The sequence below is a fragment of the Oncorhynchus tshawytscha genome, linkage group LG30 (assembly GCF_018296145.1).
Source record: "Oncorhynchus tshawytscha isolate Ot180627B linkage group LG30, Otsh_v2.0, whole genome shotgun sequence".
Lineage (NCBI taxonomy): Eukaryota > Metazoa > Chordata > Actinopteri > Salmoniformes > Salmonidae > Oncorhynchus > Oncorhynchus tshawytscha.
In genome coordinates, this window is record NC_056458.1 from 49,392,496 (window position 1) to 49,464,584 (window position 72,089).

Below are 72,089 nucleotides of genomic sequence, written 5' to 3' on the forward strand. Positions count from 1 at the left end.
TAAAGGGGATACCTAGTCAGTTGGCCTGGGGAACAGACTATAAGGGGGGTACCTAGTCAGTCGGCCTGGGGAACAGACTATAAGGGAGAGGGGATACCTAGTCAGTCGGCCTGGGGAACAGACTATAAAGGGGATACCTAGTCAGTCGGCCTGGGGAACAGACTATAAAGGGGGGAGGGGACCTAGTCAGTCGGCCTGGGGAACAGACTATAAGGAAGAGGGGATACCTAGTCAGTCGGCCTGGGGAACAGACTATAAGGGAGATACCTAGTCAGTCGGCCTGGGGAACAGACTATAAGGGAGATACCTAGTCAGTCGGCCTGGGGAACAGACTATAAGGGAGAGGGAGATACCTTGTCAGTCGGCCTGGGGAACAGACTATAAGGGAGAGGGAGATACCTAGTCAGTCGGCCTGGGAAACAGACTATAAGGGAGAGGGAGATACCTAGTCAGTCGGCCCTGGGAAGAGACTATAAAGGGGATACCTAGTCAGTCGGCCTGGGGAACAGACTATAAAGGGGATACCTAGTCAGTCGGCCTGGGGAACAGACTATAAAGGGGATACCTAGTCAGTCGGCCTGGGGAACAGACTATAAAGGGAGATACCTAGTCAGTCGGCCTGGGAACAGACTATAAGGGAGAGGGAGATACCTAGTCAGTCGGCCTGGGAACAGACTATAAGGGAGAGGAGATACCTAGTCAGTCGGCCTGGGGAACAGACTATAAAGGGGATACCTAGTCAGTCGGCCTGGGGAACAGACTATAAAGGGGATACCTAGTCAGTCGGCCTGGGGAACAGACTATAAAGGGGATACCTAGTCAGTCGGCCTGGGGAACAGACTATAAAGGGGATACCTAGGCAGTCGGCCTGGGGAACAGACTATAATGGGGGAGATACCTAGTCAGTCGGCCTGGGGAACAGACTATAAGGGAGAGGGGATACCTAGTCAGTCGGCCTGGGGAACAGACTATAAGGGAGAGGGTGATACCTAGTCAGTCGGCCTGGGGAACAGACTATAAGGGAGAGGGGATACCTAGTCAGTCGGCCTGGGGAACAGACTATAAGGGAGATACCTAGTCAGTCGGCCTGGGGAACAGACTATAAGGGAGAGGGATACCTAGTCAGTCGGCCTGGGGAACAGACTATAAGGGAGAGGGAGATACCTAGTCAGTCGGCCTGGGGAACAGACTATAAAGGGATACCTAGTCAGTCGGCCTGGGGAACAGACTATAAAGGAGGGGGATACCTAGTCAGTCGGCCTGGGGAACAGACTATAAGGGAGATACCTAGTCAGTCGGCCTGGGGAACAGACTATAAGGGAGATACCTAGTCAGTCGGCCTGGGGAACAGACTATAAAGGAGAGGGAGATACATTGTCAGTCGGCCTGGGGAACAGACTATAAAGGGGATACCTAGTCAGTCGGCCTGGGGAACAGACTATAAGGGAGAGGGTGATACCTAGTCAGTCGGCCTGGGGAACAGACTATAAGGGAGAGGGGGATACCTAGTCAGTCGGCCTGGGGAACAGACTATAAGGGAGAGGGGGATACCTAGTCAGTCGGCCTGGGGAACAGACTATAAGGGAGATACCTAGTCAGTCGGCCTGGGAACAGACTATAAGGGGATACCTAGTCAGTTGGCCTGGGGAACAGACTATAAGGGAGAGGGAGATACCTAGTCAGTCGGCCTGGGGAACAGACTATAAGGGGATACCTAGTCAGTCGGCCTGGGGAACAGACTATAAAGGGGATACCTAGTCAGTCGGCCTGGGGAACAGACTATAAAGGGGATACCTAGTCAGTCGGCCTGGGGAACAGACTATAAAGGGGATACCTAGTCAGTTGGCCTGGGGAACAGACTATAAAGGGGGGGGGATACCTAGTCAGTCGGCCTGGGGAACAGACTATAAGGGAGAGGGGGATACCTAGTCAGTCGGCCTGGGGAACAGACTATAAAGGGGATACCTAGTCAGTTGGCCTGGGGAGCAGACTATAAAGGGGGGTACCTAGTCAGTCGGCCTGGGGAACAGACTATAAGGGAGAGGGGGATACCTAGTCAGTCGGCCTGGGGAACAGACTATAAGGGAGATACCTAGTCAGTCGGCCTGGGGAACAGACTATAAGGGAGATACCTAGTCAGTCGGCCTGGGGAACAGACTATAAGGGAGAGGGAGATACCTTGTCAGTCGGCCTGGGGAACAGACTATAAGGGAGAGGGAGATACCTAGTCAGTCGGCCTGGGAAACAGACTATAAGGGAGAGGGAGATACCTAGTCAGTCGGCCTGGGAACAGACTATAAAGGGGATACCTAGTCAGTCGGCCTGGGGAACAGACTATAAAGGGGATACCTAGTCAGTCGGCCTGGGGAACAGACTATAAAGGGGATACCTAGTCAGTTGGCCTGGGGAACAGACTATAAAGGGGATACCTAGTCAGTTGGCCTGGGAACAGACTATAAGGGAGAGGGAGATACCTAGTCAGTCGGCCTGGGGAACAGACTATAAGGAGAGGGAGATACCTAGTCAGTCGGCCTGGGGAACAGACTATAAGGGAGGGGATACCTAGTCAGTCGGCCTGGGGAACAGACTATAAGGGAACCTAGTCAGTCGGCCTGGGGAACAGACTATAAGGGAGAGGGAGATACCTAGTCAGTCGGCCTGGGGAACAGACTATAAGGGAGAGGGAGATACCTAGTCAGTCGGCCTGGGGAACAGACTATAAAGGGGATACCTAGTCAGTCGGCCTGGGGAACAGACTATAAAGGGGATACCTAGTCAGTCGGCCTGGGGAACAGACTATAAAGGGGATACCTAGTCAGTCGGCCTGGGAACAGACTATAAAGGGGGAGATACCTAGTCAGTCGGCCTGGGGAACAGACTATAAGGGAGGGGGGATACCTAGTCAGTCGGCCTGGGGAACAGACTATAAGGGAGAGGGGATACCTAGTCAGTCGGCCTGGGGAACAGACTATAAAGGGGATACCTAGTCAGTTGGCCTGGGGAACAGACTATAAAGGGGGGGGATACCTAGTCAGTCGGCCTGGGGAACAGACTATAAGGAAGAGGGGATACCTAGTCAGTCGGCCTGGGGAACAGACTATAAGGGAGATACCTAGTCAGTCGGCCTGGGGAACAGACTATAAGGGAGATACCTAGTCAGTCGGCCTGGGGAACAGACTATAAGGGAGAGGGAGATACATTGTCAGTCGGCCTGGGGAACAGACTATAAGGGAGAGGGAGATACCTAGTCAGTCGGCCTGGGAACAGACTATAAGGGAGAGGGAGATACCTAGTCAGTCGGCCTGGGAAGAGACTATAAAGGGGATACCTAGTCAGTCGGCCTGGGGAACAGACTATAAAGGGGATACCTAGTCAGTCGGCCTGGGGAACAGACTATAAAGGGGATACCTAGTCAGTCGGCCTGGGGAACAGACTATAAAGGGGATACCTAGTCAGTCGGCCTGGGGAACAGACTATAAGGGAGAGGAGATACCTAGTCAGTCGGCCTGGGAACAGACTATAAGGGAGAGGAGATACCTAGTCAGTCGGCCTGGGGAACAGACTATAAAGGGATACCTAGTCAGTCGGGGGAACAGACTATAAAGGGGATACCTAGTCAGTCGGCCTGGGGAACAGACTATAAAGGGGATACCTAGTCAGTCGGCCTGGGGAACAGACTATAAAGGGGATACCTAGTCAGTCGGCCTGGGGAACAGACTATAATGGGGGGGGAGATACCTAGTCAGTCGGCCTGGGGAACAGACTATAAGGGAGAGGGGATACCTAGTCAGTCGGCCTGGGGAACAGACTATAAGGGAGAGGGTGATACCTAGTCAGTCGGCCTGGGGAACAGACTATAAGGGAGAGGGGATACCTAGTCAGTCGGCCTGGGGAACAGACTATAAGGGAGATACCTAGTCAGTCGGCCTGGGGAACAGACTATAAGGGAGAGGGCCTGGGATACCTAGTCAGTCGGCCTGGGGAACAGACTATAAAGGGGATACCTAGTCAGTCGGCCTGGGGAACAGACTATAAAGGAGGGGGATACCTAGTCAGTCGGCCTGGGGAACAGACTATAAGGGAGGGAGATACCTAGTCAGTCGGCCTGGGGAACAGACTATAAGGGAGATACCTAGTCAGTCGGCCTGGGGAACAGACTATAAGGGAGAGGGAGATACCTTGTCAGTCGGCCTGGGGAACAGACTATAAAGGGGATACCTAGTCAGTCGGCCTGGGGAACAGACTATAAGGGAGAGGGTGATACCTAGTCAGTCGGCCTGGGGAACAGACTATAAGGGAGAGGGGGATACCTAGTCAGTCGGCCTGGGGAACAGACTATAAGGGAGAGGGGATACCTAGTCAGTCGGCCTGGGGAACAGACTATAAGGGAGATACCTAGTCAGTCGGCCTTGGGAACAGACTATAAAGGGGATACCTAGTCAGTTGGCCTGGGGAACAGACTATAAGGGAGAGGGAGATACCTAGTCAGTCGGCCTGGGGAACAGACTATAAAGGGGATACCTAGTCAGTCGGCCTGGGGAACAGACTATAAAGGGGATACCTAGTCAGTCGGCCTGGGGAACAGACTATAAAGGGGATACCTAGTCAGTCGGCCTGGGGAACAGACTATAAAGGGGATACCTAGTCAGTTGGCCTGGGGAACAGACTATAAAGGGGGGGGGGATACCTAGTCAGTCGGCCTGGGGAACAGACTATAAGGGAGAGGGGGATACCTAGTCAGTCGGCCTGGGGAACAGACTATAAAGGGGATACCTAGTCAGTTGGCCTGGGGAGCAGACTATAAGGGGGGGATACCTAGTCAGTCGGCCTGGGGAACAGACTATAAGGGAGAGGGGGATACCTAGTCAGTCGGCCTGGGGAACAGACTATAAGGGAGATACCTAGTCAGTCGGCCTGGGGAACAGACTATAAGGGAGATACCTAGTCAGTCGGCCTGGGGAACAGACTATAAGGGAGAGGGAGATACATTGTCAGTCGGCCTGGGGAACAGACTATAAGGGAGAGGGAGATACCTAGTCAGTCGGCCTGGGAAACAGACTATAAGGGAGAGGGAGATACCTAGTCAGTCGGCCTGGGAAGAGACTATAAAGGGGATACCTAGTCAGTCGGCTTGGGGAACAGACTATAAAGGGGATACCTAGTCAGTCGGCCTGGGGAACAGACTATAAAGGGGATACCTAGTCAGTTGGCCTGGGGAACAGACTATAAAGGGGATACCTAGTCAGTTGGCCTCGGGAACAGACTATAAGGGAGAGGGAGATACCTAGTCAGTCGGCCTGGGAACAGACTATAAGGGAGAGGGAGATACCTAGTCAGTCGGCCTGGGGAACAGACTATAAAGGGGATACCTAGTCAGTCGGCCTGGGGAACAGACTATAAAGGGGATACCTAGTCAGTCGGCCTGGGGAACAGACTATAAAGGGGATACCTAGTCAGTCGGCCTGGGGAACAGACTATAAAGGGAGATACCTAGTCAGTCGGCCTGGGGAACAGACTATAAGGGAGAGGGGGATACCTAGTCAGTCGGCCTGGGGAACAGACTATAAGGGAGAGGGTGATACCTAGTCAGTCGGCCTGGGGAACAGACTATAAGGGAGAGGGGGATACCTAGTCAGTCGGCCTGGGGAACAGACTATAAGGGAGATACCTAGTCAGTCGGCCTGGGGAACAGACTATAAGGGAGAGGGAGATACCTAGTCAGTCGGCCTGGGGAACAGACTATAAGGGAGAGGGAGATACCTAGTCAGTCGGCCTGGGAAACAGACTATAAGGGAGAGGACTATAAGATACCTAGTCAGTCGGCCTGGGGAACAGACTATAAAGGGGATACCTAGTCAGTCGGCCTGGGGAACAGACTATAAAGGGGATACCTAGTCAGTCGGCCTGGGGAACAGACTATAAAGGGGATACCTAGTCAGTTGGCCTGGGGAACAGACTATAAAGAGGGGATACCTAGTCAGTTGGCCTGGGAACAGACTATAATGGAGAGGGAGATACCTAGTCAGTCGGCCTGGGGAACAGACTATAAGGGAGAGGGAGATACCTAGTCAGTCGGCCTGGGGAACAGACTATAAGGAGAGGGAGATACCTAGTCAGTCGGCCTGGGAAACAGACTATAAGGGAGAGGGAGATACATTGTCAGTCGGCCTGGGGAACAGACTATAAGGGAGAGGGGGATACCTAGTCAGTCGGCCTGGGAAACAGACTATAAGGGAGAGGGAGATACCTAGTCAGTCGGCCTGGGGAACAGACTATAAGGGAGATACATTGTCAGTCGACCTGGGGAACAGACTATAAGGGAGATACATTGTCAGTCGGCCTGGGGAACAGACTATAAGGGGGATACCTAGTCAGTCGGCCTGGGGAACAGACTATAAGGGAGATACATTGTCAGTCGGCCTGGGGAACAGACTATAAGGGGATACCTAGTCAGTCGGCCTGGGGAACAGACTATAAGGGAGAGGGAGATACCTAGTCAGTCGGCCTGGGGAACAGACTATAAGGGAGATACATTGTCAGTCGGCCTGGGGAACAGACTATAAGGGGGATACCTAGTCAGTCGGCCTGGGGAACAGACTATAAGGGGGGGATACCTAGTCAGTCGGCCTGGGGAACAGACTATAAGGGAGATACCTTGTCAGTCGGCCTGGGGAACAGACTATAAGGGTGATACCTAGTCAGTCGGCCTGGGGAACAGACTATAAGGGAGAGGGGGATACCTAGTCAGTCGGCCTGGGGAACAGACTATAAGGGAGATACATTGTCAGTCGGCCTGGGGAACAGACTATAAGGGGGATACCTAGTCAGTCGGCCTGGGGAACAGACTATAAGGGAGAGGGGATACCTAGTCAGTCGGCCTGGGGAACAGACTATAAGGGAGATACATTGTCAGTCGGCCTGGGGAACAGACTATAAGGGGGATACCTAGTCAGTCGGCCTGGGGAACAGACTATAAGGGAGAGGGAGATACCTAGTCAGTCGGCCTGGGGAACAGACTATAAGGGAGATACATTGTCAGTCGGCCTGGGGAACAGACTATAAGGGGGGATACCTAGTCAGTCGGCCTGGGGAACAGACTATAAGGGGATACCTAGTCAGTCGGCCTGGGGAACAGACTATAAGGGAGATACATTGTCAGTCGGCCTGGGGAACAGACTATAAGGGGGATACCTAGTCAGTCGGCCTGGGGAACAGACTATAAGGGAGAGGGGATACCCAGTCAGTCGGCCTGGGGAACAGACTATAAGGGAGATACATTGTCAGTCGGCCTGGGGAACAGACTATAAGGGGGATACCTAGTCAGTCGGCCTGGGGAACAGACTATAAGGGAGAGGGAGATACCTAGTCAGTCGGCCTGGGGAACAGACTATAAGGGAGAGGGAGATACCTAGTCAGTCGGCCTGGGGAACAGACTATAAGGGAGATACCTAGTCAGTCGACCTGGGGAACAGACTATAAGGGAGATACCTAGTCAGTCGGCCTGGGGAACAGACTATAAGGGAGATACCTAGTCAGTCGGCCTGGGAACAGACTATAAAGGGGGTTACCTAGTCAGTCGGCCTGGGGAACAGACTATAAAGGGGATACCTAGTCAGTCGGCCTGGGGAACAGACTATAAAGGGGATACCTAGTCAGTCGGCCTGGGGAACAGACTATAAGGGAGAGGGAGATACCTAGTCAGTCGGCCTGGGGAACAGACTATAAGGGAGATACCTAGTCAGTCGGCCTGGGAACAGACTATAAAGGGGATACCTAGTCAGTCGGCCTGGGGAACAGACTATAAAGGGGATACCTAGTCAGTCGGCCTGGGGAACAGACTATAAGGGAGAGGGAGATACCTAGTCAGTCGGCCTGGGGAACAGACTATAAGGGACATACCTAGTCAGTCGGCCTGGGAACAGACTATAAGGGGGGATACCTAGTCAGTCGGCCTGGGGAACAGACTATAAAGGGGATACCTTGTCAGTCGGCCTGGGGAACAGACTATAAAGGGGATACCTAGTCAGTCGGCCTGGGGAACAGACTATAAAGGGGATACCTAGTCAGTCGGCCTGGGGAACAGACTATAAAGGGGATACCTAGTCAGTCGGCCTGGGGAACAGACTATAAGGGAGAGGGAGATACCTAGTCAGTCGGCCTGGGGAACAGACTATAAGGGAGAGGGGATACCTAGTCAGTCGGCCTGGGGAACAGACTATAAGGGAGAGGGAGATACCTAGTCAGTCGGCCTGGGGAACAGACTATAAGGGAGAGGGGATACCTAGTCAGTCGGCCTGGGGAACAGACTATAAAGGGGGGGGGATACCTATTCAGTCAACAGACTATAAGGGAGAGGGGATACCTAGTCAGTCGGCCTGGGGAACAGACTATAATGGCGATACCTAGTCAGTCGGCCTGGGGAACAGACTATAAGGGAGAGGGGGATACCTAGTCAGTCGGCCTGGGGAACAGACTAGGTCCTCCATCTTTTTAACTATTGACTGTACATTAGTCATTAGAATGGAGGGATGATCAGAGGTCCATCTTATTAACTAGTGACTGTACATTAGCCAGTAGAATGGAGGGATGATCAGAGGTCCATCTTATTAACTAGTGACTGTACATTAGTCAGTAGAATGGAGGGACGATCAGAGGTCCTCCATCAGCGCTATCTGTCTCTCTCTGTCTGTTACTTCAGACCCTCCCTGGTACCTCTGATGATACCACAGCTATCTGTCTCTCTCTGTCTGTTGCTTCAGACCCTCCCTGGTACCTCTGATGACACCAGAGCTATCTGTCTCTCCCTGTCAACCTGTTGCTTCAGACCCTCCCTGGTACCTCTGATGACACCACAGCTATCTGTCTCTCTCTGTCTTGCTTCAGACCCTCCCTGGCACCTCTGATGACACCACAGCTATCTCTCTCTGTCTGTTGCTTCAGACCCTCCCTGGTACCTCTGATGACACCACAGCTATCTGTCTCTCCCTGTCAACCTGTTGCTTCAGACCCTCCCTGGTACCTCTGATGACACCACAGCTCTCTGTCTCTCCCTGTCTCTCTCTGTCTGTTACTTCAGACCCTCCCTGGTACCTCTGACACCACAGCTATCTGTCTCTCCCTGTCTCCCTCTGTCTGTTACTTCAGACCCTCCCTGGTACATCTGATGACACCACAGCTATCTGTCTCTCCCTGTCTCCCTCTGTCTGTTACTTCAGACCCTCCCTGGTACCTCTGATGACACCACAGCTATCTGTCTCTCTGTCTGTCTGTTACTTCAGACCCTCCCTGGTACCTCTGATGACACCACAGCTATCTGTCTCTCCCTGTCTCTCTCTGTCTGTTGCTTCAGACCCTCCCTGGTACCTCTGATGACACCACAGCTCTCTGTCTCTCCCTGTCTCTCTCTGTCTGTTGCTTCAGACCCTCCCTGGTACCTCTGACACCACAGCTATCTGTCTCTCCCTGTCTCCCTCTGTCTGTTACTTCAGACCCTCCCTGGTACATCTGATGACACCACAGCTATCTGTCTCTCTCTGTCTGTTACTTTGCTTCAGACCCTCCCTGGTACCTCTGATGACACCACAGCTATCTGTCTCTCCCTGTCTCTCTCTGTCTGTTGCTTCAGACCCTCCCTGGTACCTCTGATGACACCACAGCTCTCTGTCTCTCCCTGTCTCTCTCTGTCTGTTGCTTCAGACCCTCCCTGGTACCTCTGACACCACAGCTATCTGTCTCTCCCTGTCTCCCTCTGTCTGTTACTTCAGACCCTCCCTGGAACCTCTGATGACACCACAGCTCTCTGTCTCTCCCTGTCTCTCTCTGTCAACCTGTTGCTCAGACCCTCCCTGGTACCCACCTCTGATGACACCACAGCTATCTGTCTCTTTCTGTCTGTTGGTTCAGACCCTCCCTGGTACCTCTGATGACATCACAGCTATCTGTCTCTCTCTGTCTGTTGCTTCAGACCCTCCCTGGTACCTCTGATGACACCACAGCTATCTGTCTCTCCCTGTCTCTCTCTGTCTGTTGCTTCAGACCCTCCCTGGTACCTCTGATGACACCACAGCTCTCTGTCTCTCCCTGTCTCTCTCTGTCTGTTGCTTCAGACTCTCCCTGGTACCTCTGATGACACCACAGCACTCTGTCTCTCTCTGTCTGTTGCTTCAGACCCTCCCTGGTACCTCTGATGACACCACAGCTCTCTGTGTGTTGGAGTAACTGGCCTGTACCTGCACCCTGAAATCTGGTCTAGGATCAAGGATCTCGGATCAATTCTCCTTTTTACATTGAATTGACAGGTGGGACCTGATGATTCCAGATCAGCCGTCCAGCTATGAGATGGTTTCTACTTTATCACTATGGATACAGGACTTCTGATCATACTGACCAGTAGAACGTTTCACCGTCCTCTAGGCACCTCGTGAGAGAGTTAGTCCCAAACCCACCGTCCCCTAGGCACCTCGTGAGAGAGTTAGTCCCAAACCCACTGTCCCCTAGGCACCTCGTGAGAGAGTTAGTCCCAAACCCACTGTCCCCTAGGCACCTCGTGAGAGAGTTAGTCCCAAACCCACCATCCCCTAGGCACCTCGTGAGAGAGTTAGTCCCAAACCCACCGTCCTCTAGGCACCTCGTCTCTCCTCTCTCTCTTATCCCCCTCATTATCCTCTTTTCTCCCCTCTCCTCTCCTCCCTCATCCTCTGCTCACCTCCTCTCTCCTCTCCTCTCCTCCCTCATTCTCCCCTCTTCTCCCCTCTCCTCTCCTCCCTCATCCTCTCCTCTCCTCCCTCATCCTCTCCTCCCTCACCCCCCTCTCTCCCAGTGACCCCTGTAAATGAAGGTCTAAGTGTTTTAGGGTGTGGGAATATGGTTGGCTAGGGCTCTGTCCTGATAGAGTACTCCTCCAGATGTGATGAGGTTTGACTGGACAGCTGTCCAAGGGCTTTGTGTGTGTTTCTGCACTCTGTTCTTCATACCAGGTTATGTAGACAAACAGTGCAGTTAGTGTAACCAATGACAATAGTGAAAGGGTGTGTGTCATAATGATTAAGTTAAATAAAATTAATTAGTTTTATTTAATTAGTTACTGTTAAAAAAAATAGTGTATGGCAATTGAAGTGATGGTTCAAGTATTCATGACATTACCCTGAAGAAGGAACAGTGATGCCGAGACATTGGTAAAAAACCCTATTGTTTACTTCATACAGGACTTGATTTTGATAGTTTACATTTAATGGCATTTGAAATGTCTCTTTTCCTTGGGAACTTCTGTGAGTGTAATGTTTCCTGTTCATTTTTATTGGTTATTTCACTTTTGTTTATTATCTACTTCACTTGCTTTGGCAACGTTAACATATGTTTCCCCATGCCAATAAAGCCCCTTGAATTGGAGGGAGGGAGGGAGGGAGGGCGAGCGAGAGAGAGATGCAGAGAATGGTATGTAATTATTGGATTATGGTGAGAATTTGTTTCCTGTCCCCTCTCTCATCTCTCTCCTCTCATATCTCCTCTCATCTCTCTCCCCTCTCTCCTCTCCTCATCTCTCTCATCTCTCGCTCTTCTCCTTTCCTCTCTTCTCTCCTCTCATCTCTCCCTCTCCTCTCATCTATCTCTTCTCTCTTCTCTCTCCTCTCATCTCTCCCTCTCCTCTCATCTATCTCTTCTCTCTCCTCTCATCTCTCCCTCTTTTCTCTACTCTCCTCTCTCTCTCATCTCTCCCTCTTCTCTCTCCTCTCTCTCTCTTATCTCCCTGGGGTGTTTGACAAATAGAAGAAGAGAGTTCTCTGTTTTGCCCTCTGTGTCTGTCTGCCTTCATTGACTCTAATCAGCCCAAGGCCCTGCATAGTATTTTAATTAAGGTTTGCTTATGAACACACACACACACACACACACACACACACACACACACACACACACACACACACACACACACACACACACACACACACACACACACACACACACACACACACACACACAGGAGCCTGCCAGTTTAGCTGTGTGGGCATTACGTGTGCCGGGTGAAGAATTAGTCAAACCAGCAGTGTTGAATCGATGGGGTGTGGCCTTGTGTGTGTGTGTGGTGGTGTGTGTGTGTTACTATTACCACCTTCCCTCTATTACTACCTCCCTCTATTACTACCTCCCCTCCTCCCCTCTATTACTACCTCCCCTCTATTACTACCTCCCCTCCTCCCCTCTATTACTACCTCCCTCTATTACTACCTCCCCTCCTCCCCTCTATTACCACCTTCCCTCTATTACTACCTCCCCTCTATTACTACCTCCCCTCCTCCCCTCTATTACTACCTCCCCTCTATTAGTTCCTCCCCTCCTCCCCTCTATTACTACGTCCCCTCTATTACTACCTCCCCTCCTCCCCTCTATTACCACCTCCCCTCTATTACAACCTCCCCTCTATTACCACCTCCCCTCTATTACTACCTCCCCTCCTCCCCTCTATTACTACCTCCCCTCTATTACTACCTCCCATCTATTACCATCTCCCCTCCTCCCCTCTATTACTACCTCCCCTCTATTACTACCTCCCCTCCTCCCCTTTATTACTACCTCCCCTCTATTACTACCTCCCCTCCTCCCCTCTATTACCATCTCCACTCTATTACTACCTCCCCTCTATTACTACCTCCCCTCCTCCCCTCTATTACTACCACCTCTCTATTACTACAACCCCTCCTCCCCTCTATTACTACCTCCCCTCTATTACTACCTCCCTCTATTACTTCCTCCCCTCTATTACTACCTCCCCCTCCTCTATTACTACCTCCCCTCTATTACTACCTCCCTCCATTACTACCTCCCCTCTATTACTACCTCCCTCCTCCCCTCTATTACTACCTCCCTCTATTACTACCTCCCCTCTATTACTCCCTCACCTCCCCTCTATTACTACCTCCCCTCCTCCCCTCTATTACTACCTCCCCTCTATTACTACGTCCCCTCCTCCCCTCTATTACTAACTCCCCTCCTCCCCTCTATTACTACCTCCCCTCTTTTACTACCTCCCATCTATTACCATCTCTCCTACTCCCCTCTATTACTACCTCCCCTCCTCCCCTCTATTACTAGCTCCCCACCTCCCCTCTATTACTACCTCCCCTCTATTACTACCTCTCCTCTATTACTACCTCCCATCCTCCCTCTATTACTACCTCCCCTCTATTACTACCTCCCCTCCTCCCCTCTATTACTACCTCCCCTATATTACTACCTCCCCTCCTCCCCTCTATTACTACCTCCCCTCTATTACTACCTCCCCTCCTCCACTCTATTACTTCCTCCGCTCTATTACTACCTCCCCTCCTCCCCTCTATTACTACCCCCTCCTCCTCCCCTCTATTACTACCTCCCCTCTATTACTACCTCCCCTCTATTACTACCTCCCCTCCCCCCTCTATTACTACCTCCCCTCTATTACCACCTCCCTCTATTACTACCTCCCCTCCTCCCCTCTTTTACTACCTCCCTCTATTACTACCTCCCCTCCTCCCCTCTATTACTACCTCCCCTCTATTACTACCTCCCATCTATTGCCATCTCCCCTCCTCCCCTCTATTACTACCTCCCCTCTATTACTACCTCCCCTCCTCCCCTTTATTACTACCTCCCCTCTATTACTACCTCCCTCCTCCCCTCTATTACTACCACCTCTCTATTACTACCTCCCCCTCCCCTCTATTACTACCTCCCCTCTATTACTACCTCCCCTCTATTACTACCTCCCCTCTATTACTACCTCCCCTCCTCCCCTCTATTACCTTCTCCCCTCTATTACTACCTCCCCTCCTCCCTTCTATTACTACCTCCCTCTATTACCATCTCCCCTCTATTACTACCTCCCCTCTATTACTACCTCTCCTCTATTACTACCTCCCATCCTCCCCTCTATTACTACCTCCCTCTATTACTACCTCCCCTCTATTACTACCTCCCCTCCTCCCCTCTATTACTACCTCCCCTCTATTACTACCTCCCATCCTCCCCTCTATTACTACCTCACCTCTATTACTACCTCCCCTCTATTACTACCTCCCTCTATTACTACTTCCCTCCTCCCCTCTATTACTACCTCCCCTCTATTACTACCTCCCTCCTCCACTCTATTACTACCTCCCCTCTATTACTACCTCCCCTCCTCCCCTCTATTACTACCCCCTCCTCCCCTCTATTACTACCTCGCCTCTATTACTACCTCCCCTCTATTACTACCTCCCCTCCTCCCCTCTATTACTACCTCCCCTCTATTACTACCTCCCCTCTATTACCACCTCCCCTCTATTACTACCTCCCCTCCTCCCTCTATTACCACCTCCCCTCTATTACTACCTCCCCTCTATTACTACCTCCCCTCCTCCCCTCTATTACTACCTCCACTCTATTACTACCTCCCCTCCTCCCCTCTATTACTACCCCCCTCTATTACTACCTCCCCTCTATTACTACCTCCCCTCTATTACTACCTCCCCTCTATTACTACCTCCCCTCCTCCCCTCTATTACTACCCCCCTCTATTACTACCTCCACTCCTCCCCTATTACTACCTCCACTCTATTACTACCTCCCCTCCTCCCCTATTACCACCTCCCCTCTATTACTACCTCCCCTCTATTACTACCTCCCTCTATTACCACCTCCCCTCTATTACTACCTCCCCTCTATTACTACCTCCCCCTCCCCTCTATTACTACCTCCCCTCTATTACTACCTCCCCTCCTCCCCTCTATTACTACCTCCCCTCTATTACTACCTCCCCTCCTCCCCTCTATTACTACCTCCCCTCTATTACTACCTCCCCCCTCTATTACTACCTCCCCTCCTCCCCTCTACCTCCCCTCCTCCCCTCACTGCAAGTCAATAAATTAAGTGATATAAATATATCACTGTCAGCTGATAGATGTTTTTAGTACCTTACTTTGATTTTTTCAATAAAATGTGTCAAAACTAAAAGAAATAGCAATTTCTCAAGCTAGAATTTAGCTCGGACTGTCTGGGAAACGTTTTAGTGGGAGAGAGGTTTGGAACTCTCTGATTGGTCTTTACACGAATTTAGAACCTGGTGATGTCACCAAGCCAAAACTCCATCCCACCAACACGGGCTGACATTTTTAAGACAGTCTGTTAAAACAGCTTTTACGCTAAAAAAGGACATTTATCATCATTATTACAATTTCACAGTATTATTTACATTTGAGTGACCTGGACCTTTTTGATGGATATAAAGGACTATAAATGAACCCTCTGTCTCTGATCAGTGGCATTCCCCGAGGAGACGGTGTTCACGAGGGAATGGCTCTAAACCCTCTGTGCTATTAAGGAATGCTGAATAGATACAATGGGATTCAGGCATTGGACATTCCCATGTCTCAGAGCACTTCAATACTAACATGGATACCATTCTGTTTCTCTAACATTTCAGTCTATATTTCTCTCTCTGTTTCACTCTTTCAGTCGTTGCATCGCGCTCTCTCTGTCTCTATCCTCTCTCTCTCTTTCCTCTCTCTCTCTTTCCTCGCTTTCATCTCTCTTTCCTCTCTCGCTCTTTCCTCTCTTTCCTCTCTCTTTCCTCTCTTTCCTCTCTCGCTCTTTCCTCTCTTTCCTCTCTCTTTCCTCTCTTTCCTCTCTCTCTCTCTCTTCATCTCTCTATCCTCTCTCTCCTCTCTCTCTCTCTCTCTCTCTTTCCTCTCTGTTTTTTTTCTCTCTCTTTTCCTCTCTTTTTCTCTCTCTCTTTTCCTCTCTCTGTCTGTCTCCCTCTCTTTCCTTCTCTTTCTCTCTCTCTCTCTCTCATACTCTCTCTCTCTCTCTCTCATTTTTCTCATATTCTTTACATCAATAAAGGAATAATTGGCAGGAGCAAAAACAGCTTACAAAGCTGCTTAACTATGTATTCCTCATGTGCCTCTCCCCCCCTCTCTCTCTTCCAGAGATCGAGGCCAAGGAGGCTTGTGATTGGCTAAGGGCTGCAGGGTTCCCACAGTACGCCCAGTTCTACGAAGGTATGCACACACACAGTACGCCCAGCTCTACGAAGGTATGCACACACACAGCAGCCCACTGTACGGGATAGAAAGCTGTTATCCTGTCTGCCCGTGGTGGCCAATAGGGTGTGGGTACGCAGAACCGCGAGCAAATGCATGATGAGTTCAGGTTTCTCTCTCTCTCCCCCTTATCTCTCCCCCCTTATCTCTCCCCCTTATCTCTCTCTCTCTCTCTCTCTCTCTCTCTCTCCTTATCTCTCCCCTTATCTCTCTCTCTCCCCTTATCTCTCCCCCTTATCTCTCTCTCTCTCCCCTTATCTCTCCCCTTATCTCTCTCTCTCCCCTTATCTCTCCCCTTATCTCTCACTCTTTTCCCCCTTCTCTCTCTCTCCCCTTCTCCCTCTATCTGTTTCTCTCTCTCTCTCTCCCCCTTTCACTCTCTCTCAGACTCCCAGTTTCCTATAGATATCTCGTCAGTAAGGAGGGACCATGACTTCTTGGACAGAGACCTGGCCGAACCGTTGTGTCGGTAAGAGCGTGCACACACACACACACACACACACACACACACACACACACACACACACACACTACACTAACACCAGGAGAGTTTGACATGGTTCTGCCCTCTGTCTCTAGATGGACAAGTATTCATATGCTCCCTGGTTGTGTTATATCATTATAGTCCCCTGGTTGTGTTATATCATTATAGCCCCTGGTTGTGTTATATCATTATACTACATTATAGTCCCCTGGTTGTGTTATATCATTATAGTCCCCTGGTTGTCTTATATCATTATATTATATTATAGCCCCTGGTTGTGTTATATCATTATAGCCCCCTGGTTATGTTATATCATTATAGCCCCTGGTTGTGTTATATCATTATAGCCCCCTGGTTGTGTTATATCATTATAGCCCCCTGGTTGTGTTATATCATTATAGCCCCCTGGTTGTGTTATATCATTATAGCCCCTGGTTGTGTTATATCATTATAGCCCCCTGGTTGTGTTATATCATTATAGCCCCTGGTTGTGTTATATCATTATAGCCCCCTGGTTGTGTTATATCATTATAGCCCCCTGGTTGTGTTATATCATTATAGCCCCCTGGTTGTGTTATATCATTATAGCCCCCTGGTTGTGTTATATCATTATAGCCCCCTGGTTGTGTTATATCATTATAGCCCCCTGGTTGTGTTATATCATTATAGCCCCCTGGTTGTGTTATATCATTATACTACATTATAGCCCCTGGTTGTGTTATATCATTATAGTCCCCTGGTTGTGTTATATGATGGTATAGTCCCCTGGTTGTGTAATATCATTATAGTCCCCTGGTTGTGTTATATCATTATAGCCCCTGGTTGTGTTATATCATTATAGTCCCCTGGTTGTGTTATATCATTATAGCCCCCTGGTTGTGTTATATATTATACTACATTATAGTCCCCTGGTTGTGTTATATCATTATAGTCCCTGGTTGTGTTATATCATTATAGCCCCTGGTTGTGTTATATCATTATAGTCCCCTGGTTGTGTTATATCATTATAGCCCCCTGGTTGTGTTATATCATTATACTACATTATAGTCCCCTGGTTGTGTTATATCATTATAGCCCCTGGTTATGTTATATGGTGGTATAGTCACCTGGTTGTGTTATGTCATTATAGCCCCTGGTTATGTTATATGGTGGTATAGTCACCTGGTTGTGTTATGTCATTATAGCCCCCTGGTTATGTTATATGGTGGTATAGTCACCTGGTTGTGTTATGTCATTATAGCCCCTGGTTGTGTTATATCAAAATCAAATCAAATCAAATCAAATCAAATTTTATTTGTCACATACACATGGTTAGCAGATGTTAATGCGAGTGTAGCGAAATGCTTGTGCTTCTAGTTCCGACAATGCAGTAATAACGAACAAGTAATCTAACTAACAATTCCAAAAACTACTGTCTTATACACAGTGTAAGGGGATAAAGAATATGTACATAAGGATATATGAATGAGTGATGGTACAGAGCAGCATAGGCAAGATACAGTAGATGATATCGAGTACAGTATATACATATGAGATGAGTATGTAAACCAAGTGGCATAGTGGCTAGTGATGGCTGTATTAGTGGCTAGTGGCTAGTGATACATGTATTACATAAGGATGCAGTCGATGATATAGAGTACAGTATCTACGTATGCATATGAGATGAATAATGTAGGGTAAGTAACATTATATAAGGTAGCATTGTTTAAAGTGGCTAGTGATATATTTACATCATTTCCCATCAATTCCCATGATTAAAGTGGCTGGAGTAGAGTCAGTGTCATTGACAGTGTGTTGGCAGCAGCCACTCAATGTTAGTGGTGGCTGTTTAACAGTCTGATGGCCTTGAGATAGAAGCTGTTTTTCAGTCTCTCGGTCCCAGCTTTGATGCACCTGTACTGACCTCGCCTTCTGGATGACAGCGGGGTGAACAGGGAGTGGCTCGGGTGTTTGATGTCCTTGATGATCTTTATGGCCTTCCTGTAGCATCGGGTGGTGTAGGTGTCCTGGAGGGCAGGTAGTTTGCCCCCGGTGATGCGTTGTGCAGACCTCACTACCCTCTGGAGAGCCTTACGGTTGAGGGCGGTGCAGTTGCCATACCAGGCGGTGATACAGCCCGCCAGGATGCTCTCGATTGTGCATCTGTAGAAGTTTGTGAGTGCTTTTGGTGACAAGCCCAATTTCTTCAGCCTCCTGAGGTTGAAGAGGCGCTGCTGCGCCTTCCTCACGATGCTGTCTGTGTGAGTGGACCAATTCAGTTTGTCTGTGATGTGTATGCCGAGGAACTTAAAACTTGCTACCCTCTCCACTACTGTTCCATCGATGTGGATGGGGGTGTTCCCTCTGCTGTTTCCTGAAGTCCACAATCATCTCCTTAGTTTTGTTGACGTTGAGTGTGAGGTTATTTTCCTGACACCACACTCCGAGGGCCCTCACCTCCTCCCTGTAGGCCGTCTCGTCGTTGTTGGTAATCAAGCCTACCACTGTTGTGTCGTCCGCAAACTTGATGATTGAGTTGGAGGCGTGCGTGGCCACGCAGTCGTGGGTGAACAGGGAGTACAGGAGAGGGCTCAGAACGCACCCTTGTGGGGCCCCAGTGTTGAGGATCAGCGGGGAGGAGATGTTGTTGCCTACCCTCACCACCTGGGGCGGCCCGTCAGGAAGTCCAGTACCCAGTTGCACAGGGCGGGGTCGAGACCCAGGGTCTCGAGCTTGATGACGAGCTTGGAGGGTACTATGGTGTTGAATGCCGAGCTGTAGTCGATGAACAGCATTCTCACATAGGTATTCCTCTTGTCAGATGGGTTAGGGCAGTGTGCAGTGTGGTTGAGATTGCATCGTCTGTGGACCTATTTGGGCGGTAAGCAAATTGGAGTGGGTCTAGGGTGTCAGTTAGGTGGAGGTGATATGGTCCTTGACTAGTCTCTCAAAGCACTTCATGATGACGGATGTGAGTGCTACGGGGCGGTAGTCGTTTAGCTCAGTTACCTTAGCTTTCTTGGGAACGGGAACAATGGTGGCCCTCTTGAAGCATGTGGGAACAGCAGACTGGTATAGGGATTGATTGAATATGTCCGTAAACACACCGGCCAGCTGGTCTGCGCATGCTCTGAGGGCGCGGCTGGGGATGCCGTCTGGGCCTGCAGCCTTGCGAGGTTAGCCCCCTGGTTGTGTAATATCATTATAGCCCCTGGTTGTGTAATATCATTATAGTCCCCTGGTTGTGTTATATCATTATAGCCCCCTGGTTGTGTTATATCATTATAGTCCCCTGGTTGTTATATCATTATAGTTTATATCATTATAGTCCCCTGGTTGTGTTATATCATTATACTACATTATAGTCCCCTGGTTGTATCATTATAGTTTGTGTTATATCATTATAGTCCCCTGGTTGTGTTATATCATTATAGCCCCCTGGTTGTGTTATATCATTATACTACATTATAGCCCCCTGGTTGTGTTATATCATTATAGCCCCCTGGTTGTGTTATATCATTATAGTCCCCTGGTTGTGTTATATCATTATAGCCCCTGGTTGTGTTATATCATTATAGCACCCTGGTTGTGTTATATCATTATAGCACCCTGGTTGTGTTATATCATTATACTACATTATAGTCCCCTGGTTGTGTTATATCATTATAGCCCCCTGGTTGTGTTATATCATTATACTACATTATAGCCCCTGGTTGTGTTATATCATTATAGTAACCTGGTTGTGTTATATCATTATAGCCCCCTGGTTGTGTTATGTCATTATAGCCCCCTGGTTGTGTTATATCATTATAGTCCCCTGGTTGTGTTATATCATTATAGTCCCCTGGTTGTGTTATATCATTATAGTCCCCTGGTTGTGTTATATCATTATAGCCCCCTGGTTGTGTTATATCATTATAGTCCCTGGTTGTGTTATATCATTATAGCCCCTGGTTGTGTTATATCATTATAGCCCCCTGGTTGTGTTATATCATTATAGCCCCCTGGTTGTGTTATATCATTATACTACATTATAGCCCCCTGGTTGTGTTATATCATTATAGCACCCTGGTTGTGTTATATCATTATAGTCCCCTGGTTGTGTTATATCATTATAGCACCCTGGTTGTGTTATATCATTATAGCACCCTGGTTGTGTTATATCATTATAGTCCCCTGGTTGTGTTATATCATTATAGCACCCTGGTTGTGTTATATCATTATACTACATTATAGTCCCCTGGTTGTGTTATATCATTATAGTCCCCTGGTTGTGTTATATCATTATACTACATTATAGTCCCCTGGTTGTGTTATATCATTATAGTACCCTGGTTGTGTTATATCATTATAGCACCCTGGTTGTGTTATATCATTATAGCCCCCTGGTTGTGTTATATCATTATAGTCCCCTGGTTGTGTTATATCATTATAGTCCCCTGGTTGTGTTATATCATTATAGTCCCCTGGTTGTGTTATATCATTATAGCACCCTGGTTGTGTTATATCATTATAGTCCCCTGGTTGTGTTATATCATTATAGCACCCTGGTTGTGTTATATCATTATAGTCCCCTGGTTGTGTTATATCATTATAGTCCCCTGGTTGTGTTATATCATTATACTACATTATAGTCCCCTGGTTGTGTTATATCATTATAGCCCCTGGTTGTGTTATATCATTATAGCCCCCTGGTTGTGTTATATCATTATAGCCCCCTGGTTGTGTTATATCATTATAGCCCCCCCTGGTTGTGTTATATCATTATACTACATTATAGCCCCCTGGTTGTGTTATATCATTATAGCACCCTGGTTGTGTTATATCATTATAGCACCCTGGTTGTGTTATATCATTATACTACATTATAGCCCCTGGTTGTGTTATATCATTATACTACATTATAGCCCCTGGTTGTGTTATATCATTATACTACATTATAGCACCCTGGTTGTGTTATATCATTATACTACATTATAGTCCCCTGGTTGTGTTATATCATTATAGCACCCTGGTTGTGTTATATCATTATAGCACCCTGGTTGTGTTATATCATTATACTACATTACTCTAACCACTAGACTACCTGCTGCCCCATGTCATGGATACCCTGAATAGGTTTCACGTTCTGCTGAACATAATGGTTCTCAGAGGGCTCCTTCAGCGTCGTTAACCATAAAGATAAATGACATGCTGAAGGTAATGTAGTGTAAAATGATCATCCTCAGAATGGCAGAGCTGATGGTATCACTTTAGAGGGAAATCAGGCTCTCAATCAATTCACTTTCAATTTCAATTCAAGGGGCATTGGGAAACGTGTGTTTACGTTACCACATCAAGTGGAAATAGAGAACGGAACAAACAATCCGATATTAACAGTAAACGTTACAACAAAGGATTTTAAATAATTATTGGCTGTGTTGTGCAAATATTAGAAGTGTGAAAGGGGAAATTATGAAAGTAATAAATAGTATATATGGTATTGACAATGTTGTTTGTGTTCCCTTTTGTCATGGTGATGTCACACTGTGGTATTTCACATAACAGAGTTCATCAATGTTTGATTTTTTAAATTTTATTTATTTATTTATTTCACCTTTATTTAACCAGGTAGGCAAGTTGAGAACACCTTTATTTAACCAGGTAGGCAAGTTGAGAACACCTTTATTTAACCAGGTAGGCCAGTTGAGAACACCTTTATTTAACCAGGTAGGCTAGTAGAGAACACCTTTATTTAACCAGGTAGGCAAGTTGAGAACACACCTTTATTTAACCAGGTAGGCCAGTTGAGAACACCTAGGCCAGTTGAGAACACCTTTATTTAACCAGGTAGGCCAGTTGAGAACACCTTTATTTAACCAGGTAGGCTAGTTGAGAACACCTTTATTTAACCAGGGTAGGCTAGTTGAGAACACCTTTATTTAACCAGGTAGGCACCTAGTTGGCTAGAACACCTTTATTTAACCAGGTAGGCTAGTTGAGAACACCTTTATTTAACCAGGTAGGCAAGTTGAGAACACCTTTATTTAACCAGGTAGGCTAGTTGAGAACACCTTTATTTAACCAGGTAGGCTAGTTGGTAGAGTTGAGAACACCTTTATTTAACCAGGTAGGCTAGTTGAGAACACCTTTATTTAACCAGGTAGGCTAGTTGAGAACACCTCTTATTTAACCAGGTATTGCGACCAGGTGGCCAATATAAAGGTAAGCAGTTTGACAGATACAACGTTCTCATTTACACAGTTACAGAGAGTTCGACATTTACACATGGAATAAAACAAACATACAGTCAATAATACAAACAAACATACAGTCAATAATACAGAGTTAGAAAAACAAGTCAGTCAATATACAGTATAAGCAAATGAGGTGAGAAGGGAGGTAAAGGCAAAAAAGGCCATGGTGGCAAAGTAAATACAATATAGCAAGTAAAACACTGGAATGGTAGTTTTGCAATGGAAGAATGTGCAAAGTAGAAATAATGGGGTGCAAAGGAGCAAAATAAATAAATAAAATAAAATAAATACAGTAGGGAAAGAGGTAGTTGTTTGGGCTAAATTATAGATGGGCTATGTACAGGTGCAGTAATCTGTGAGCTGCTCTGACAGTTGGTGCTTAAAGCTAGTGAGGGAGATAAGTGTTTCCAGTTTTCAGAGATTTTTGTAGTTCGTTCCAGTCATTGGCAGCAGAGAACTGGAAGGAGAGGCGGCCAAAGAAAGAATTGGTTTTGGGGGTGACCAGAGAGATATACCTGCTGGAGCGTGTGCTACAGGTGGGAGATGCTATGGTGACCAGCGAGCTGAGATAAGGGGGGATGTTACGGTTTTCTAGGTGTGAAGGAGAGTCGGACCAAACTGCAGCGTGTAGATTGCGATCCATATATAACAACAAACGTAAAACACGAATGAAATAACAAACAAACACTAACAAAAACAATAAACGTAACGAAAACCGAAACAGCCTATACTTGTGTAACCTAACACATAGACACGAACAAAGACACTAAGGACAATCACCCACACCAACCTCAAAGAATATGGCTGCCTAATTATGGTTCCCAATCAGAGACAACGATAAACACCTGCCTCTGATTGAGAACCACTTCAGACAGCCATAGACTTAACTAGAACACCCCACTAGCTACAATCCCAATACATACACACCACATACAAAAACCCCATGCCACACCCTGGCCTGACCAAATAAATAAAGATAAACACAAAATACTTCGACCAGGGCGTGACACACAATGGATGACTTGTGGGCTTCTAGAAACAACTGTCCCTTTCTGCTGGTGGTGGTGACTAGAGAGATATACCTGCTGGAGCGTGTGCTACAGGTGGGAGATGCTATGGTGACCAGCGAGCTGAGATAAGGGGGGACTTTACCTAGCAGGGTCTTGTAGATGACATGGAGCCAGTGGGTTTGGCGACGAGTATGAAGCCGAGGGCCAGCCAACGAGAGCGTACAGGTCGCAATGGTGGGTAGTAAATGGGGCTTTGGTGACAAAACGGATTGCACTGTGATAGACTGCATCCAATTTGTTGAGTAGGGTATTGGAGGCTATTTTGTAAATGACATCGCCAAAGTCGAGGATTGGTAGGATGGTCAGTTTTACAAGGGTATGTTTGGCAGCATGAGTGAAGGATGCTTTGTTGCGAAATAAGAAGCCAATTCTAGATTTAACTTTGGATTGGAAATGTTTGATGTGGGTCTGGAAGGAGAGTTTACAGTCTAACCAGACACCTAAGTATTTGTAGTTGTCCACGTATTCTAAGTCAGAGCCGTCCAGAGTAGTGATGTTGGACAGGCGGGTAGGTGCAGGTAGCGATCGGTTGAAGAGCATGCATTTAGTTTTACTTGTATTTAAGAGCAATTGGAGGCCACGGAAGGAGAGTTGTATGGCATTGAAGCTTGCCTGGAGGGTTGTTAACACAGTGTCCAAAGAAGGGCCGGAAGTATACAGAATGGTGTCGTCTGCATAGAGATTGATCAGAGACTCACCAGCAGCAAGAGCGACCTCATTGATGTATACAGAGAAGAGAGTTGGCCCGAGAATTGAACCCTGTGGCACCCCCATAGAGACTGCCAGAGGTACGGACAACAGGCCCACCGATTTGACACACTGAACTCTATCAGAGAAGTAGTTGGTAAACCAGGCGAGGCAATCATTTGAGAAACCAAGGCTGTTGAGTCTGCCGATGAGGATGTGGTGATTGACAGAGTTGAAAGCCTTGGCCAGATGAATGAATACGGCTGCACAGTAATGTCTCTTATCGATGGCGGTTATGATGTCGTTTAGGACCTTGAGCGTGGCTGAGGTGCACCCATGACCAGCTCTGAAACCAGATTGCATAGCAGAGAAGGTATGGTGAGATTCGAAATGGTCGGTAATCTGTTTGTTGACTTGGCTTTCGAAGACCTTAGAAAGGCACGGTAGGATAGATATAGGTCTGTAGCAGTTTGGGTCAAGAGTGTCCCCCCCTTTGAAGAGGGTGATGACCGCAGCTGCTTTCCAATCTTTGGGAATCTCAGACGACACGAAAGAGAGGTTGAACAGGCTAGTAATAGGGGTGGCAACAATTTCGGCAGATAATTTTAGAAAGAAAGGGTCCAGATTGTCTAGCCCGGCTGATTTGTAGGGGTCCAGATTTTGCAGCTCTTTCAGAACATCAGCTGAATGGATTTGGGAGAAGGAGAAATGGGGAAGGCTTGGGCGAGTTGCTGTTGGGGGTGCAGTGCTGTTGACCGGGGTAGGAGTAGCCAGGTGGAAAGCATGGCCAGCTGTAGAAAAATGCTTATTGAAATTCTCAATTATAGTGGATTTATCGGTGGTGACAGTGTTTCCTATCTTCAGTGCAGTGGGCAGCTGGGAGGAGGTGTTCTTATTCTCCGTGGACTTTACAGTGTCCCAGAACTTTTTTGAGTTAGTGTTGCAGGAAGCAAATTTCTGCTTGAAAAAGCTAGCCTTGGCTTTTCTAACTGCCTGTGTGTATTGGTTTCTAGCATCCCTGAACAGCTGCATATCACGGGGGCTGTTCGATGCTAATGCAGAACGCCATAGGATGTTTTTGTGTTGGTTAAGGGCAGTCAGGTCTGGGGAGAACCAAGGGCTATATCTGTTCCTGGTTCTAAATTTCTTGAATGGGGCATGTTTATTTAAGATGGTTAGGAAGGCATTTTTATAAAAAATATCCATTATTGACTGGATTTGTTTTCTAATTCTTTGTGGGTCTTTTTAATCTGAGGGAAATACACTACATGACCATAAGTATGTGGACACCTGCTCGTCGAACATCTCATTCCAAAATCATGGGCATTAATATGGATTTGGTCCCTCCTTTTCTGCTATAACAGCCTCCACTCTTCTGGGAAGGCTTTCCACTAGATGTTGGAACATTGCTGCTATAACAGCCTCTACTCTTCTGGGAAGGCTTTCCACTAGATGTTGGAACATTGCTGCTATAACAGCCTCCACTCTTCTGGGAAGGCTTTCCACTAGATGTTGGAACATTGCTGAGGGGACTTGCTTCCATTCAGCCACAAGAGCATTAGTGTCGGGCACTGATGTTGGGCGATTAGGCCTGGCTCACAGACGGCGTTCAAATTCATCCCAAAGGTGTTCGATGGGGTTGAGGTCAGTGCTCTGTGCAGGCCAGTCAAGTTCTTCCACACCGATCTCAACAAACCATTTCTGTATGGACCTCGCTTTGTACACGGGGGCATTGTCATGCTGAAACAGGAAAGGGCCTCCTCCAGACTGTTGCCACAAATTTGGAAGCACAGAATCATCTAGAATGTAATTTCCCTTCAATGGAACTAAAGGACCAGAACCATGGAAAACAGCCCCAGACCATTATTCCGCTGTAACGATGACACTACGAGTCAGGAAACAGGTGGCGAGTTGAATAATAATCATAAATGTAAAACAAGAGAAGCGTCTGGACATGAAAACAGAACCAATACTGAAGAGTGATGCCAAGGAGTTCTAGATAAAGGGGAGTTTTCATGGTGTCAGAATAATGGACTAAAAGAGGGATTTCCTTCACCTCGGATGGACAGGGAGATTGGTTCTAATCCCATGATAAAGTGCAGGGAGATGGGTTCTAATCCCATGATAAAGTGCAGGGAGATGGGTTCTAATCCCAAAATAAAGTGCAGGGAGATGGGTTCTAATCCCAAAATAAAGTGCAGGGAGATGGGTTCTAATCCCATGATAAAGTGCAGGGAGATGGGAGGAATTGTGTGAGATGGGAGGAATGTCTCTCTGTGTGACCTGAGGAATGTCTCTCTGTATGACATAAGGAATGTCTCTCTCTGTGTGACCTGAGGAATGTCACTCTCTCTGTGTGACCTGAGGAATGTCTCTCTCTGTGTGACCTGAGGAATGTCTCTCTCTGTGTGACCTGAGGAATGTCTCTCTGTGTGACCTGAGGAATGTCTCTCTCTGTGTGACCTGAGGAATGTCTCTCTCTGTGTGACCTGAGGAATGTCTCTCTCTCTGTGTGACCTGAGGAATGTCTCTCTCTGTGTGACCTGAGGAATGTCTCTCTGTGTGTTGTTCTGAGGAATGTCTCTCTCTGTGAACAAGGAATGTCTCTCTGAAACTGTGTGACCTGAGGAATGTCTCTCTCTCTGTGTGACCTGAGGAATGTCTCTCTCTCTGTGTGACCTGAGGAATGTCTCTCTGTGTGTGACCTGAGGAATGTCTCTCTGTGTGTTGTTCTTTCAGACGTCTCAACACCCTGAACAAGTGTTTCTCCATGAAACTAGACGTCAGCCCCAGGAAGAAAGTGAGTTCCTCGATCCTTCTTCGTTCTCTTCAAAGGGGCTTTATTGGCAAGGGAAACATGTTTACTTAGATTAACAAAAGTGAGAGGATACAGAACAACATTAGATTTTAGCAGTAAATATTACGCTGAGAGAGGTTATAAAAAAGATAGAGACATTTCAGGTGTTATTTTATCAGTGTTTTAGCAATGTGCCAATAGTTGTAGTACAAAAGTAGGGGTTGATTTATTAATTTATCCGTTATTTTACCAGGTACGTTTGTGGTATGCAGGGTGGTATGCAGGGTGATATGCAGGGTGGTATGCAGGGTGATATGCCGGGTGGTATGCAGGGTGGTATGCAGGGTGGTATGCAGGGTGGTATGCCAGGTGGTATGCAGGGTGGTATGCAGGGTGGTATGAAGGGTGGTATGCAGGGTGGTATGAAGGGTGGTATGCAGGGTGGTATGCAGGGTGGTATGCAGGGTGGTATGCAGGGTGGTATGCCGGGTGGTATGCAAGATAAAATAAGGGTGGTATACAGGGTGGTATGCAGGGTGGTATACTGGGGCCCTGGTATGCTCTGTATGCAGGGTGGTATACAGGGTGGTATACAGGGTGGTATGCAGGGTGGTATGTCTGTCTGGTATGCTGTCTGTGGTGTCAGGGTGGTATGCAGGGTGGTATACAGGGTGGTATACAGGGTGGTCTGTCTGTGGTGTCAGGGTGGTATCAGGGTGGTATGCTCTATCATGGTATCTCAGGGTGGTATCATTATTTCTCTCTCTCATTATCTCTCAGGGTGGTCATTCTCTACTCTGTCTCTCTGTCTGTCTCTTATCTCTCTCTCTCTCTCCGGCATTAAAAAACTCTCTCATTATCTCTCTCTCTGTATCTCTCTCTCTCTCTCTCTCATTATCTCTCCCTGTCTCTCTCTCTCTCTCTCTCCCTCATTCTCTCTCTCTCTCTCTCATTCTCTCATTATCTCTCTCATTATCTCTCTCTCTCTCTCTCATTATCTCTCTCTCTCTCATGTATATATCCTGTCCTTTATTATCTCCTAATTGGTGTTTGGTGTATTTTATCTCATCTTAACACTGTGTATTGGAGCTGAGGTAAGATGAGAGAAAATGTAGCATTTTGTTTGTTTGTCATTTTGTTGTTGTTCATCTTGGAATCAGTGAAAAATGAATGATACTACAGACTTTAATATTATGGGGAAGTGGATTGTGGCCAGAGCTTTTACGTTGTTCCAGTTCAGAAAGCTACTCGGTGCTGCCACTGTGTGGTAACTTATGGATATAGCACCATTCAATGAGAACAAACCAAAATATTGAGTGTTTTGTGATTTTCATAAAGTAGTTTACGATTGAGAAATGCGTCTTGCTATAGATCCCTTTCTGTTTTTTTCCGCGCAAGTTGGGAAATTCTTATAGAATGGTAGCGACAAACGCCTCTCCATGTTGCTCGTAAAGTGCATTTCACACTACTTTTGGATGATAATGGGATTTTAAGGCTCGTATGAATGTCCTGCGTAATGTCATCGTCGCAAATCAACTGCATTATACTTACACAACACTTCAACTTCAACCAGTAAAAAATGGCTCTTTGGCTTTTGCTACAGCTTATATCAATGAGCTTTAGCACTCTAGCTAACAACAACTGCTGATACCAAAATTATTATTTTGCAAAGATCACAACCAAATATAATTTTAGAGACTGTTCAAGCAAGAATCAAAAGATACTTGTAAGTATATTACAACCCCCCCAAAAGTTATTTTAAGAAGTAATGAAAATATAAATCGAGGTTATGTTGAATGACAATCGCTTTCTTAGCACTCGTGTGTGGCGTTAGTGTGTCGTGGAAAACGGTCTATAGTAATGCTGTAATAAAATATACTTTCTCCAGACTAATGATTCAGACGAGGACCCGCTGGCCATCACTAAGAGATGGACCTTTGAGTGGAACAGACGGCACTGGTCCCGCCTCCAGGACATGCACTTCCTGCTGGGCTCACCCAATGAGAGCAGCCCTGAGGGGTGTCAGGGCGAGGGGGAGGGACTCCTGCGGAGCACGGTGAGCAGTGAGAGCGTCTTAATGGACATCAGCGAACCAGAGATTACGGATATATCCTCTCTTCATAGCCAAGAATCTCTAGGAGCCATGCTCCCTGACTCGGTCTCTATGGCATCGCTGGTCGGGCCCTACCAGGTACGTCTGTCTTCATGTCTGCCTCCTATATCTCATGTACTCAATCAATCAAATGTATTTATTAAGCCCTCTTTACATCAGCTGATATCTCAAAGTGCTGTACAGAAACCCAGCCTAAAACCCCAAACAGCAAGCAATGCAGATGTAGAAGCACGGTGGCTAGGAAACACTCCCTAGAAAGGCCAAAACCTAGGAAGAGACCTAGAGAGGAACCAGGCTATGTGGGGTGGCCAGTCCTCTTCTGGCTGTGCCGGATGGAGATTATAACAGAACATGGCCAAGATGTTCGAATGTTCATAGATGATCAGCAGGGTCAAATAATAATAATCACAGTTGTTGTAGAGGTTGCAACAGGTCAGCACCTCAGGAGTAAATGTCAGTTGGCTTTTCAAAGCCGATCATTAAGAGTATCTCTACCGCTCCTGCTGTCTCTAGAGAGTTGAAAACACCAGGTCTGGGACAGGTAGCACCTCCAGTGAACAGGTCAGGGTTCCATAGCCGCAGGCAGAACAGTTTAAACTGGAGAAGCAGCATAACCAGGTGGACTGGGGACAGCAAGGAGTCATCATGCCAGGTAGTTCTGAGGCATGGTCCTAGGGCTCAAGTCCTCCTCCGAGAGAAAGAGAGAATTAGAGAGAGCATTTTTAAATTCACACAGGACACCGGATAAGATATAACAGACTAGACTGACCCTAGCCCCCCGACACATAAACTACTGCAGCATAAATACTGGTGGCTGAGACAGGAGGGGTCAGGAGACACTGTGGCCCCATCCGAGGACACCCCCAGACAGGGCTAAACAGGAAGGATATAACACCACCCACTTTGCCAAAGCACAGCCCCCACACCACTAGAGGGATATCTTCAACCACCAACTTACCATTCTGAGACAAGGCTGAGTATAGCCCACAAAGATCTCCGCCATGGCACAACCCAAGGGGGGGCGCCAACCCAGACAGGATGACCACATCAGTGAATCAACCCACTCAGGTGACGCACCCCTTCCAGGGACGGCATGAGAGAGCACCAGTAAGCCAGTGACTCAGACAAGGCCGAGTATAGCCCACAAAGATCTCAAGGAGGGGCGCCAACCCAGACAGGAAGATCACGTCAGTGACTCAACCCACTCAAGTGACGCACCCCTCCACTCAATCATATGACCCACTGAAGAGATGAGTCTTCAGTAAAGACTTAAAGGTTGAGACCGAGTTTGCGTCTCTGACATGGGTAGGCAGACCGTTTCATAAAAATGGAGCTCTATAGGAGAAAGCCCTGCCTCCAGCTTTGCTTAGAAATTCTAGGGACAATTAGGAGGCCTGCGTCTTGTGACCGTAGCGTACGTGTAGGTATGAACGGCAGGACCAAATCAGAGAGATTGGTAGGAGCAAGCCCATGTAATGCTTTGTAGGTTAGCAGTAGAACATTGAAATCAGCCCTTGCTTTGACAGGAAGCCAGTGTAGAGAGGCTAGCACTGGAGTAATATGATCACATTTTTGGTTCTAGTCAAGATTCTAGCAGCTGTGTTTAGCACAAATTCAATATAGAGAGGCTTTATTACTGCCACTTGAGTGTCTCCCTTGATCCTAGGTCCTGGCAGAGTTGTGCAGACTCAGGACAACTGAGCTTTCGAGAAATACACCGTTTTAAAGAGGAGTCCGTAACTTGTCATTTGCTTTCTAATGATCATGATCTTTTCCTCAAAGAAGTTAATGAATTTATCACTGCTGAAGTGAAAGCCATTCTCTCTTGGGGAATGCAGATTTTTTTTTTGCATCAAAAATACATTTTGGATTGTTCTAATTCTCCTCAATTAAGTTGTAAAGCCAGGAGGTGAGGCCTCATTTAACACAGTCAATTCATCAGGCTTAAGCCATGTTTCAGTCAGGCCAATCACATCAGGACTTTGATCAGTGATTAGTTCATTGACTATAACTGTCTTTGAAGTGAGGGATCTATCATTAAGTAGCCCTATTTTGAGATGTGATTTTTAGTGATCTTGCTGATGTATTGTGTAAAGCGAGTAATTATATATATTTAATTATTGTTTTTACCAGCATCCGAGGGACATGTCCCACTACAATTCTCTACCAATCAAAAGCAGCCGTCATGGCCAGGGTGGGCGGAGTCCGGCGAAGTCCTTCCTGCGTCGCATGGAGATGATGCGTACGTGGGGGCCGTCCTTCAGGAGGAAGACAGGAAGTGGACGGGCTCTGGTCATCAGTGGGCCGGTCTTACAGGGGGAGGAGCCCCAGGCACTACAGACACTCCACTGTGTCCCCATCAACCAATCAGATGGCAGTCCTCATCCTCTCCACCAATCAGACAACATCATGTCCCCTGTTGCCCATGGAGATGGCAGCGAGGGCCAATCAGAGACAAGCAGTATGAGTTCCATGAGTCCTAGTGTGAGGCAGAGAGTCTCTAAGCCCAGGCCTAAAAGAGGACGTGTTTACCTAGAAGACACGGAGCTGCTCTCTGGCGCCCCCTATGGCCGGAGGACTGAAGTACAACAGAGCCCGTTCAGCAGGAACCACTTCCACTTCCGCTCATACGAGGACCTGCTGGTCCACATCCCCAAGGACCACAAACCAGGCACCTTCCCCAAAGCCCTGTCTATAGAGAGCCTAGCCCCTGTCACTGACCACCAGCACCAGACCCCCTCTCCGCTCTACCCCAGTCAAGGCTCCCCCTGGGAGGGCACGGCTCTGTCCAAGAAGCCTCCCTGTCCTGGAGCTCCGCGGGGCAGCAGGGTGAGTGTGTATGACAACGTCCCCGGGTCTCACCTGTACGCGTCCACAGGTGACCTGCTAGATGTGGACCGAGATGATCACCTGTTCCCCCACCTGGATGACATCATCAGTCACGTCAGCGGCCTGCAGCAGACTGTAGACCACTGGAGTCGCAGCATGCTGACGGAGGGGGAGGCAGGGAACGAGGAGGAGGGTGAGAGGGACGGGGTCTCCCTAAATGATACGGACCCTACAGGGACCAGAGAGAGGAGAGACTCTGGAGTGGGAGCTTCCCTTACGAGACCACGGTGAGTGTCTCTCTCTAACGTAACCTGTATGTATCCTGGTCTCTCTGAGATGAACGTTTTAAACTTGTTGAGAGCAGAAACATAAACAACAACATAAATAAATATATATATATCTTTTAAGGATAAGAATCCTTATTCCACAGCAGCTCACTCTATCTCTCTCTCTCTATGTCTATGTCTATGTCTCTCTCTGTCTATCTGTGTCTCTCTCTCTCTCTATGTCTATGTCTCTCTCTGTCTATCTGTGTCTCTCTCGCTCTCTCTAGTCACCGGTGGCCGAGCTTGCGCCTGTCTGACCGTCTGAGCCAATCAGACTCCTCGCTACAGATCAGTACCCAATCAGCTGTCCAGCTCAGCTTGCTCAAGAAGCTCTCTCTGCTCCGACTCACAGCCATCATGGAGAAATACTCCACGTCTAACAAACATGGTTGGACCTGGTAGGTACACACACACACACACACACACACACACACACATATACACACACACACACATATACACACACACACACATACACACACACACACACACACACACACACACACACACACACACACACACATACACACACATACACACACACATACACATATACACACACACATATACACACACACACACACACATATACACATATACACACACACACACACACACGCACACACACACACACAGTCATCTTCTCCTCCTCTCTCTCTCTCTCTCTCTCTCTCTCTCTCTCCCAGGTCTGTCCCTACGTTTCTGAAGCGTATGAAGGTTGAAGACAGTAGAGAGAAGGGTGTGTTTGGGGTTCCCCTCATAGTACATACACAGCGTTGTGGTTACCCTCTACCCCTCTGTCTACAGCAGGCCCTGAGTCATCTCAGAACGCACTGCCTTGACCAGGTACACACACACACACACACACACACACACACACACACACACACACACACACACACACACACACACACACACACACACACACCCTCTACCTAGTCACACACACACACCCTCTACCTAGTCACACACACACACCCCTTACCTAGTCACACACACACCCCTTACCTAGTCACACACACACACCCATTTACCTAGTCACACACACACACACACACACACACAGTCACACACACACACACACACACACACACCTTACCTAGTCACACACACCCCTTACCTAGTCACACACACCCCCCTTACCTAGTCACACACACACACACCATTTACCTAGTCACACACACACACACACACACCTTACCTAGTCACACACACCCTATACCTAGTCACACACACACACACACACGCACGCACGCACGCACACACAGACACACATACACACATACACACATATGTCACACACACACATACTAACAGTTTTGCAAGTTGAGTTTAAGTCTTGTGACTTTTGAGACAGGAGTGCAACTCCCTCTCCCCTCCCCTCCCCTCCCCTCCCCTCCCCTCCCCTCCCCTCCCCTCCCCTCCCCCCTCCCCTCTCCCTCTCCCTCCCCCCTCCCCCCCCCCTCCCCTCCCCCCCCCCCCTCCCCTCCCCCTCTCCTCCCCCCCCCCCCTCTCCCCCTCCCCCTCTCCCCCTCTCCCTCTCCCCTCCCCTCTCCTCTCCTCCCCTCTCCCTATCCCCTCTCCCCCCTCTCCCCCTCTCCCCCCCCTCCCCCTCCCCCTCCCCCTCCTCCCCTCCCCTCTCCCCTCTCCCCCTCCCCTCTCTCTCCCTCCCCTCTCCCTCCCCCTCCCTCTCCCACCTCCCCTCTCCCTCCCCTTCTCCCTCTCCCTCCCCTTCCCCCTCTCCCCTCTCCCTCTCCCTCCCCCTCCCCTTCTCCCTCTCCCTCCCCCTCTCCCCTCTCCCTCCCCTTCTCCCCTTCTCCCTCTCCCTCTCCCCTCCCTCTCTCCGCCTGTCTCTCTAGGTGGGTCTGTTCCGTAAGTCAGGTGTAAAGTCTCGTATCCAGGCATTGAGACAGGAGTGTGAGACCAATCCTGACAGTGTGTGTTACGAGGACCAGTCAGCGTACGACGTAGCAGACATGGTTAAACAGTTCTTCAGAGACCTTCCTGAACCTCTACTGACCAGCAAGCTGGGAGAGACCTTCCTACACATCTACCAGTGTAAGAACACACACACACACACACACACACACACACACACACACACACACACACACACACACACACACATTTATAATTCCCTTTCTCAATTGAATGCTTTTCAAAGATATGACTGATCACCTCTTAGTTGGCGTATTGTTTAAAACAAATATATATTTTCAGTTTTATGCAGTCTATAAAACTACAGATTGTTCAAGGATATTTAACAAACTAACATGATGAAAAACTCACAACAACGACATGTCAGTGAACTCTCTCTCTCTCTCTCTCTCTCTCTCTCTCTCTCTCTCTCTCTCTCTCTCTCACTCTAGACGTCCCTAATGAGCACAGGTTGCAGGCCGTGAGGGCGGCCATCTTGCTGATGTCAGATGAGAACAGGGAAGTGCTCCAGACACTGCTCTTCTTTCTGCGCGATGTCACTTCCTGTGTGGAGGAGAACCAGATGACCCCTATGAACCTGGCTGTGTGTCTGGGCCCCTCTCTGTTCCACCTCAACATACTGAAGAACGGCAACCTGTGCCCCAGGTACAAACACACACACACACACACACGCACACACACACTTATTCTGAGTTATTTTAGAAGGAACCGGCCAGGAAGCATTTAGTTGGACACTGTATACCTGTAAACACGATAAAACTTGAAACACAGAACATCTGCTAACCTGTACTGCATTAACCATGTCTATTTTAACAGATGGGGGTTTAGTTTTAACAGATGGGGTTTAGTTTTAACAGATGGGGGTTTAGTTCTAACAGATGGGGTTTAGTTCTAACAGATGGGGGTTTAGTTCTAACAGATGGGGGTTTAGTTCTAACAGATGGGGTTTAGTTCTTTTAACAGATGGGGTTTAGTTTAACAGATGGGGGTTTAGTTTTAACAGATGGGGTTTAGTTCTAACAGATGGGGGTTTAGTTCTAACAGATGGGGGGGGTTTAGTTCTAACAGATGGGGGTTTAGTTTAACAGATGGGGGTTTAACAGATGGGGTTTAGTTCTAACGTATGGGGGTTTAGTTCTAACAGATTTTAGTTCTAACAGATGGGGTTTAGTTTTAACAGATGGGGGTTTAGTTTGAACAGATGGGGTTTAACAGATGGGGGTTCTAACAGATGGGGGTTTAGTTCTAACAGATGGGGGTTTAGTTCTAACAGATGGGATTTAGTTTTAACAGATGGGGGTTTCGTTCTAACAGATGGGGGTTTAGTTTTAACAGATGGGGTTTCGTTCTAACAGATGGGGGTTTCGTTCTAACAGATGGGGGTTTAGTTCTAACAGATGGGGGTTTAGTTTTAACAGATGGGGTTTAGTTTTAACAGATGGGGATTTAGTTTTAACAGATGGGGGTTTAGTTCCCCTCAGTTACTAACTCCTCCCCTCAGTTACTAACTCCTCCCCTCCTCTCCTCCTATAGGTCCATCCAGAGGAAGTATGCTACTGGTCGGCCAGACCAGAAGGACCTTAATGAGAACCTTTCTGCCACACAGGGCCTGTCTCACATGATCACTGAGTGCCAACACCTGTTCGAGGTGAGACTGTCTGCCTGCCTGTCTGTCTGCCTGTCTGTCTGCCTGCCTGTCTGCCTGCCTGCCTGTCTGCCTGTCTGCCTGCCTGTCTGCCTTTCTGTCTGCTGTCTGTCTGTCTGCCTGTCTGTCTGTCTGCCTGTCTGCCTTTCTGTCTGTCTGTCTGCCTGTCTGTCTGCCTGTCTGTCTGTCTGTCTGCCTGTCTGCCTTTCTGTCTGCCTGTCTGTCTGCCTGTCTGTCTGTCTGCCTGTCTGCCTTTCTGTCTGTCTGTCTGCCTGTCTGTCTGCCTGTCTGCCTGTCTGCCTGTCTGTCTGTCTGTCTGTCTGTCTGTCTGTCTGTCTGTCTGTCTGTCTGTCTGTCTGTCTGTCTGTCTGTCTGTCTGTCTGCCCAATGCCTTTTTCAAGAGGTTTTACAGTCCTATAGCGCCTAGCTAATACCTAGGTCAGGATTCACACAAACTACACCGTGCTGACACGGCACTGCACATTTAAAGAGCATTTCACTGACATTTGCAGAAATTGCTTCTTTTTTTTTGCTGTGGATGTCTGCTCAAGCATCTTTTAAATTACCCTTTAAAAGTCAATGGCAGTGCGCTGTCTGTCCGTTGCAGTTTGTTTAAATCCTGACCCAGATATAACCTAGTTAACCAGTTAGTTTGAATCCTGACCCAGATATAACCTAGTTAACCAGTTAGTTTGAATCCTGACCCAGATATAACCTAGTTAACCAGTTAGTTTAAATCCTGACCCAGATATAACCTAGTTAACCAGTTAGTTTGAATCCTGACCCAGATATAACCTAGTTAACCAGTTAGTTTGAATCCTGACCCAGATATAACCTAGTTAACCAGTTAGTTTGAATCCTGACCCAGATATAACCTAGTTAACCAGTTAGTTTGAATCCTGACCCATATATAACCTAGTTAACCAGTTTGTTTAAGTCATGACCCAGGTATAACCTAGTTAACCAGTTTGTTTGAATCCTGGCCCAGATATAACCTAGTTAACCTAGTTAACCAGTCTGTTCTTACAGTTTCTATATATATACTTCATAGCTGATATGCTTCATAGCTGTTTCTCCTGTCCCATTCAGATCCCACAGGAGACGGTGAGCCAGTCTCCGAACTCCTACATGGAGGCTGAGTTACTAGCGTCCCCTCTGAACGAGCTGTGTAAGACACACGAGGAGGAGGAAGAGGAGGAGGAAGAGTCCTACCACACACTAATAGAGGGGCTGGTGCGGGGCCTACTGAAGGAGGCCAGAGACAATAGTAAAGGATGGGTGTCCCGGGCCTCCACCGACCACACTGAACTGGCCTTCAAAAAGGTGTGTGTTGCACACTACAGTCGCACACTACAGTCGCACACTACAATTGCACACTACAGACGCACACTACAGTTGCACACTACAGACGCACACTACAGACGCACACTACAGTCACACACTACAGTCGCACACTACAGACGCACACTACAGACGCACACTACAGACGGACACTACAGTCGGACACTACAGACGCACACTACAGACGCACACTACAGACAGACACTACAGTCGGACACTACAGACGCACACTACAGACATGTCATACTATATTGTAAGCAGCTGCACCTACACACACATTGCAGTGCAGAATATGTGGAGCTGGAGTGGCTCTGGAGTGGCTCTGGAGTGGAGCTGGAGTCGCTCTGGAGTGGAGCTGGAGTGGCTCTGGAGTGGCTCTGGAGTGGCTCTGGAGTGGAGCTGGAGTGGCTCTGGAGTGGAGCTGGAGTGGCTCTGGAGTGGCTCTGGAGTGGCTCTGGAGTGGAGCTGGAGTGGCTCTGGAGTGGCTCTGGAGTGGCTCTGGAGTGGCTCTGGAGTGGAGCTGGAGTGGCTCTGGAGTGGAGCTGGAGTGGCTCTGGAGTGGAGCTGGAGTGGAGCTGGAGTGGCTCTGGAGTGGTGCTGGAGTGGCTCTGGAGTGGCTCTGGAGTGGAGCTGGAGTGGCTCTGGAGTGGAGCTGGAGTGGAGCTGGAGTGGAGCTGGAGTGGAGCTGGAGTGGCTCTGGAGTGGAGCTGGAGTGGCTCTGGAGTGGAGCTGGAGTGGCTCTGGAGTGGCTCTGGAGTGGAGCTGGAGTGGCTCTGGAGTGGCTCTGGAGTGGAGCTGGAGTGGCTCTGGAGTGGTGCTGGAGTGGCTCTGGAGTGGAGCTGGAGTGTCTCTGGAGTGGAGCTGGAGTGGCTCTGGAGTGGAGCTGGAGTGGCTCTGGAGTGGAGCTGGAGTGGAGCTGGAGTGGAGCTGGAGTGGCTCTGGAGTGGAGCTGGAGTGGCTCTGGAGTGGTGCTGGAGTGGAGCTGGAGTGGAGCTGGAGTGGAGCTGGAGTGGAGCTGGAGTGGCTCTGGAGTGGCGCTGGAGTGGAGCTGGAGTGGAGCTGGAGTGGCTCTGGAGTGGAGCTGGAGTGGCTCTGGAGTGGCTCTGGAGTGGCTCTGGAGTGGAGCTGGAGTGGAGTTGGAGTGGAGCTGGAGTGGCTCTGGAGTGGAGCTGGAGTGGAGCTGGAGTGGCTCTGGAGTGGAGCTGGAGTGGCTCTGGAGTGGAGCTGGAGTGGCTCTGGAGTGGTGCTGGAGTGGAGCTGGAGTGGCTCTGGAGTGGAGCTGGAGTGGCTCTGGAGTGGAGCTGGAGTGGCTCTGGAGTGGAATTGGAGTGGATTTAAGTGTTGGAGCATCAGTCTTCTCTCACTTTCCAATTTCCCCAATTTCGCTTCGGTGAATTTATTTTCCTGTGAGCGCTAATATTATTTAGCGTGACGGGGGAAAGGATGTGTGGTTGTGGGGTGTGTCTGACTCTCTCTGTCTCTGTCTCTCTCTCTGTCTCTCTCTCTCTCTGTCGGTCTCTCTCTCTGTCGGTCTCTCTCTCTGTCTCTCTCTCTGTCTCTCTCTCTGTCTCTCCCTCTCTCTCTCTGTCTCTCTCTGTCTCTCTCTCTCTGTCTCTCTCTCTCTGTCTCTCTCTCTATCTCTCTCTCTCTCTGTCTCTCTCTGCCTCTCTCTCTCTCTCTCTCTCTCTGAGTATCCCAGGTGGCTGATGGTAATCCCCTGCGGCGGTGGCGTGTGTCTGTGGAGGTGTGTGCCCCGCCCAGTGATGTGTTGGAGAGGCTGCTGAGGCAGCGCCCCCTGTGGCAGACAGACGTACTGGAGGAGAAGGTTCTGGAAACCCTGGACAGACAGACAGACATCTACCAGTACAGCTTGCAGAGCATGGCACCACACCCCAACACGGACTATGTGGTACTGAGGTTAGTACACACATTCACACACGCCTCTCAGCTACCCAGCTCTGGTCATCGATGGTTCTTTGTCTTTTAACAGAGACTGATCTCTCAGTAACATGCGACATGTGATAAACTAAAAGGAAAATCAGAGGAAAGTAAGAGTTGTTCACTCCTGCTCTAAAACCTCCCCTTCCCCCTCCCTAATTTATAACCTAAGCATCGACTACTAGGACTGAGGCTAAATTGTATTCTTCCTACATAGTTACCCCTCTTTCCTGATTCTGTCTCTCTCTCTCTCTCTCTCTCTCTGTCTCTCTCTGTCTCTCTCTCTCTCTCTCTCTGTCTCTCTCTGTCTCTCTCTCTCTCTGTCTCTCTCTCTCTCTCTCTCTCTCAGGTCATGGCGTAACGATGTGTCTAAGGGTTGCAGTGTGTTGGTGTGTGTGTCAGTGGACCAGGAGGCCAGTCCAGCCCAGCCTGCAGTCAGAGGAGTAGTTCTAGAGTCCCACTACCTTCTGGAATCCTGTGGAACTGGCAGGTCCAGGCTCACACACATCTGCAGGGTTGACCTGAAGTAAGGCTGTGTGTGTGTGTGTGGAGGGGGGGGGGCGGAGTAAGAGAGTGTATGGATACTGTAAATAATGGCATTTAGTGGCAGACTCCATTATCCATGGAGACTTCCAGAGAAACGAGAACCCACATGGTGTTGCAAACACTACCACTAACCACTACCACAACCACTACCACCAACCACTACAACAAACACTACCACCAACCATTACCACAACCACTACCACCAACCACTACAACAAACACTACCACTAACCACTACCACAAACACTACCACCAACCACTACCACAATCACTACCACCAACCACTACAACAAACACTACCACCAACCACTACCACTACCAACCACTACCACCAACCACTACCACAAACACTACCACTAACCACTACCACAAACACTACCACCAACCACTACCACAATCACTACCACCAACCACTACACTACAAACACTACCACAAACCACTACCACAAACCACTACCACCAACCACTACCACCAATCCACTCACTACCACCAACCACTACTACCAACCAACCACCAACCACTACCACCAACCACTACCACCAACCACCAACCACTACCACAACCACTACCACCAACCACTACAACAAACACTACCACTAACCACTACCACAAACACTACCACCAACCACTACCACAATCACTACCACCAACCACTACAACAAACACTACCACAAACCACTACCACAAACCACTACCACCAACCACTACCACCAACCACTACCACAATCACACCACCAACCACTACCACCATCACTACCACCAACCACTACCACCAACCATTACCACAATCACTACCACCAACCACTACCACCAACCATTACCACTATCACTACCACCAACCACTACCACAACCACCAACCATTACCACAATCACTACCACCAACCACTATCACAATCACTACCACCAACCACTACCACAATCACTACCACCAAACACTACCACCAATCGCTTCCACCAATACTACCACCAACCACCAACCACTACCACCAACCACTACCACCAACCACCAACCACTACCACCAACCACTACCACCAACCACTACCACAACCACTAAACATTACCACCATCCACTACCACAATCACAACCACAACCACTACCACCAACCACTACCACCAACCACTACCACAATCACCAACCACTACCACCAACCACTGCCACCAACCACTACCACAATCACAACCACTACCACCAACCACTACCACCAACCACCTACCACCAACCACTACCACCAACCACTACCACCCCACTACCACCAACCACTGCCACCAACCACTACCAACAATACTACCACCAATACTACCACCAACCACCAACCACTACCACAATCACTACCACCAACCACTACCACCAACCACCAACCACTACCACCAATTCTACCACCAACCACCAACCACTACCACCAACCACTACCACCAACCACCAACCACTACCACCAATACTACCAGCAACCACTACCAGCAACCACTACCACCCACTACCACTACCACCAACCACCAACCACTACCACCCAACCACTACCACCAACCACTACACCAACCACTACCACCAACCACTACCACCAACCACTACCACAACCACTACCACCAACCACTACCATCAACCACTACCATCAACCACTACCACCAACCACTACCACCAACCACTACCACAATCACAACCACAACCACCAATCACAACCACTACCACCAACCACTACCAACCCTACCACCAACCACTACCATCAACCACTACCACCAACCACTACCACCAACCAGTACCACAATCACCAACCACAACCACCAATCACAACCACTACCACAACCACTACCACCAACCACTACCACAACCACTACCACCAACCACTACCACAACCACTACCACAACCACTACCACCAACCACTACCACAACCACTACCACCAACCACTACCATCAACCACTACCACCAACCACTACCACAACCACTACCACCAACCACTACCACCAACCACTACCACAACCACTACCACCAACCACTACCACAACCACTACCACCAACCACTACCACCAACCACTACCACCAACCACTACCACCAACCACTACCACCAACCACTACCACCAACCACTACCACCAACCACTACCACCATCCACTACCACCATCCACTACCACCAACCACTACCACCAACCACTACCACCAACCACTACCACCAACCACTACCACAATCACAACCACAACCACTACCACAATCACTACCACAACCACTAACACCAACCACTACCACCAACCACTACCACCAACCACTACCACAACCACTACCACAATCACAACCACAACCACCAACCACTACCACAACCACCAACCACTACCACCAACCACTACCACAATCACAACCACAACCACCAACCCTACCACCAACCACTGCCACCAACCACTGCCACCAACCACTACCACCAACCACTACCACCAACCACTACCATCAACCACTACCACCAACCACTACCATCAACCACTACCACCAACCACTACCACCAACCACTACCACCAACCACTACCACCAACCATTACCACTATCACTACCACCAACCATTACCACTATCACTACCACCAACCACTACCACAACCACCAACCATTACCACTACCACAACCACAAACCACTACCACAATCACTACCACCAACCACTATCACAATCACTACCACCAACCACTAACCACAATCACTACCACCAACCACTACCACAATCACTACCACCAACCACTACCACCAATCACTTCCACCAATACTACCACCACCACCAACCACTACCACCAACCACCACCAACCACTACCACCAACCACTACCACCAACCACTACCACCAACCACTACCACAATCCACTACCACCACACTACCACCAACCACTGCCACCAACCACTACCACAATCCACAACCACTACCACCAACCACTACCACCAACCACTACCACCAACCACCTACCACCAACCACTACCACCAACCACTACCACCAACCACTACCACAATCACTACCACCACCACTACCACCAACCACCACCAACCACTACCACCAACCACTACCACCAACCACCAACCACTAACCACCAACCACTACCACCAACCACCAACCACTACCACCAATACTACCACCAACCACCTACCAGCAACCACTACCAGCAACCACCAACCACTACCACCAACCACCAACCACTACCACCAACCACTACCACCAATACTACCACCAACCACTACCACCAACCACTACCACCAACCACTACCACTAACCACTACCACCACCACTACCACAACCACTACCACCAACCACTACCATCAACCACTACCACCAACCACTACCACCAACCACTACCACCAACCACTACCACCAACCACTACCACAATCACAACCACAACCACCAATCACAACCACTACCACAATGACTACCACCAACCACTAACACCAACCACTACCACCAACCACTACCACCAACCACTACCACCAACCACTACCACCAACCACTACCACACAACCACTACCACCAACCACAACCACAACCACCAACCACTACCACAACCACTACAACCACTACCACCAACCACTACCACCAACCACTACCACAATCACAACCACTACCACCAACCACTACCACCAACCACTACCACCACTACCACTACCACCAACCACTACCACCAACCACTACCATCAACCACTACCACCAACCACTACCACAACCACTACCACCAACCACTACCACCAACCATTACCACTATCACTACCACCAACCATTACCACTATCACTACCACCAACCACTACCACAACCACCAACCATTACCACTACCACAACCACAAACCACTACCACAATCACTACCACCAACCACTATCACAATCACTACCACCAACCACTACCACAATCACTACCACCAACCACTACCACCAATCACTTCCACCAATACTACCACCAACCACCAACCACTACCACCAATCACTTCCACCAATACCACCACCAACCACTACCACCAACCACTACCACCAACCACTACCACCAACCACTACCACCAATCACTACCACCAACCACCTACCACCAACCACTACCACCAACCACTACCACCAACCACTACCACCAACCACTACCACCAACCACTACCACCAACCACTGCCACCAACCACTACCACCAACCACTACCACCAACCACTACCACAATCACTACCACCAACCACTACCACCAACCACTACCACCACTTCTACCACCAACCACCAACCACTACCACCAACCACTACCACCAACCACCAACCACCACTACCACCAATACTACCACCAACCACCTACCAGCAACCACTACCAGCAACCACTACCACCAACCACCAACCACTACCACCAACCACCAACCACTACCACCAACCACTACCACCAACCACAACCACTACCACCAACCACTACCACAACCACTACCACCAACCACTACCATCAACCACTACCACCAACCACTAACCACTACCAACCACTACCACCAACCACTACCACCAACCACTACCACAATCACAACCACTACCACCAATCACAACCACTACCACTACCACCAACCACTACCACAACCACTACCACCAACCACTACCACAACCACCAACCATTACCACTACCACAACCACAAACCACTACCACCAACCACTATCACAATCACTACCACCAACCACTACCACAATCACTACCACCAACCACTACCACCAATCACTTCCACCAATACTACCACCAACCACCAACCACTACCACCAACCACTACCACCAACCACTACCACCAACCACTACCACCAATCACTACCACCAACCACTACCACCAACCACTACCACCAACCACTACCACCAACCACTACCACCAACCACTACCACCAATACTACCACCAACCACTACCACAATCGCTACCACCAACCACTACCACCAACCACCAACCACTACCACCAATTCTACCACCAACCACCAACCACTACCACCAACCACTACCACCAACCACCAACCACTACCACCAATACTACCACCAACCACCTACCAGCAACCACTACCAGCAACCACTACCACCAACCACCAACCACTACCACCAACCACCAACCACTACCACCAACCACTACCACCAATACTACCACCAACCACTACCACCAACCACTACCACCAACCACTACCACAACCACTACCACCAACCACTACCACCAACCACTACCACCAACCACTACCACCAACCACTACCACCAACCACTACCACAATCACAACCACTACCACAACCACTACCACCAACCACTACCACAACCACTACCACCAACCACTACCACCATCCACTACCACCAACCACTACCACCAACCACTACCACAATCACAACCACAACCACCAATCACAACCACTACCACTACCACCAACCACTACCACCAACCACTACCACCATCCACTACCACCAACCACTACCACCAACCACTACCACAATCACAACCACAACCACCAATCACAACCACTACCACCAACCACTACCACAACCACTACCACCAACCACTACCACCATCCACTACCACCAACCACTACCACCATCCACTACCACCAACCACTACCACCAACCACTACCACAACCACTACCACCAACCACTACCACCAATCACCAATCACTACCACCAACCACTACCACCAACCACTACTACCAATCACCAATCACTACCACCAACCACTACCACCAACTGAGCCATACAGTATCACTATATGTGAGGTCTCCAGAGTGTTACAAGGTGTTCTAACCCATGTTTATGTTGTTGCTTTGTCCAGGGGCAGGTCTCCAGAGTGGTATAACAAGGCCTTCGGTCACCTGTGTGTCTCTGAGGCCCAGAGGATCCGTTCCTCCTTCCACCCTACAAACCCCCCCAGGCCCTGAGTCCAAGAACTGAACCCCAGGAATAGGTTCTGAGGCTGGGCTACACCGGCATGGAGCATGGCCCCATGGACCAGAGGACCAAAGAAAAGTTACTGTAGAATACAGGAGAACAGGAGTGCTAGAACAATGGACTCAGTACCTGGAACAATAGACCTAGAACCTTTGAATCATGGCCCGAGATTAATGGGTCTAGAACCAAGACAACGGTGGGCTAGAACCATGCACCTAGATCCAACAATAAATTACTAGATCCATTGACTCAGAAAAAGGAATCCATTGTCCTAGATCCATGGAACTAGAACCAGGGAACATAGGACGCATGTTCGAACACTCGGTGGACCTAGAACTTGGAACCATGTTTCTTCATTCTGAAACCACTGAGGGAATGGAGAGAGACAGGCAACATCTCTCTGGAACCAGTGACCTATAGAACCAGGGAACAACGGTGATTAAGATCTTAGAATCAGGTAAACAGAACGATCCAGAAGTTGGAACATGGAATATGGAATGATCTAGAACTTGGAACCAGGGACACCAAACAATTTAGAACTTGGAACCAATGACACTGAACAATCTAGAACTTTGAACCAGGGACACTGAACAATCTAGAACTTGGAACCAGGGATACTGAACAATCTAGAACTTGGAACCAGAACACTGTACAATCTAGAACAGGGGTGTCAATCTAAAACTTTGAACCAGGGACACTGAGAAATCTAGATCTTTGTTCCATGTCCATGGTTCTATCTAGAATGATCTAGACTTTAGAACCAGGGATTTGGAACGATCTAGAAGTTAGAGCCAGGGATTTGGAACGATCTAGAAGTTAGAACGATCTAGATTGAACTTGAAGACATCTCTGGCTCCTACAGCTTTATCTCTGCTCTCATTACCACTGTCCCTTTTAAACCGGTATCATAATGATATGAATAATATCATCTCTACTGTCTGTGTTAATTATATTATCTATTGTATTATCATTTGTTATATTAATATTATGATGTCATCATTGTTGTATAATCATTGATTTTGTTAAGCTGTTATACAATGTCTAGGACATTTACCCATTTCACTGCTTCTGGGAAGCGTGCGTGTGTGCCACCAACCACTGTGTGTGTGTGTGTGTGTGTGTGTGTGTGTGTGTGTGTGTGTGTGTGTGTGTGTGTGTGTGCGTGTGTGTGCGAGAGAGAGAGTCTGTACACACAGAGTAAATAGGCAATAGGCATACACATGAAAACGGCTGTCATTACCCATCAGGTCATTATCATATTGATATGCTAATGTTTGGGTGATAGGGTTATCACGTGTTGTAAAGCAGTACTGTAACTGAACCTAACATAGGCCGTGCACTACCATGCCGTTACCATGGGGTTACTAAACTCATGTATAACGCTATACTGTATTACCGAGGTAGTGTCGTCGCTAATGACAATACCATGGCGCAGTGTGGCGTAGGGTTGCGGCGGTGTTGCAATGGCGTTACCGCAGCATCGTTAAGGTGTTGCTATGGTATCAGCATGGCATTACCCTGGTTTGTTACCATGGCGCTGCTAAGTTGTACCGTTGCTATGGTACCGCCATGCTTTGTGAGTGAGTTCTGTTTTGCGTGGGAACAGTGTGCTTGATTCTGACGTGAGCCGACGAGGATTATGGGTAAACGTGTTCTGGCTCTAAATTTAACTGAAGAGATCAGAGGAGAGGGCAAGTTAGCCTGGTCCCAGATCTGTTTGTAGTGTCAGAGGACAACAGGTTGGCCAAAACCAGGCTTTAACTTAGCCTGGTCCCAGATCTGTTTGTAGCAGGGCCAGTGGTGAAAAAGTACCCAAAAGTCATACTTGAGCAAAAGTAAAGATACGTGAATAGAAAATGACCAGGGAGGTTCTCTGTTTATTGAGTCCTCCAGATCAGAGGCAGTAGGGATGACCAGGGATGTTCTCTGTTTAGTGAGTCGTCCAGATCAGAGGCAGTAGGGATGAACAGGGATGTTCTCTGTTTAGTGAGTCCACCAGATCAGAGGCAGTAGGGATGACCAGGGATGTTCTCTGTTTAGTGAGTCCACCAGATCAGAGGCAGTAGGGACGACCAGGGATGTTCTCTGTTTAGTGAATCCACCAGATCAGAGGCAGTAGGGATGACCAGGGATGTTCTCTGTTTAGTGAGTCTTCCAGATCAGAGGCAGTAGGGATGACCAGGGATGTTCTCTGTTTAGTGAGTCCTCCAGATCAGAGGCAGTAGGGATGACCAGGGATGTTCTCTGTTTAGTGAGTCCACCAGATCAGAGGCAGTAGGGACGACCAGGGATGTTCTCTGTTTAGTGAGTCCTCCAGATCAGAGGCAGTAGGGACGACCAGGGATGTTCTCTGTTTAGTGAATCCACCAGATCAGAGGCAGTAGGGATGACCAGGGAGGTTCTCTGTTTAGTGAGTCCTCCAGATCAGAGGCAGTAGGGATGACCAGGGAGGTTCTCTGTTTATTGAGTCCTCCAGATCAGAGGCAGTAGGGATGACCAGGGATGTTCTCTGTTTAGGAAGTCTTCCAGGTCAGAAGCAGTAGGGATGACCGGGAGGTTCTCTGTTTATTGAGTCCTCCAGATCAGAGGCAGTAGGGACGACCAGGGATGTTCTCTTGATAAGTGAGTCCTCCAGATCAGAGGCAGTAGGGACGACCAGGGATGTTCTCTGTTTAGGAAGTCTTCCAGGTCAGAAGCAGTAGGGATGACCGGGGAGGTTCTCTGTTTATTGAGTCCTCCAGATCAGAGGCAGTAGGGATGACCAGGGATGTTCTCTGTTTAGGAAGTCTTCCAGGTCAGAAGCAGTAGGGATGACCAGGGAGGTTCTCTGTTTAGTGAGTCTTCCAGATCAGAGGCAGTAGGGATGACCAGGGATGTTCTCTGTTTAGTGAGTCCTCCAGATCAGAGGCAGTAGGGATGACCAGGGATGTTCTCTGTTTAGGAAGTCTTCCAGGTCAGAAGCAGTAGGGATGACCGGGGAGGTTCTCTGTTTATTGAGTCCTCCAGATCAGAGGCAGTAGGGATGACCAGGGATGTTCTCTGTTTAGGAAGTCTTCCAGGTCAGAAGCAGTAGGGATGACCAGGGAGGTTCTCTGTTTAGTGAGTCTTCCAGATCAAAGGCAGTAGGGATGACCAGGGATGTTCTCTGTTTAGTGAGTCCTCCAGATCAGAGGCAGTAGGGATGACCAGGGATGTTCTCTGTTTAGTGAGTCCACCAGATCAGAGGCAGTAGGGACGACCAGGGATGTTCTCTGTTTATTGAGTCCTCCAGATCAGAGGCAGTAGGGACGACCAGGGATGTTCTCTTGATAAGTGAGTCCTCCAGATCAGAGGCAGTAGGGACGACCAGGGATGTTCTCTGTTTAGTGAGTCCACCAGATCAGAGGCAATAGGAATGACCAGGGATGTTCTCTGTTTAGTGAATCCACCAGATCAGAGGCAGTAGGGATGATCAGGGATGTTCTCTGTTTAGTGAGTCCACCAGATCAGAGGCAGTAGGGACGATCAGGGATGTTCTCTGTTTAGTGAGTCCTCCAGATCAGAGGCAGTAGGGATGACCAGGGATGTTCTCTGTTTAGTGAGTCCTCCAGATCAGAGGCAGTAGGGATGATCAGAGATGTTCTCTGTTTAGTGAGTCCTCCAGATCAGAGGCAGTAGGGATGACCAGGGATGTTCTCTGTTTAGTGAGTCCTCCAGATCAGAGGCAGTAGGGACGACCAGGGATGTTCTCTGTTTAGGAAGTCTTCCAAGTCAGAAGCAGTAGGGATGACCAGGAGGTTCTCTGTTTAGTGAGTCTTCCAGATCAGAGGCAGTAGGGATGACCAGGGATGTTCTCTGTTTAGTGAGTCCTCCAGATCAGAGGCAGTAGGGATGACCAGGGATGTTCTCTGTTTAGTGAGTCCTCCAGATCAGAGGCAGTAGGGATGACCAGGGATGTTCTCTGTTTAGTGAGTCCACCAGATCAGAGGCAGTAGGGACGACCAGGGATGTTCTCTGTTTATTGAGTCCTCCAGATCAGAGGCAGTAGGGACGACCAGGGATGTTCTCTTGATAAGTGAGTCCTCCAGATCAGAGGCAGTAGGGACGACCAGGGATGTTCTCTGTTTAGTGAGTCCACCAGATCAGAGGCAATAGGAATGACCAGGGATGTTCTCTGTTTAGTGAATCCACCAGATCAGAGGCAGTAGGGATGATCAGGGATGTTCTCTGTTTAGTGAGTCCACCAGATCAGAGGCAGTAGGGATGATCAGGGATGTTCTCTGTTTAGTGAGTCCACCAGATCAGAGGCAGTAGGGACGATCAGGGATGTTCTCTGTTTAGTGAGTCCTCCAGATCAGAGGCAGTAGGGATGATCAGAGATGTTCTCTGTTTAGTGAGTCCTCCAGATCAGAGGCAGTAGGAGGACAACAGGTTGGCTATGACCAGGGATGTTCTCTGTTTAGTGAGTCCTCCAGATCAGAGGCAAAAGGGACCCAGGGATGTCATCTGTTTAGTGAATCCACCAGATCAGAGGCATAGGGATGACCAGGGATGTTCTCTGTTTAGTGAATCCACCAGATCAGAGGCAGTAGGGACGACCAGGGATGTTCTCTGTTTAGTGAGTCCACCAGATCAGAGGCAATAGGAATGACCAGGGATGTTCTCTGTTTAGTGAATCCACCAGATCAGAGGCAGTAGGGATGATCAGGGATGTTCTCTGTTTAGTGAGTCCTCCAGATCAGAGGCAGTAGGGATGACCAGGGATGTTCTCTGTTTAGTGAGTCCTCCAGATCAGACGCAGTAGGGACGATCAGGGATGTTCTCTTGATAAGTGCGTAAATTGGAACATTTTTCCCGTGCTGCTAAAGCATTTAAAAAATAATGAGTACTTTTGACTGTCAGGGAAGATGTATGGAATAAAAAGTAAATTATTTTCTTTAGGAATGTAGTGAAGTAAAAGTTGTCAAAAATATAAATAGTAAATATAAATAGTAATGTACAGATACCCCCAAAATACTACTGTACAGATACCCTCAAAATACTACTTAAGAAGTTCTTACAAGTATTTTTACCTCCGTACTTTACACCACTGGCTAATGCCAAGCTTTAACTTAGCCTGGTCTCAGATCTGTTTGTAGTGTCAGAGGACAACAGGTTGGCTAATGCCTAGCTTTAACTTAGCCTGGTCTCAGATCTGTTTGTAGTGTCAGAGGACAACAGGTTGGCTCATGCCAGCTTTAACTTAGCCTGGTCTCAGATCTGTTTGTAGTGTCAGAGGACAACAGGTTGGCTAATGCCTAGCTTTAACTTAGCCTGGTCTCAGATCTGTTTGTAGTGTCAGAGGACAACAGGTTGGCTCATGCCAAGCTTTAACTTAGCCTGGTCTCAGATCTTTTTGTGCTGTCTTGGCAAATCCTAGTTGCCATTGTCTTCCGACAGGTGGCTTCATTCCTACACAACACTCGGTCTTCAACCAATCAGTGCAGACAGAATCATTGCGGTATCTGACATGAAGCAATACCTTGTTGGAGTTGATAAGACGGCACTACCAGTTCTGGGACCAGGCTAAGACTAATAACAACAGGACCGGATCTGGGACCAGGCTAAGACCAATAACAACAGGACCGGATCTGGGACCAGGCTAAAAGCCAATGACAACAGGACCGGATCTGGGACCAGGCTAAGACCAGAGGACAACAGGACCGGATCTGGGACCAGGCTAAGACCATATAACAACAGGACCGGATCTGGGACCAGGCTAAAAGCCAATGACAACAGGACCGGATCTGGGACCAGGCTAAAAGCCAATGACAACAGGACCGGATCTGGGACCAGGCTAAGACCAATGACAACAGGACCGGATCTGGGACCAGGCTAAGACCAATAACAACAGGACCGGATCTGGGACCAGGCTAAGACCAATGACAACAGGACCGGATCTGGGACCAGGCTAAGACCAATAACAACAGGACCGGTCTGGGACCAGGCTAAAAGCCACACAACAGGACCGGATCTGGGACCAGGCTAAAAGCCAATGACAACAGGACCGGATCTGGGACCAGGCTAAAAGCCAATGACAACAGGACCGGATCTGGGACCAGGCTAAAAGCCAATGACAACAGGACCGGATCTGGGACCAGGCTAAAAGCCAATGACAACAGGACCGGATCTGGGACCAGGCTAAGACCAATAACAACAGGACCGGATCTGGGACCAGGCTAAAAGCCAATGACAACAGGACCGGATCTGGGACCCTGTGGCCTGCGCACGCCTCAGACGAAGGACTTTATCTCCCTTGGCCAGAGGTGACCACCCCTCAGACGAAGGACTTTATCTCCCTTGGCCAGAGGTGACCAACCCTCAGATGAAGGACGTTATCTCCCTTGGCCAGAGGTGACCAACCCTCAGATGAAGGACGTTATCTCCCTTGGCCAGAGGTGACCAGCCCTCAGACGAAGGACGTTGTCTCCCTTGGCCAGAGGTGACCAACCCTCAGATGAAGGACGTTATCTCCCTTGGCCAGAGGTGACCAGCCCTCAGACGAAGGACGTTGTCTCCCTTGGCCAGAGGTGACCAACCCTCAGACGAAGGACGTTGTCTCCCTTGGCCAGAGGTGACCAGCCCTCAGCACTGTGCCTTACAACACCTCCCTCTCTCTGAGCACCAACACACACACACAGGATACGTCCCGATAATCTCTCCATCCTCCTGAAGTGTTCATTTCCTTTCATGGATGTCAAAGGGATGTCAAAGGGAAGGACTGGTATAGAAAGTCCCTGCTTACACCAATCCAATGCTTTTCAGTTTGGTGGGGAGAAGTGAACGAGTGAACATTTCAGGAGAAAGGAGATAGTGTTAGACGCAACCTCAGTATTGTATTTGACAGTACATACAGATAGGACAACACTATATACTTCCACTAGTTATTCCTCATCAGCGCCACTAGGTGGAGCTGTTTTTAAACGTAGAAACAACGGCAGAATCGTTATTTCAAAATGGATCTCTTAGAAGTTCTGAGTAGAGGGGATACTAGAGGAGAGTTCAGTCCATTATTCATATTTGTCTCGACTTCTAAAAATCCTTATAATTTTTTTTTTTAAAGATGACTTTTGACCAACATTTTTATCATTTTAATTTTGTTCATGTTGGGAGTGTGTCTTTCTGATAAAAGATCTGTTTATCAGACTAAAACGTCACTCTGTCTTTTTAATTCTTTATGTCCAACAGAAATGTTTTACAGTGAAGAGAGTCTCACCTTCACAATATAATGTGGCAAAGAGGATATTGGAAATAGGAATCAATGTTTCCCACTTATATTGTGTGTGTGTGTGTGTGTGTGATGTTTAAGCAGTACGGCATAAGGGGGTGTGGTATATGGCCAATATACCACGGCTAAGGGCTGTTCTTAAGCACGACGCAACCCCAAACCCCCAAGGTGCCTTATTGCTATTATAAACTGGTTAGGGAATTAGAGCAGTAAAAAAATACGTGTTTGGTCATACCCGTGGTATTAGGGTCTGATATACCACAGCAATCAGCCAATCAGCATTCAGGGCTGTTTATAATCACTGATACCTGTGATATGGGATAATGACTGAAACCTGTCAGTGTGTGATAATGACTGAAACCGGTCAGTGTGGGATAATGACATCTGTCAGTGTGTGATAATGACTGATACCTGTCAGTGTGTGATAATGACTGATACCTGTCAGTGTGTGATAATGACTGATCCCTGTCAGTGTGGGATAATGACTATTACCTGTCAGTGTGTGATAATGACTGATACCTGTCAGTGTGTGATAATGACTGATACCTGTCAGTGTGTGATAATGACTGATGTCTGTCAGTGTGGGAAAATGACTGATACCTGTCAGTGTGGAATAATGACTGATACCTGTCAGTGTGTGATAATGACTGATACCTGTCAGTGTGTGATAATGACTGATACCTGTCAGTGTGGGATAATGACTGATACCTGTCAGTGTGGGATAATGACTGATACCTGTCAGTGTGTGATAATGAACAGACACACAGACAGACACACAGACAGACAGACAGACAGACACACAGACAGACAGACAGACAGACAGACAGACAGACAGACAGACAGACAGGGTTGGGGAGTAATGGGTTACACGTAAGGGATTACAAAAAACGGTAATTGTAAAAAATATTGTTATTTCGATTACAGATACTTTTTGAAAACCAGATTGTCTGCTTCGATGATTACTTTTAAATTCAGAAAGGATGTTTGCGAAATAAAAAAATCATTGACATTTCTCTGTTTTCTCAATGACATTCAAATCATAATTTTTTAAAATAGCTCAAGTTTAAGTTTGTTCCACCTGAGCGAGTCTGACCACCAATCAGAGACCACTATGATGACACACCAAATGATGACCACCAATCAGAGACCACTATGATGACACACCAAATGATGACCACAAATCAGAGACCACTAATGATGACACACCAAATGATGACCACCAATCAGAGACCACTATGATGACCACCAATCAGAGACCACTATGATGACACACCAAATGATGACCACCAATCAGAGAACACTATGATGACCACCAATCAGAGACCACTATGATGACACACCAAATGATGACCACCAATCAGAGACCACTATGATGACACACCAAATGATGACCACCAATCAGAGACCACTATGATGACACACCAAATGATGACCACCAATTAGAGACCACTATAATGACACACCAATCAGAGACCACTATGATGACACATCAAATGATGACCACCAATCAGAGACCACTATGATGACACACCAAATGATGACCACCAATCAGAGACCACTATGATGACACACCAAATGATGACCACAAATCAGAGACCAGTAATGATGACACACCAAATGATGACCACCAATCAGAGACCACTATGATGACCACCAATCAGAGACCACTATGATGACCACCAATCAGAGACCACTATGATGACACACCAAATGATGACGACCAATCAGAGAACACTATGATGACACACCAAATGATGACGACCAATCAGAGACCACTATGAGGACACACCAAATGATGACGACCAATCAGAGACCACTATGATGACACACCAAATGATGACGACCAATCAGAGAACACTATGATGACACACCAAATGATGACGACCAATCAGAGACCACTATGAGGACACACCAAATGATGACCACCAATCAGAGACCACTATGATGACACACCAAATGATGACCACCAATCAGAGACCACTATGATGACACACCAAATGATGAACACACATCAGAGACCACTAATGATGACACACCAAATGATGACCACCAATCAGAGACCACTATGATGACACACCAATAAGAGACCACTATGATGACACACCAAATGATGACCACCAATCAGAGACCACTATAATGACACACCAATCAGAGACCACTATGATGACACATCAAATGATGACCACCAATCAGAGACCACTATGATGACACACCAAATGATGACCACCAATCAGAGACCACTATAATGACACACCAATCAGAGACCACTATGATGACACATCAAATGATGACCACCAATCAGAGTCTACTATAATGACACACCAAATGATGACCACCAATCAGAGACCACTATGATGACACACCACCAATCAGAGACCACTATGATGACACACCAAATGATGACCACCAATCAGAGACCACTATGATGACACACCAAATGATGACCACCAATCAGAGACCACTATAATGACACACCAATCAGAGACCACTATGATGACACATCAAATGATGACCACCAATCAGAGACCACTATGATGACACACCAAATGATGACCACCAATCAGAGACCACTATGATGACACACCAAATGATGACCACTATGATGACACACCAAATGATGACCACCAATCAGAGACCACTATGATGACACACCAAATGATGACCACCAATCAGAGACCACTATGATGACACACCAAATGATGACCACCAATCAGAGACCACAATGATGACACACCAAATGATGACCACCAATCAGAGACCACTATGATGACACACCAAATGATGACAACAAATCAGAGACCGCTATGATGACCACCAATCAGAGACCACTATGATGACACACCAAATGATGACCACCAATCAGAGACCACTATGATGACACACCAAATGATGACCACCAATCAGAGACCACTATGATGACACACCAAATGATGACCACCAATCAGAGACCACTATGATGACACACCAAATGATGACCACCAATCAGAGACCGCTATGATGACCACCAATCAGACACCACTATGATGACACACCAAATGATGACCACCAATCAGAGACCACTATGATGACACACCAAATGATGACCACCAATCAGAGACCACTATGATGACACACCAAATGATGACCACCAATCAGAGACCGCTATGATGACCACCAATCAGAGACCACTAATGATGACCACCAATCAGAGACCCACTATGATGACACACCAATCAGAGACCACTATGATGACACATCAAATGATGACCACCAATCAGAGACCACTAGGATGACACAGCAAATGTTTTTGATGGATTGCGGGGAAAAGAGCAGGAATAGTCTTTTATAGGCTACAGTCCAAACTATGTCTTCCAATGGTGCGACTGCTGTCGGCATCCAAACATTATCCAACTTGAATAAACGCTTGGAGGTGAGGGTGACAGCGGTGGTGTCGTCTACAGCGATACGGATATCACTTATTATTCATATCTACATCGAGCATTAATGTCAATCACACTGCTGCCCTCTCATTTAGCTATTTGGTTGTTGTGGGTGGCTGTTGACAAATCTAAATGTGTATTTGAACCCAATAATGGTTGAATTCATGAAGTTTAAGCTGCCTGTCAGCCATTGTTTTTGAAACCAGTGGACAGCCCAGCCAGTGAAAAATGTCCTCTTACAAACAGCTGCATAGCCTCTTAAGGGGAAAGTAATCTAAAAGTAACTGAATGTAATCAGATTACATTACAGAGTTTGGGTAATCCAAACATTACTGATTACAATGTTGGACAGGTAACTAGTAACTGTAACAGATTACATTTAGAAAGTAACCTAGGGGGGCGGCAGGTAGCCTAGTGGTTATAACTGACAAGGTAAAAATCTGTCGTTCTGCCTCTGAGCAAGGCAGTTAACCCACTGATCCCCTGAACAAGGCAGTTAACCCACTGATCCCCTGAACAAGGCAGTTAACCCACTGTTCCCCTGAGCAAGGCAGTTAACCCACTGTTCCCCTGAACAAGGCAGTTGACCCACTGTTCCCCTGAACAAGGCAGTTAACCCACTGATCCCCTGAACAAGGCAGTTAACCCACTGATCCCTGAACAAGGCAGTTAACCCACTGTTCCCCTGAGCAAGGCAGTTAACCCACTGTTCCCCTGAGCAAGGCAGTTAACCCACTGATCCCCTGAACAAGGCAGTTAACCCACTGATCCCCTGAACAAGGCAGTTAACCCACTGTTCCCCTGAACAAGGCAGTTAACCCACTGTTCCCCTGAGCAAGGCAGTTAACCCACTGTTCCCCTGAACAAGGCAGTTGACCCACTGTTCCCCTGAACAAGGCAGTTAACCCACTAATCCCCTGAACAAGGCAGTTAACCCACTGATCCCCTGAGCAAGGCAGTTAACCCACTGATCCCCTGAACAAGGCAGTTAACCCACTGTTCCCCTGAACAAGGCAGTTAACCCACTGTTCCCCAGACTAAGGCAGTTAACCCACTGTTCCCTGAACAAGGCAGTTAACCCACTGTTACCCTGAACAAGGCAGTTAACCCACTGTTCCCCTGAGAACAAAGCAGTTAACCCACTGTTCCCTGAACAAGGCAGTTAACCCACTGTTCCCCTGAACAAGGTAGTTAACCCACTGTTCCCCTGAACAAGGCAGTTAACCCACTGTTCCCCTGAGAACAAAGCAGTTAACCCACTGTTCCCTGAACAAGGCAGTTAACCCACTGTTCCCCTGAGCAAGGCAGTTAACCCACTGTTCCCCTGAACAAGGCAGTTAACCCACTGTTCCCCAGACTAAGGCAGTTAACCCACTGTTCCCCTGAACAAGGCAGTTACTCACTGTTACCCTGAACAAGGCAGTTAACCCACTGTTCCCTGAGAACAAAGCAGTTAACCCACTGTTCCCCTGAACAAGGCAGTTAACCCACTGTTCCCCTGAACAAGGCAGTTAACCCACTGTTCCCCTGAACAAGGCAGTTAACCCACTGTTCCCTGAGCAAGGCAGTTAACCTACTGTTCCCCTGAGCAAGGCAGTTAACCCACTGATCCCCTGAACAAGGCAGTTAACCCACTGATCCCCTGAACAAGGCAGTTAACCCACTGTTCCCCTGAACAAGGCAGTTAACCCACTGTTCCCTGAGCAAGGCAGTTAACCCACTGTTCCCCTGAACAAGGCAGTTGACCCACTGTTCCCCTGAACAAGGCAGTTAACCCACTAATCCCCTGAACAAGGCAGTTAACCCACTGATCCCCTGAGCAAGGCAGTTAACCCACTGATCCCCTGAACAAGGCAGTTAACCCACTGTTCCCCTGAGCAAGGCAGTTAACCCACTGATCCCCTGAACAAGGCAGTTAACCCACTGATCCCCTGAACAAGGCAGTTAACCCACTGTTACCCTGAACAAGGCAGTTAACCCACTGTTCCCCTGAGAACAAAGCAGTTAACCCACTGTTCCCCTGAACAAGGCAGTTAACCCACTGTTCCCCTGAACAAGGTAGTTAACCCACTGTTCCCCTGAACAAGGCAGTTAACCCACTGTTCCCCTGAGAACAAAGCAGTTAACCCACTGTTCCCCTGAACAAGGCAGTTAACCCACTGTTCCCCTGAGCAAGGCAGTTAACCCACTGTTCCCCTGAACAAGGCAGTTAACCCACTGTTCCCCAGACTAAAGCAGTTAACCCACTGTTCCCCTGAACAAGGCAGTTAACTCACTGTTACCCTGAACAAGGCAGTTAACCCACTGTTCCCCTGAGAACAAAGCAGTTAACCCACTGTTCCCCTGAACAAGGCAGTTAACCCACTGTTCCCCTGAACAAGGCAGTTAACCCACTGTTCCCCTGAACAAGGCAGTTAACCCACTGTTCCCCTGAGAACAAAGGAGTTAACCCACTGTTCCCCTGAACAAGGCAGTTAACCCACTGTTCCCCAGACTAAGGCAGTTAACCCACTGTTCCCTGAACAAGGCAGTTAACCCACTGTTACCCTGAACAAGGCAGTTAACCCACTGTTCCCCTGAGAACAAAGCAGTTAACCCACTGTTCCCCTGAACAAGGCAGTTAACCCACTGTTCCCCTGAGCAAGGCAGTTAACCCACTGTTCCCCTGAACAAGGCAGTTAACCCACTGTTCCCCTGAGCAAGGCAGTTAACCCACTGTTCCCCTGAACAATGCAGTTAACCCACTGTTCCCCAGACTAAGGCAGTTAACCCACTGTTCCCCAGACTAAGGCAGTTAACCCACTGTTCCCCTGAACAAGGCAGTTAACCCACTGTTCCCCAGACTAAGGCAGTTAACCCACTGTTCCCCAGACTAAGGCAGTTAACCCACTGTTCCCCTGAACAAGGCAGTTAACCCACTGTTCCCCTGAACAAGGCAGTTAACCCACTGTTCCCCTGAGAACAAGGCAGTTAACCCACTGTTCCCCTGAGAACAAGGCAGTTAACCCACTGTTCCCCTGAACAAGGCAGTTAACCCACTGTTCCCCTGAACAAGACAGTTACCCCACTGTTCCCTGAACAAGGCAGTTGACCAACTGTTCCCGTGCCCTGAACAAGGCAGTTAACCCACTGTTCCCCTGAGAACAAGGCAGTAAACCCACTGTTCCCCTGAACAAGGCAGTTAACCCACTGTTCCCCTGAACAAGGCAGTTAACCCACTGTTCCCCTGAACAAGGCAGTTAACCCCACTGTTCCCCTGAACAAGAAAGTTAACCCACTGTTCCCTGAACAAGGCAGTTAACCCACTGTTCCCCTGAACCAGGCAGTTAACCCACTGTTCCCCTGAACAAGGCAGTTAACCCACTGTTCCAAGGCAGTTAACCCACTGTTCCAAGGCAGTTAACCCACTGTTCCCCTGACTAAGGCAGTTAACCCACTGTTCCCCTGAACCAGGCAGTTAACCCACTGTTCCCCAGTTAACCCACTGTTCCAACAGTTAACCCATTGTTCCAGGCAGTTAACCCACTGTTCCCCTGAACAAGGCAGTTAACCCACTGTTCCCCTGAAACAAGACAGTTAACCCACTGTTCCCCTGAACAAGGCAGTTAACCCACTGTTCCCCTGAACAAGGCAGTTAACCCACTGTTCCCCTGAACAAGGCAGTTAACCCACTGTTCCAAGGCAGTTAACCCACTGTTCCCTGAACCAGGCAGTTAACCCACTGTTCCCTGAACCAGGCAGTTAACCCACTGTTCCCTGAACAAGGCAGTTAACCCACTGTTCCCCAGTTAACCCATTTTTCCAAGGCAGTTAACCCACTGTTCCCCTGAACAAGGCAGTTAACCCACTGTTCCCCTGAACAAGGCAGTTAACCCACTGTTCCCCTGAGCCAAGCAGAACAAGGCAGTTAACCCACTGTTCCAAGGCAGAACCAGGGCAGTTAACCCACTGTTCCCCTGAACAAGGCAGTTAACCCACTGTTCCAAGGCAGTTAACCCACTGTTCCAAGGCAGTTAACCCACTGTTCCCCACTGCTCCTAGGCAGTTAACCCACTGTTCCCCTGGGCAGGCAGTTAACCCACTGTTCCAAGGCAGTTAACCCACTGTTCCAAGGCAGTTAACCCACTGTTCCAAGGCAGTTAACCCACTGTTCCAAGGCAGTTAACCCACTGCTCCTAGGCAGTTAACCCACTGTTCCCCTGGGCGAGAACCCACTGTTCCAAGGCAGTTAACCCCACTGTTCCAAGGCAGTTAACCCACTGCTCAAGACAGTTAACCCACTGTTCCCCTGAACAAGGCAGTTCACCCACTGTTCCCCTGGGCCAGGCAGTTAACCCACTGTTCCAAGGCAGTTAACCCACTGTTCCAAGGCAGTTAACCCACTGTTCCAAGGCAGTTAACCCACTGTTCTAAGGCAGTTAACCCACTGTTCTAAGGCAGTTAACCCACTGTTCCAAGGCAGTTAACCCACTGTTCCAAGGCAGTTAACCCACTGCTCCTAGGCAGTTAACCCACTGTTCCCCTGGGCGAGGCAGTTAACCCACTGTTCCAAGGCAGTTAATCCCACTGTTCCAAGGCAGTTAATCCACTGTTCCAAGGCAGTTAATCCACTGTTCCAAGGCAGTTAACCCACTGTTCCAAGGCAGTTAACCCACTGTTCCAAGGCAGTTAACCCACTGTTCCCCTGGGCGGGGCTGTTAACCAACTGTTCCAAGGCAGTTAACCCACTGTTCCCCTGGGCGAGGCAGTTAACCCACTGTTCCCCTGGGCGAGGCAGTTAACCCACTGTTCTCCAGGCGCTGAAGACGTGGATGTCAATTAAGTCAGCCCCCCCACACCTCTCTGATTCAGAGGGGTTGGGTTAAATGGGGAAGACACATTTCAGTTGAATACATTCAGTTGGACAACTGACTAGGTTTTCCCCTGCACACACACACACACACACACACACACACACACACACACACTTGTAATTAGTAACCCTGAAGACTTGGCTCCCCAAGCTAAGTCTCTCTGTGTGTGTCGTAGCTAAGTAAGCCTGACCCTACCCTTTAGTTCAGAGGGCTAATGTCCTAAATTAAGACACATTCAGACACACACAACAGACTGATTAGGTCAATTCGCCCACAGTGTATCATCTGTCAATAATTTAGATTGTTTACTAATGAGTTGTGTGTGCCTCCCGAGTGGTCTATGGCACTGCATCTCAGTGCATCGCTGTGCCACTAGAGATTCTGGGTTCAAGTCCAGGCTCTGTCGCAGCCGGCCGCAACCGGAAGACCCATGGAGCTGTTCACAATTGGCCCAGCGTCGTCTGGGTTAGGGCTTGGCCTTGAGGGATGTCCTTGTCCCATTGCGCACTAGCGACTCATGTGGCAAGCCCGCGCAGTGCACACTGACACGGTCGCCAGGTGTACGGTGTTTCCTCCGACACATTGGTGCGGCTGGCTTCCGGGTTAAGTGGTCATTGTGTCAAGAAGCAGTACAGCTTGGCTGAGTTGGTGTTTCAGAGGACGCATGGCTCTCGACCTTCGCCTCTCCCCAGTCTGTACGGGAGTTGCAGCGATGAGACAAGACTGTAACTACCAATTGGAGAGTAAAAGGGGTAAAAATGAAAAAAATGATCTGTGTATCTGTGTGTGATTCGTGGGTCTGTGTAATCTGAGGGAAATATGTGTCTCTAATATGGTTGTATGTGTGGCAGTAGGTTAGAAAGTGCAGCTCATTTTCATTCATTCTCTCTCTCTCTCTCTCTCACACACATACACACATAATGGTAGGTCACTCACATCTGTGTTAAACAGGAGGTAACCATTTACCCAGAACCCCTCTGTTAAACAGGAAGTAACCAGTTACCCAGAACCCCTCTGTTAAACAGGAAGTAACCAGTTACCCAGAACCCCTCTGTTAAACAGGAAGTAACCAGTTACCCAGAACCCCTCTGTTAAACAGGAGGTAACCATTTACCCAGAACCCCTCTGTTAAACAGGAAGTAACCAGTTACCCAGAACCCCTCTGTTAAACAGGAAGTAACCAGTTACCCAGAACCCCTCTGTTAAACAGGAAGTAACCAGTTACCCAGAACCCCTCTGTTAAACAGTAAGTAACCATTTACCCAGAACCCCTCTGTTAAACAGGAAGTAACCATTTACCAGAACCCCTCTGTTAAACAGGAGGTAACCAGTTACCCAGAACCCCTCTGTTAAACAGGAGGTAACCAGTTACCCAGAACCCCTCTGTTAAACAGGCTGATCATTGGAAATATACTTCGATATCGGACGTTTGAAAAGGTCCTAAGAAGAAAGACATACCTTCCTCTGTGCTGACCCAGAGAACGACATACCTTCCTCTGTGCTGACCCAGAGAACGACATGCCTTCCTCTGTGCTGACCCAGAGAACGAAATGCCTTCCTCTGTGCTGACCCAGAGAATGACATACCTTCCTCTGTGCTGACCCAGAGAACGACATGCCTTCCTCTGTGCTGACCCAGAGAACATACCTTCCTCTGTGCTGACCCAGAGAACGAAATGCCTTCCTCTGTGCTGACCCAGAGAACAACATGCCTTCCTCTGTGCTGACCCAGAGAACGACATGCCTTCCTCTGTGCTGACCCAGAGAACGACATGCCTTCCTCTGTGCTGACCCAGAGAACGACATGCCTTCCTCTGTGCTGACCCAGAGAAACGACATGCCTTCCTCTGTGCTGACCCAGAGAACGACATACCTTCCTCTGTGCCTTCCTCTGTGCTGACCCAGAGAACGACATGCCTTCCTCTGTGCTGACCCAGAGAACGACATGCCTTCCTCTGTGCTGACCCAGAGAACGACATGCCTTCCTCTGTGCTGACCCAGAGAACGACATGCCTTCCTCTGTGCTGACCCAGAGAACGACATGCCTTCCTCTGTGCTGACCCAGAGAACGACATGCCTTCCTCTGTGCTGACCCAGAGAACGACATGCCTTCCTCTGTGCTGACCCAGAGAACGACATGCCTTCCTCTGTGCTGACCCAGAGAACGACATGCCTTCCTCTGTGCTGACCCAGAGAATGACATGCCTTCCTCTGTGCTGACCCAGAGAACGACATGCCTTCCTCTGTGCTGACCCAGATAATGACATGCCGTCCTCAGGGCTGACCCATAAAATGTAAAACTATTTCCCAGCACTGGCCTAAACTCATGATGCTCAGAGGTGAACTGCTTAGACCAAAGCACGCTGCTCTGACCACTGCACCAATGTAATTCATAATGATCTAGTAAAGCTTCGGAGAATAATTGATGACACTTAATTGAAACAGCGTGTGGTTTTAAATTATTTTGTTTGAAGTTTCCCCCAAACAGTAGCCCTATCCACAAGGAATTAATACTTACAATGAACCTTTTGAGTTGTTTCTGGTTAAACTCTGTAACCATGAGGAATTAACCTTGCAACCACACAGAATTATCCTTGTAACCATGAGGAATTAAAGCATCCCCACAGCAACATGGCATGAAAAGGAATGTGAGTAAGGGGAGAGGAAAAGTTCCCCATATGACCCACCAGAGAACTTGCTCCTACCGGTGAGCCTGGTCTTTTAGTGGACAGGTGGAGACGAAATGACCAGTAGTCCCGCAATACTGGCAGCTCTTATTGTGAAGCCTGTATAGCAGTTCAGCTGGAGACAGCCTAGCTCTGCCTACTTGCATGCGCTCGGGAAGAGGTGAATCGTCCGTCTTCGGAGGCTCCCGTGGGAACTCGGGTTCTCTCATCAATGGAGCCGTCTGAGACTTCCAGGAAACTTCTGAATTCAACTGTATGGAAGAATGCTGTTTATTGACTATAGCTCAGCATTCAACACTGTAGTACCCTCCAAGCTCATACTTAAACTCAAGGCCCTGGGACTGAACCCCACCCTTTGCAACTGGGTCCTGTAATTCCTGACGGGCCTCAGGTGGTGAAGGTAGGAAACAACACAGGGGCCCCACAAGGGTGTTTAGCTTAGTACTCCTGTAATCCCTGTACACCCATGACTGCGTGGCACTCCTCCAACTCATCATCAAGTTTGCAGACGGCACAACAGTAGTAGGCTTGATTAACAACTGTGATGAGGCAGTCTACAGGAGAGAGGTGAGGGCTGTGGCAGTGTGGTGCCAGGAAAATAACATCTCACTCAAAGTCAACAAAACGAAGGAGATGATCGTGCACTCCAGGAAATTGCAGATGGCTCACCCCCTTATCCACATCGACGGGACTGCAGTGGAGTTGGTGGAAAGCTTCAAGTTTCTCGGAGTACACATCACTGACAAACTGAAATGGTCCACCCACACAGACAGTGTGGTAAAGAAGGTGCAACAGAAATTTGGCTTGGCACCTAAAACCCTCACAAACTTTTACAGATGCACAATTGAGGGCATCCTGTTAGGCTCTATCATGATGCTGTCTGTCCAACTCATCACAAGGGGCAAACTACAGCCCCCAATGTCACAGGAAGGCCAAAAAGATAATCAAGGACAACAACCACCCGAGCCACTGCCTGTTCACCACACTATCATCCAGAAGGCGACGTGCATCAATGCTGGGACTGAGAGACTGAAAAACAGCTTCTATCTCAAGGCCATCAGACTGTTAAATATCCATCACTAGCACACAGCGGCTGCTGCCTTATGGACATAGACTTGAAATCATTGGCCACTTTAATACATTGAACACTAGTCACTTTAATAATGTTTACATGTCTGACATTACTCATCTCATATGTATATACTTTACTATACTTTTTATATTCTATACTATTCTAGCACAAGAATATTTCCAATAACTATATTGTTTATTTATTATTATTTATTTATTTATTTATCAACTTTTATTAACTTTCTTTTCAAGTCTATAGTTAAGGGGAAAATGGCTGTTAAGAAGAAATTTTGTGAATCTGAGCCCAGGACAACAACACAAGGCAGGGAGCTAGCCTCCGGTGGGCCAGATGAGGAACAGGACAACAACACAAGGCAGGGAGCTAGCCTCCGGTGGGCCAGATGAGGAACAAGACAACAACACAAGGCAGGGAACTAACCCCCGGTGGGCCAGATGAGGAACAGGACAACAACACAAGGCAGGGAACTAACCTCCGGTGGGCCAGATGAGGAACAGGACAACAACACAAGGCAGGGAACTAACCTCCGGTGGGCCAGATGAGGAACAGGACAACAACACAAGGCAGGGAACTAACCTCCGGTGGGCCAGATGAGGAACAGGACAACAACACAAGGCAGGGAACTAACCTCTGGTGGGCCAGATGAGGAACAAGACAACAACACAAGGTTACTGGTTTCATGACTTACACATAAAACCAAACTTGTTACAATCTACTGTGCATAGACAAGCTTCAATGCCATACAACACTCCTTCCGTGGCCTCCAACTGCTCTTAAATGCTAGTAAAACTAAATGCATGCTCTTCAACTGATCGCTGCCTGCAGACTCACATGAATCATCTCCAATCCAAAATTAAATCTAGAATCGGCTTCCTATTTCACTACTAAGCATCCTTTACTCATGCTGCCAAACATACCCTCGTAAAACTGACTATCCTACCGATCCTTGACTTCGGCGATGTCATTTACAAAATAGCCTCCAACAGTCTACTCAGCAAATTGGATGTAGTCTATAACAGTGCCATCCGTTTTGTCACCAAAGCACCATATACTACCCACCACTGCGACCTGTATGCTCTCGTTGGCTGGCCCTCGCTTCATATCCGTCGCCAAACCCATTGGGTCATCTATAAGTCTTTACTAGGTAAAGCCCCGCCTTATCTCAGCTCACTGGTCACCATAGCAACACCTAGCACGCGCTCCAGCCGGTATACTTCACTGGTCATCCCCAAAGCCAACTCCTCCTTTGGCCACTTTTCCTTCCAGTTCTCTGCTGCCGATGACTGGAACGAACTGCAAAAATCACTGAAGCTGGAGACCTATATCTCCCTCACTAACTTTAAGCATCAGTTGTCAGAGCAGCTTACCGATCACTGTACCTGTAAACAGCCCATCATTAAACAGCCCACCCAACTACCTCATCCCCATATTGTTATTTATTTTTTCTCCTTTTCACCCCAGTATCTCTACTTGCACGTTCATCTGTGACAAATACATTTGATTTGATTTGATCTTCTGCACATCTATCACTCCAGTATTTAATTGCTAAATTGTAATTATTTTGCCACTATGGCCTATTTCTTGCCATACCTCCTTACTTCATTTGCACACACTGTATATAGATGTTTCTATTATGTTATTGACTGTAGGTCTGTTTATCCCATGTGTAACTCTGTTGTTTGTGTCACACTGCTTTGCTTTATCTTGGCCAGGTCACATTTGTAAACGAGAACTTGTTCTCAACTAGCTTACCTGATTAATTCAAGGTCATATATACTGTATGTATATATATATATAGGAGAAGATGGGGCGGAGGAAAAAACGAGAGGAGAGGAGAAGACGAGGGGGTGGAGGATGTAAGAAAAAAGGAAGGAGGAGTGCGGGACAGCCAGACAGTTTGGCATGTAAATAAATAAACAGGTTCTGTCTGGGACTCAGAGACCACACACAAACTCACTCTCCCTCTACACCCGCTGAACTCTATTTAAACTACACAAGTGCTGCTCACAAAATATTAATATGACACACAGTCTGGGTGAGTTTCTGTCCTAATGTGTATGCCTCGTTCTTGTTTTATTGTGTGTGTGTGTGTGTGTGTGTGTGTGTGTGTGTGTGTGTGTGTGTGTGTGTGTGTGTGTGTGTGTGTGTGTGTGTGTGTGTGTGTGTGTGTGTGTGTGTGTGTGTGTGAGACCCAAGGTTATTTTAGTTTTATGTCTTCATATTATACTGAACAAAAAAAATATAAACGCAACATTCAACAATTTCAAAGATTTGACTGAGTTACAGTTCATGTCAGGCAATCAGTACACTGAAATAAATAAATTAGGCCCTGATTTATGGCTTTCACATGACTGGGAATACAGATATGCAGCGTGACACATCTCCTTCACACAGAGTTGATCAGGCTGTTGATTGTGGCCTGTGGAATGTTGTCTCAATCCTCTTCAATGGCTGTTCGAAGTTCCTGGATATCGGCAGGAACTGGAACACGCTGTCGTACAAGTCGATCCAGAGCATCCCAAACATGCTCAATGGCTGACATGCAGTGGTGGAAAAAATACCCAATTGTCATACTTGAGTTAAAGTAAAGATACCTTAATAGAAAACGACTCAAGTAAAAGTCACCCAGTAAAATACTACTTGAGTAAAAGTCTAAAAGTATTTGATTTAAAATATACTTAAGTATCAAAGGTAAATGTACTTGCTAAAATCTACTTTGACTTATGTAAATGTGATGTCAGTTTTACATTTTTATTAAACATGTGTTGGTACCCTTCCCCAGATCTGTGCCTCGACACAATCCTGTCTCGGAGCTCTAAGGACAATTCCTTCCACCTCATGGCTTGGTTCTCGCTCTGACATGCAATGTCAACTGTGGGACCTTTCCAAATCATGTCCAATCAATTGAATTTACCACAAGTGGACTCCGATCAAGTTGTAGAAACATTTCAAGGATTATCAATGGAAAAAGGATGCACCTGAGCTCAATTTCGAGTCTCATAGCAAAGGGTCTGAATACTTATGTAAATAAGGTATTTATTTTTCATTTTTAAATACATTTGTAAAAATTGCTAAAAACCTGTTTTCGCTTTGTCACTGCGGGCTATTGTGTTTAGATTGATTAAGGGGGATGAAATGATGCAGTCAATTTTAAAATGAGGCTGTAACATAACATGTGGAGAAAGGGAAGGGGTCAGAATACTTTCCGAATTCACGGTCTCTTCTTCGATTGCAAGAGCTGAGCTCTCCAGTGCGCAGGCGTGGCAAGCGCGCAAATACGCAGACAGGGGGCGTCAACATGGCGTCATGACGACGAGCACCGCTCACTGCAGCTTCCCAGAGAGACAGAGAGAGAGAGAGGGACAGAGACAGAGGAGGCGATACGAAAGAGGGTACCGTTCTGCGGAGCATAGAGATAACGCGTTTTATTTATGCATTCCTTCGCACCATTAAAGAAGAGGAGAGGTTAATTTATCGTTTCTTTTGTAATTTCATACTCTTTATAACCCCCCCCATTCCCCATATTTTACTATAATTTTTTTTAGCAGCGGAACGACAGAGAGTTGTGGTCTAGAGCAGGTGTTTGAGAAAGAGACAGAGACACCAACGGCCGCTCCTCTCTCCGTCTTCTCCCGTCTCTAAAGGGGAAATGTCGAGCGAGAAACCGGCTACTGCACCTCCACTCTCAGATCCAGACCGAACCGCTCCTCCCCCGGGCCCCGGCCAGCCGCAGGTCGTCACGGGCGCTGGTTCGGCTCCCATCGGGGACAGGATGGTCTCTGGAGCCGGTTCTATGGTGCTCCAGGCCGGGGTCATCAACCCCACCGTGCCAATCAGGAATATCCAAATGAAATTCGCGGTGCTGGTGGGCCTTATTCAGGTTGGAGAGGTTAGCAACCGGGACATCGTCGAAACGGTTCTCAACCTGGTAAGTAGAAACCGTTCTAGCGGAGGTTAGCGCCTCCGCTATAGTTTATCCATTAGTCCTATAGGCAACATTAGGATATAGCTAGAATCACTGTGCTGCTGTAGTCCTACACCGCTGTGTGTAGCAGCCGTAAAACTCCTGTTTTATCTATCTATTTAGTGGCCAATGCTTTGCTTGAAGGATTAATGTCGTTTTTCAATCATGCAGTGGAGATAATGAGGCTGGATTCTCATTAACGCTGTAGAGAGGTAGATAGAGAGGGAGGAGGACAACGACTGTGATTTGTGAAGGTTTGAAGCTAAACCAAGGCATGTGATGTGTGACCCCTCGCTACGGAGCAGTAGGTTGCAGTTATCCAGCGGTTATTGACGGTATGGTCCGTCTCTCTCTGTGTGAAGGATATTCATGTATGGATGTGGCACTGGCGACACTCGGAAATAGTCGAGATGGTGTGTGTGTGTGTGTGTGTGTCTAATTTCAGCTGAGCCCGAATGAAAACATTAACTTGACCCCATTGACAAGCCAATGAAACATTAAACAAAATTGATACCATCATGTGCAAGTGTGTCTGTTACACACACAAACTCCGAATCGTAACATTGTTTCTGAACACTGAACCTCGCTGTACTGGGACTATGTAGCACACCTCGCCAACAACCGAGGACAACCCTAACAGGTTATATTGGATTGTGGTTCACCTCTCTGCAGGCTACGGGAATGAACAAAGGCCGAGTAGCATTGTGCTCTGTGCATTGTTTTCGCCGTATGTAGACTACAACTAGTCTATGAGTGACCCAGACAGAATGAGCCTATAGTTTGTTTTCAACAGTATATTTAGCTTATTATATAAGCACAATATGGTGGTGTTTATTTATGTTTCTTTTCATATTGGCGTCATTTCAATTCAATAGGCTAAGTGCACCTGCTTCTCCGTGAATGGGGTAACCTGTGCTAAACTAAATGCCATCCCTACCGTTTATATCATTATGTTTGAATATCACCTAGCGATGCTCTGCATACGAGGGGATATTTTAAACCCGGCTGGGAATTAACAAAAGGTGATTTCTGTTTGCAAACAAATGTGTTTTAATGCACATCTCAGATGCGATAATGTCCTATAGCGTAGGCAAGGGGTATCTGGACTGTGTGTGTGAGGGGATGTTTTCATCCCATTATGCTAATATCTACGTTTCTTAGGCTACACTTGAAAAAATACTGGGCTGTTTGGTTGACCCAACTACTGGGTTGCGGGCATTGGGTCTCTTAGTTGGGTTGTTTTCTTTTTAAAAAACTGCTGGGATATTGATGCTGGGTGTTGGGTTATTGATGCTGGGTGTTGGGTTATTGATGCTGGGTACTGGGTTATTGATGCTGGGTGCTGGGTTATTGATGCTGGGTGCTGGGTTATTGATGCTGGGTTATTGATGCTGGGTTATTGATGCTGGGTGTTGGGTTATTGATGCTGGGTTATTGATGCTGGGTGTTGGGTTATTGATGCTGGGTACTGGGTTATTGATGCTGGGTGCTGGGTTATTGATGCTGGGTTATTGATGCTGGGTTATTGATGCTGGGTTTTTGAGATATGACCCAGTGGGTCTGATCAGAAGACTGGAGGCGTGGCTTAGTTTATCTATTCTGTTGTACTGTTATCCCATGTTAAGGTTGGACTCTGACACTGTTGTAGCTTCAATGAGGCTTTCACCAGTGTATGAGTTCCTCAAGAGCCTATGACATCTCAATGTTGGGATGAATAACACCATATCCCAGGGTATGTAAGTAATATGTTTCTGAATTTAAATAAGAATAAGTGCTGATAAATTGTTATCTGTTTTGAAAGGGTCCTAAATAAGCCCATATCTCTCAACAACGTGGTTTTATATTGAATTGGCCAAAATGATCAAAATCCTATAATTAGGCTCAATGCTTATGATAAAGTAGATCAGAATCTTAGGGCTAATTGCGAGTCCATTTTGGTGAATAGCGTAAATCTACCTCTGATTGTGGGTCATTTGGGTATCGGCCTGAACCAGAATCTGGGTTTATCTTATTCAACGTCTCGGTGAAACGGTGAAGTTTTCATCCCAGTAGTTTCGTCTTCCTTGGGGTTCCCGATAGCGCTCTAAGGCACTGCATCTCAGTAGTGTGGTAGATTAGTCTTCCTTGGGGTTCCAAGGCACTGCATCTCAGTAGTGTGGTAGATTAGTCTTCCTTGGGGTTCCAAGGCACTGCATCTCAGTAGTGTGGTAGATTAGTCTTCCTTGGGGTTCCAAGGCACTGCATCTCAGTAGTGTGGTAGATTCGTGTTCCTTGGGGTTCCAAGGCACTGCATCTCAGTAGTGTGGTAGATTCGTCTTCCTTGGGGTTCCAAGGCACTGCATCTCAGTAGTTAGTCTTCCTTGGGATTTCAGGCACTGCATCTCAGTCTTCCTTGGGGTTCCAAGGCACTGCATCTCAGTAGTGTGGTAGATTAGTCTTCCTTGGGGTTCCAAGGCACTGCATCTCAGTAGTGTGGTAGATTAGTCTTCCTTGGGGTTCCAAGGCACTGCATCTCAGTAGTGTGGTAGATTAGTCTTCCTTGGGGTTCCAAGGCACTGCATCTCATTGTGGTAGAGTGTTCCAAGGTGCATCTCATTAGTGTGGTAGATTAGTCTTCCTTGGGGTTCCAAGGCACTGCATCTCATTAGTGTGGTAGATTAGTCTTCCTTGGGGTTCCAAGGCACTGCATCCCAGTAGTGTGGTAGATTAGTCGGTTCCAAGGCACTGCATCTCAGTAGTGTGGTAGATTAGTCGGTTCCAAGGCACTGCATCTCAGTAGTGTGGTTCCAGACTGCATTAGTCTTCCTTGGGGTTCCAAGGCACTGCATCTCAGTAGTGTGGTAGATTAGTCTTCCTTGGGGTTCCAAGGCACTGCATCTCAGTAGTGTGGTAGATTAGTCTTCCTTGGGGTTCCAAGGCACTGCATCTCAGTAGTGTGGTAGATTAGTCTTCCTTGGGGTTCCAAGGCACTGCAT

The 72,089-nt window shown here is 48.0% G+C and overlaps 1 protein-coding gene and 1 pseudogene across 1 annotated transcript; both read left to right on the forward strand.

Annotated features, from left to right (window-relative positions):
- Positions 1–15,884: 15,884 nt before the first annotated feature.
- On the forward strand, positions 15,885–46,936 carry LOC112239035 (stAR-related lipid transfer protein 13-like). The gene is made up of 14 exons (XM_042309619.1): positions 15,885–16,010; positions 16,440–16,521; positions 27,248–27,308; positions 29,194–29,496; positions 31,552–32,534; positions 32,801–32,971; positions 33,260–33,419; positions 34,433–34,631; positions 34,943–35,156; positions 36,045–36,159; positions 37,246–37,479; positions 39,197–39,414; positions 39,785–39,961; positions 45,741–46,936. Exons 1-14 carry the CDS (start codon positions 15,908–15,910, stop codon positions 45,844–45,846), a joined length of 3,126 nt encoding a protein of 1,041 aa, XP_042165553.1. The 5' UTR covers positions 15,885–15,907; the 3' UTR covers positions 45,847–46,936.
- A 21,557-nt stretch (positions 46,937–68,493) lies between these two features.
- Positions 68,494–72,089, forward strand: part of LOC112237923 — a 294,281-nt pseudogene continuing 290,685 nt past the window's right edge.

What these genes read in the sequence shown, in the direction of transcription:
- LOC112239035 (XM_042309619.1), top strand. Translation starts at nt 15,908, where the DNA reads ATGTGCCTCTCCCCCCCTCTCTCTCTTCCAGAGATCGAGGCCAAGGAG. An exon ending in CTGGCCGAACCGTTGTGTCG is followed by an intron (nt 16,522 to 27,247) that starts GTAAGAGCGTGC and finishes TTGTTCTTTCAG; the next exon opens with ACGTCTCAACACCCTGAACA. An exon ending in AACGGCAACCTGTGCCCCAG is followed by an intron (nt 35,157 to 36,044) that starts GTACAAACACAC and finishes CTCCTCCTATAG; the next exon opens with GTCCATCCAGAGGAAGTATG.